Genomic DNA, 60,948 nt, shown 5'->3' on the forward strand with positions numbered 1-60,948 from the left:
ATTTTTTAACCAGCCATTTATCCACAACAGGACTTTTTTCCTTAGCTCCATTTATTGAACCCTTGGTGAGCAACTGCCCTACCTAGGATTCAGTCTCCCAACAGATTGTATATAGATTATAACAGTATTATATCTTTACAGCTAACTCTATGCTGTAGCTTGGAAACCTGTACGGCATTCATGGTAAGTCCCTTGGCCTCTTTTATCTCTAGAGAGAGATTATGGTTGAAGAAGCTACGGCATCCAGAAAAAATGGCAATTTTTAGGATTTTAGCATGAGGAAGACTTCACAGTCTCAGCATCATGGTAGTACCGTAGAATCAACATGCCACTGTGCAATTTCGCAAAGAGATCAAGAGGCCTACATGAATTAGATTTTGGTATCTCTCTATCTTCAGGTAACTTACACTGTGAAGAACTGAATAGCTTTGAGAGCAGGGTGCAAGCAAAGATCTGAATTTTGCTTTGGATGTGGCTGATAGAATAGAGAATGCCATTTTTAGAGCCTTAACTTTTAGGTCTTTAGGATTCACTGAGATCACTTTGTTCAGTATACAAGAAACTGAAATAAACCAACCTGTAAAATATGAGGCTAAAAAAAGAATTCCTTATGTCTTTATTGTACTAAGGTAGATGTAAATATATTATTCTTTGAGCTTTCATTTTAGGGCATAGGAGAATTTATGCAGCTCTGTTTTCTGGACAGACAACATATTTTCCTTGTGGAAAGGTTACATTTTTTCCCTTCTACAGATGAGCTAACAGCCCAGCTCGTTCTTTCCTGAATTCTTTGCACTATCAATATCAGACTCAACTGTAGTCAGTACATCTTGATTACAAAAGTCAAAACAGTCTAGAAGGAAGATAAATTATTACATGTGTTGAGAGTGATTGCAAGAAGATGTGAATTATATATTCGAACCTCTTTGGATCTCTCCACCAATCTACATCATACTGCAAAATAGCCAAGATTAGTCTGTTATTTACATGCCTATTAGATTTTGCCTCCCAATATGATAACTAATTAGTTATTGTCGCTTTTCTGAAGTAAAAAAAGTATTTAATCCTAAATTTGGCATGTTTTAAAAAAATCCCCCAACCTGCCTCAGCTTATCATCCATATAAAATTCATAAATATAAACATATTTAAATGATAAGTGAAATAGGACAACACAAGACTTTTGGTTAACCTTCTAGGGCATATAAAGCTAAACATTGGATTTGGATAGGAAAAAAACCAGTGGTTGTATTTCACTTAACTTGATCTTTTAAGTTGCCAACCTTTTTCTATATAAGATAACTTTATATGGCTGAGCTATTCTCATGGTGCTTTTCTAACATGTGTAAAGTTTTAAATGAGGTCCTCCATGAAGGACTAGAACAAGTAAGCATGTATAGTACAATCTGAGTAAAATAGTGCACCACATGTCTTCACAGAAATGTCCAACAGACTAGGCTGGAATTCCCAATACATTTCAATTAATTATAATTGCCTGCATATATTACCAAGGAAACCTCCTTCTAGATACAATGAACTACATGTTCTGGCCTGGTAACCTTTCCTCCAAATGTGCTGGTACAGCAAGGAAACAGCCTTTCCTCTAAATGGCATGATTTTTCATAGCTCTTTTCCCTCTGGAATCAGAGGGGTCAAAAGTGGTTTGAAATGTCCTGAAAATGCTATTAATTTATTTATTTTTTTAGGGGAAATCAGTCCGTGATGCCAAGATATGACTCCATTAGTGCTTTTTTCCCACGTATCTCCAGAGACACATGCCCGAATGATATTCTGCATACGCAGTTTCTGAATTTTGTTGTGAAAGCAACATAAGCATAGAGAATGAATAATAGACCCAGTAACTAAAAACATGCCTTGGCTATTTGTGCACCAGCACCAGCTGTATATCCAGTGAGTGCAATGGGAGTCTTTCTATTAACTCTAGGGAAAAACAGCACAGTCCTCAGAGTGGTTCCTAATACTGAAGTGAATTAAATAGTAACTAGTATTAGTAATAAAGAAATATATGGCTCTTGGGGAAAACTCCGGATGCCCTTACTCCAATTTATAGTCCTCTCATCACCAGGCAACTGATCTGAGAGAGGAATTCATTTGGAGTTTCAGCTGCTGCCCGAAGCAGCTACTGGTTCCTGAGAAATGCTGGCATTAAAGAGATCTTGTATAGGAAGAAGGGAAATAATTTTCACGGGCTTTGGTTTGCCTGCACTTGTGTGTTTTGATATGCCTATCTAACTTACTGTGAATCAAACAAATCTGTGGAAAATTAAACCTAACTCTCTCGAGTTCAGTATCATAGCTAAGAGGCTGATTTTTCATTGCTTCAGTGAGAACTTCGTGTGTCCTTTAGGGTTTAACTCCAAGTAGCAATTTCCTTCATTTCTTGTGAGAGTCCTCTACCTGGCACAACAGGTCTGACCTCCAAACACATCTGCAGCTGATGTAGTTTGGGATGTACTGTATATACATAAGCAAATAGCTGCATCCATACCTGTGTATTGCACTGGTAGGGGTAACTAACACTTGCAATTATGTTGCATTTTATGTTGTAGGAATATATAAAGTACAAGGGCATGGACTTGGTCTGTCCTGACTCGCAGTACCTGAAGAAAAGCAGCAATAGGACAAACAGGGCTCCTGGCTTCAGAGAGGTTAGACTACTCTGTGTCTCTGGTTGTGGACCAATGACCACAGGTTGTCTTCTTCCAACAGTTCCTGTTCTTCTCTACCTCTCTGTTGTTCTTGCTTAGGCCTGAACTTTTTTTAAATAAGAGAACAAACAAAATAAATTTTAGCTGAGAATATCCCTGGAAAAAAGAATCAGAAAAAAATTACATTTAGAAATATGTTCCAGTCATCCAGCACTTGGCTAAGTTAAAAGCTGGCCTACACCCCAGAGACATTGGTCTTTTTAACCACACAAATAGTATCATTCATTGACTGTGTTGGAACTATTTGCATGAATTAAGGCAACAGGAAGGCCTCAAGGTCAACTCAAACACGAAACATGTTTCTTTCTCTGTGTCTATATATGTGCACTGTATGCCTTCCAAATTGGGTAACTGTTGTTGCTATAACTAAATTCATGTGAACTCAACGTCTTGGTGTGAAAGACTTCTCCCCTTAAGTCTCTGGCAATACTTTCTCCTGTGTCTTCTTGTCTCACTGATTTCTGCCTCCTTCCAACATCTAATCTAAAACCTACTTTTTTCTCCATTGTCTATAGCTTTTAATTTCTCTTTATTACGCGTTAACTGATTAATTTTGCTGGATGTTGCAAATCATACAGCATAAAAACCTTCTGTGAAGTTTAGACTAATAATTTATTGTCATCTTCAGGAATACTTGTGTTTTTTTCCTCTCATAAATAAATAAATAAATATTATTGTTCCTTTCATGTAAAAGGAAATAGGGTCCTGTGGATAAGATGTGGGACATTAAGGAGACCTGAATTTCTTTCTGAGTGTTGCTATTGGTTTTCTGTGACCTTGATGAGTCATCCAAATATTGTGTACCAGTGGTCAAAAGTGGATACAAAACCCAAATGTTTCCAGTGCTTAATATGATTGAGATGTCCGGAGAGAAAGCATTAGGTAAGTACTTTGGATATCCACTGATATCATTTTAAAATCTAGTTTGTTACAGGAATAAACACTCTTATTTTAAAAACATGTTAAAAGGGATTAAGAGGAAAAAAGGATCATCAAAGTCAATATAGTCCATCAAAGTCAAAGTGGTGCTGAGTGTATTAAATAGTTGTTACTGTAGGTCAAATATTCTGTATTACAATATATAAAGTCTACACTACCCTAGGACTGATGTGATAGCAGTCAAATGCTCTGGATGATTCCCTTTTCTGCACAAATCTCCACTGAACTCAAGGAGAGAAGGAACAACAGGTTTAGGACTATATTTCCTTTCTGACACACGGATTGAAGGAATAGCTCTTTGAGAGAATCTGAGTGTTCAAATATACCCAAAAGCAGAAATACTCTAATTCAGAGACCCATTACTTTAATTAGCAGATGAGCACACTGCATCCTCCTTCCGTGAAGCTATTCTTTGGTACTTTGTTCAGCTCTCTAGATGTTTAGTCTATGAACATTATAAGCATGTGTGTCCTTATCCTTACTTTAAAAGATTGTTTGTGGTTCATTATGAACTATTAGAGAGCAGACATCAAGCACTTGCTTTGGCAGAGATACATGAATTTTTCACATTCTGGCAGGAACAATTTTCTCCTACTGAAAACCAAGGCTTCATGGTTGGATCGGCTGCTCTCTCCCTCCTCCCAGGCATGCCTACATTAAGTAAGCACCTCTTAGTTATTTATTGAAGAAGAATATGGAAAGGAGTCAGTCTCAAAGGGACAATTGTAGCTATCATGTGCAAGTTATCTTCTCCCTCCCTCATATTCCAAAAATAGGAGTATAAAAATTGCTTCAGCAAGTTGGAAACTCAAGATCTACAGATTGAGGAGTAGGTGTTAGGATGTTTTGAAAGAAAGGTGTTGTCAGCAGTCAGCAGCCTTGGGAAAAGGGCTGGCTGAAGAATATTACAAGTGCAACATTAAGAAGCTTGTGTGTGGAGTTTCTAAGCTAGAAATTTGCAGGCAGGGCTTCCCATGATAAGATGTTTCTCAATTTGACAGCAGATAGATATGAGATGAGACCAACATGAGTACTAAGCTACACAAAAGCAGTTGTTCCAGTTCTTACACTCTCCTTTACCTCTTCCAAATTGGATAAGCTCCAAAATGCATGTATTTCTATCAGAGAACTACCATAAAATCCCGTGAGATTTGGCTTGGGCAACTGCTACTTTTTTGGCTAACACAGGCTACTCAGACTATAGATACATTCCAGAGCTCTCACACATTCCCCCACATGATTTGCTTTTCTGGTTATTCTCCCAGGAGCCCGGGTAGAGGCTGTAGTTTCCCACCTCTGTAGGAAGTATGATGTGAAAGACAAGACAAAAAATGTCACGTTCCTTCCTAATCATAAAATCATAATCATAAAATGCCCAGCAGATGTTGGTAAAAATCGATTAAGCAGCCCTGGTTTAAATTCTTGATAGAGAGTTTCCTGGGGCAGAGACAGTATCTGTGGCTGCTCAGAGATCAGCCCCAAAGAATGCTAATTCTCCAGTTGATCCTATAGCAAAACAATGACTTACTTGAAGGCATCAGTCCATAATATTCCTGCTCTTAAAAAATGTTCATCTCAATCCCATCTCATCACCAGGACAGATGAGTGTGACTCCTTTGTGTGGCTTGAGAAAGAAAACTGCTCTGCTGCTGGCCCTTCTCCTCTGATAGCGACACTCACAGATATGCTCACCCTGTGGCTTAGGAGCCTCTTCAATGGTTTCCTGTCTCATGCCAGAGGAGAGCTGAGGTGGTCAGTTTGGTCAAAAGTGTGCCTGTGGCTGCAGCGACGAGTTCTGCACGCCGGTTCCCAACCTGGGGAGCAGCGATATTGGTAAGCTCCTATTTTGCAAATCTGTTTTCGTGGAGACCCTTAGCTACTACAGCTCACACTGCTGCATAATAATGAAATATATGCAGGCAATTCTGAACAACTTCTAACAAGCTTTTTGATGTCCCCAGAGCTTGATTGAAACTCACTTAAGCCTGTTCCTATTAACTTCAGCCAGAAGTTAATAGTGGCTTCAGTAGGCACTAGGATATTATTCTGAAACCTAAAAGGCAGTACTTTCAGCCTTTAATTTTGTTACAGATTCAACAAGCTAATGGTTTCAAAAGTTGCCAGGTAATTTACAGAAGCTACAACCAGGGCAAGGAGCCAAGCAATGAGAGGCAAATTTGATAACTTGATACAACACAGGTTTATATCTGTTCACCCAGCATTCGTGAACTGCTGCACTTTGTCAGGGCCGACTCCTGTGCAAAATCCCACATGCTCCCTCCACATGCAGGCGATTTCCTACGACCAGTCTGAACTCTAGCTTTGTATGTGGCTACGTCTCAAATACAGAATTAATTTGAATTGCTCTAGTCTCCCTTACACACAGTTCCTGGTCATGTGGAGCCGCTCCGTTCTGGGAAGTGGTTGAAAGGAGTCTTGCTCACTGTCCTTGGGCAACCTGGCAACTTGGAAAAGCGGCTTGCGAAGGAGGCCAGCGCCTGGCGTGCTGCCCACGGGGGCTTGCGCGGAGAGCCGGGAAGCGCTGGGGCTGCCCGGCGGGACGGCAGCTGGGGTGGCGTGGTGCGGGCGCATCTTCCCTTGACGTCTCTGACTCGGGCTGCACGCAGAGAGAGGCGGCAGATGTCCCAGTCCCGTGCTGGGGTTATTTTGGGCCCTCCCCGGCCGGTTTTCTGCGGGGAGCTGGCGACGTGCGGTGCCGGGAAGGTGTGCAGGCATGGAACAAGCTCGCTCCCCTCCTGCTGGCTGCGGCGCAGAACTGTTTCACACGGCGAAAGCCATCAGCGCCTTGCTGCCCGGGCTCTCCGTTATGATATCCCCACGCTGCTTAGGGTCGGCAGCTCATAGAGTGTTTTGGCATGGCAAATGTTTTGTTCAGTTAAAAAAAAATATGTATCAGGGAACTTAATGGCTGGGCAAAAGTAGGCTCTAATCTGCTTGAAGAAGTGTGTTTGGAATGAAATCCTACATTTTCCTGGTAATTTTACAGACCTTATTATCACGACACCTCGGTGCCAGGTGAGAAATCTTATGTAAAATAATTACACTTAAAACCACATACTTATGTAAGGCAAAACAGTAGCAGCAAACATTTTGTCCTGCTGGCTCAGAGGGCAGAACTGCTCAGTACTGGGGAGGGAAATGTAGATAAAACAAAGCCAGTTATTCACATATGCAAGCTGAGTCTGAATAAATAAGAAGCAGAGGTTAAGACCTGTTACTGACTGGAATCAGCTGTGCATAGAAAACAAGCACCAATGCTATAAAGATATGTGAAGGTAGTAAGATAGAGACAAAAATTAAATAGTAGGCAAGCGGAGTGGGCTGCAGGTAAATAGGTTTATTGGGAAATTAATTATCTACCAAAACACACTGATTCTTGTTTAATGTAAGCAGTTACTGCTTTACATTCAACTCATTCATTTTGCAAGAAGATCTCTACTTTCTGCCTAGTGGTAGCAGGCTCTAGAACCTCCCAAGTTGTTGGCTGTTTTTTAAACTCTTATTTTTGCTAGCCCTTGAAAAGATAAATGCAAACAGCAGGCAGAAACTGCCCTCTCTCCAAAACTGTAACACAAGCACTGCTGCTACATGCTCAAGAAATGGCTGCGTAGCACAAATGTATTGTCTTTGTTACCAGAAGAATGAAAGCAAGAAGTCTGGCCCTCTTCTTCTGCAGCAAGTTTCCCAGAAGAAACTCTGGCACAGAAATACAACATTTCCTTGGAGATATTGTCTTAGGTCTAGAGAAATGGACAAAGTCTCTGTGTACTCTGTAGCTCCTTCATTAGCAGCCCTCTAAAGGTAGGCATGAAAAGTTCTATTTGATCCAAGATATTAGAGTCAAATCTTCAGCCTGCTTCCTAAAACATACGACAAAACTTGCTAACAGATCACCTTTACAGGTATAAGCCTCACTATTCCTGCACCTTCTAATGACTATGTGGAATATTGGAATTTGGTATTGGTGTTTACTTCTTTGCCCAGGCAAACAGCTGGTTTGTGGATGCATCTGCTGAGTTTGCACACCAAGTAGAGGTACTCACTAACTGCATATACAGTTAATGGCAGCTGTTTAACATCTCTATTTCCAGATGAGATGGAGAGACAGCTCAGGCGGAAGCTACCTATCAGTCTGGTTCTGCAAGCATGACTACTATGTGCTCTGCTTAACTTCCTTATTGTTGAGCTTCTTTCTTCTCTTTTGTTCTTCCCATCTCTCTCTATTCAAATGCTCACTATCAGCTTGGCCTTGAGTCATTCCACGGAGGCCATTAACCATTAAGTGTTTACACACAAGAGGCGATACATTCAAACTACTCAGCTGGAAGTAAAACATCTCTGTGTGCCAAGGTTACTAAATGGCATACTTTCACAAGTCTCATGACTTTGGAGAAATTTTATTTAATTGCAGTCTGCAAGAAATTCCATGTGGCTGGAGATTTCAGACCAAAATCTTCTTTCAAACAGTACATGACCACAAGATGCTGCTGTTGGTCACCTTGAATTGAGATAGGTGCTCAGATTACTACCTGCTGTCTTAGTATAGAGGGCAGAAGGATGCTAGATGTGGTGCCAGCTGTGGAAGGTCCTTCCCCAGTAGCTCCCAGCCAGAAGTGGTAACATCAAAAAAGGGGGGAAAAAAAAAGAAGATATGCCCAAAGCCTTGGCATAATTTCTGTGCTACAGCACTTTCTTCTGCCACCTTCTCTTGCTGAGGCAAAGGTGACAGAGAAGATGAAGTTCACTAGAGGGTGTTGAGGCAGAGGGAATATGAAACAGCTTAATGCCAACTGAAGAACATTAAGAGGCAATCTCCAAACAGGGAATACAACCAGCCATTTATCAGGAAACAGAATCTCTTTACTCCCTTTCTGGCTTTTCCTGAAAATATTCCCCCTCAGAAAAGGATAAAGAAGGAGTTAAAAACAATAATAATCCAGATGACTAAAATATAATTAGATTTTTAAAGAAAGCATAATAATCTCACAGTATTCTTTGAGTGCATATCCTGATTTTTCAACCAGAAAGCTTTGCAATATTGATATTCCATTAGCAGATCCCTAAGCTTTCTAACCGCTTACTTCCAGCTAATCAATGTCCAAATTCTCTAAAGTCCCTCAGAAAGCACACATTTTTGGTGAGGTAAACGATCTCTTTATCCCAATCTCCTTTCTGATACATGGAGTAGTGCAGGAGGACAGAGACAGGTAAGACTTTGTATGAATATCTGAGAGCAAACATTTAAATGGAAGCTGAATCTGACATCAGAAAGGGTTTTGCTTGCAGTTAATATACAGTATGCCCAATTTATTGGTTGCTGCTTCATGTTACAGCATTCAGGATTTCATGTTACATCATTCAAGATTTACGAATATCCCTGTGTATCTCTCCTAGCTGATGCTCCGCTTTACCAAGGCTATTACTAATAAAGCTGGTCCTTAGAGCTCCTCAGGTAGAAATCTAGTAGTAGCTGAAGAGACACTGACTTAGGAAATGAAGCAGTGGTTGCTGCTGGTTGCGTATCATCTGCCTTTGTTGCTGGATGATGTTTTTTTCAAAGAGCAATGTCAAGGCTTTGGGATGAAGCCAGCATTAAATATACACATGAAGAGCTGCTTTTTTGTACCAGCTATCAAAGAACAGTGTCAGAAGAAAGAGAAACAGCCTTCCCCTTAAAACAACTTGGTCTATTTTCATGTCTTGCTCCAAGCCTTGGTGCAGGTACTTCCCCGCTCCTATCAACTTCTTACTTCCTGAAAGGTTTTCCAGGAAACCAAAAGGTCCCATCTGGAATTCAGACACAGCAAAGACCCAGCTTCTCTATTCTGCATGCCCTGTTTGATATTTCTCATTCAAAACAGAAGAGATCTTGGGAGTTGTTGGGTAGCAGGCCTAGAAACATTGCAGTGCAGAGGTCAGTAGCTGTTTCTGAAGTTGTGGTGTTTTGTTACGAGCAGTTTCCTAGGTTCTGCATACTGGCTGAGGAACCTGAATGGAGCATGTCTTAGAATCAAACACCAGTATTATTTCTTAGTGAGATTATTTAAAAACAAAAACACTGAATCTCAGAGTAGTTGACATTGGATGGCACCTCTGGAGATCGTCTGTTCCAACTCCCCTGCTCAACATAGGGTCAGATAGAGCAGGTTAAACAGGACTGTGCCCTGTTAACTTTTGAGAATGTCCATGGATGGAGACACCATAATCTCTCTGCACAACCTGTTCCAGTGTTCAATCACCCTCACAGTAAAAAAGTCTTTTCATATGTTCAAGTGGAATTTCCTGTGCTTCAATGTGTGCCCATTGCCTTTCCTGTCACTGGGCACCACTAAAAGTGTGTTCATGTCCTTCTTACACCCTCTCATCAGATATTTATACACATTAATAAGATTCCTCCCAAGTCTTCTTTTCTCAGAAGTGAAAAGTCCCAGCTCTTTCAGCCTCTTTATATGAAAGATGCTCTAGTCTCTTAGTTATCTTTGTGGCCCTCGCTGGACTTACTCCAATACGTCTATGTCTCTCTCATACTAGAAAGCCCAGCACTGGACCCAGAACTCCAGATGTTGCCTCACCAGTGCTGAATAGCAGGGAAGGATCACCTCTGTCCATCTGCTGGCAACACCCTTCCTAACACAGCCCAAGATGTTATTGGCCTCCTTGGTGCGAGGAGTTAATGAACACTCTGAGTACAAAGTATATACCTTTACTGGAAGATAACACCACCTACTCATGAAGATTCTGCATACTGCAGCCCTGTCATTTAGCTCCACGTTACACTCCCAAAAAAGAAAGAACTCAACAAAAAAATTAGGTCAAGATGCAAGTGTAGTAATATCCGTACTTTGAAGAACCATGTGCTCCTGTTACATAACTGCTTTTTAACTACTCCAGATGTTTCATTGACCAAGGATAACAATACTGCAATTATACCTAAGTCTTTGCATCTCTTGTTACATCTCTGTATCTCAGATGTAGAAACTACCTTTTCTATATATTTAAAGGGAGGGATCCCCATAACATGGCTTGTGAAACTTATTGTTTACAGGGAATTAGTAGATGATTTGAGAAGTGGCTGAGAACAGCCAAGAACATGGATTAAAAAGTGGCATGATTTCCACTTGTAATACTCCACAACAGACACATGAGAGGGGAAAAAGGACATCATTGAATCCAGCATATAATCAAGGACCTACTAAAAGACTTCATCCACACTGTTTTGTCTGCAGCCATTTCATCTTCCATTCTCAGGTGCAGAAGTTTCTCTCTTTCTGTGGTATAGCATTAAATTTATGTTACAGTAGGCCCCAGGGCAAATTTTGTAATTATGCATAGATAAGTGAAAATTTCTTAAAGTTATTTCCTACGCAAAAAAACAAGAAAGATCTGAAGCTGGAAATCAACAGAAAATAACAATGACAGAGTAGAGTTTATATTTACTTAATGCTTATTTGCCATGTGTGGAGGGGATCAGTCAGGCTAATATTTGGGTTTCTGCAAATGTTGCACCATCCTCCTGAGCTGAGAGTTGGCACATTGGATTGGTAAGAGTTAAAGACATGTTACTTAAAATAAAGAAGCCAAACCAACTAAAAGTACATAAAAAGGATAAAAATCATGACTAAAACATCAATTAAAGTATACAGTATGGATTCATTATTCAAATTTTTGTAGCAACTGAGAAAGTCTAAAGGTAACTGCAACTGTCAAAACTTTTGAACTGAAAAGATTTTTTTCTAAAGGTGGTAAATTTGTAATAGTTGTTCCTAAATCAACTATTCCTTTAAAAATATGTAATTTCTAGGAATTCAGATAACAAAGAGGCTTCTCTCAAGTCTGCAATGTCTCATACTGCTAGGCTGGTTCTTAAAAGTGTTGTAAAATGCTGAGTTCCACCCCCCCCCCCCCCGACAGAAGAACTGTGCTCAGGAACACCTGAGCAGTTGTGGGAATTTCTAGAATGCTTTTGAAATTTCCTCTAAAACTATGGTTCAGAGACAGGAGGGTTGGAAGCAGGGGTTGATGTTTTGCTTTTTTTTTTTTTTTTTTTTTTTTTTTAATCAACAGGAGCAGCTCATGCTTACTATGGGTTTTAGAGTCTGCCAAAATAGTTTTGTCTCTTCCGCTCCACCTGGCCCCAGCACAACTGAAAACACCCCATGCCCTTGTACAGTACTACAGCACTGCATCACCCCCATTTCCCTTCGTCTCCTACTTCACTAACGCCCTGTCCTCAAACTCTCATCTCTAAAAAAACCTTTCATCTTCTGTCCTCACATATTACTTCAGAATTTCTCTCTTTCTGTGCTGTAGCATTACATTTCTTTCCCTATGGGCCCCAGATTTACCTCTCTGTTTCCCCCTCTCTTTTCTTTGTGCACTCACCAGCTTGCTATCTATTAAAAGGAAATCCCTTTCCAGTCAAAAGAAAAGAGCACCAGGCCTGCTTGACTTCTGTTTGACATCAAATTACCATGACACCAGATGTCTATTAGAAAACTGTCATATCAAGATAGCCTATACTCAGCCTCTAAGCTCAAATGTTTTAAAGGAAGACATGATAAGCCAGTGAGATAGAAACATGAGAGTCTCAATAATTATCAGCTCTCCAAATGATCCCCAGAGCTGTAAGTAAATAGATCTTTTTCACAAAGTCATGCAGATATGCTGTCTCCTTAAGTCAGTGTTAAAGAGAAAAAAAAAATATTGTAAGATACATACATTTGACAAAGGTTCTTTTGTATTTCTAAGGAGACGAGTTCTGCTACCTAGATATCCTTTCATTGTAGTAGTAGAACTTACAGATTTGCTGCAGCCCTGACTGGGATTATGTAGACAAATGGGATTTCACTCTCACTCTCTCAAAATTCCTTTCTCACAGAAGTTATTTTTACCCTATGTTTCAACAGAATCTGTATTTTATCCAGACTGCTACTTACTTACGCCACTATTTTAATAACAAACAATTCACTATGAGGGTAAGCTGACTTTGTTCTAGAATACAGTGCGGTATAAAGAAATAACTTTTCTTCTTTGTTAAAAAATAAAAATCAGGGCTTGTTTCAGCTTACAAATATGCCTGCTACAATTTTTCAGTAGCCAAACCCAAACTAAACTAATTTGCCACCACAATTAGCCCTATAAGCAGCTTGTACCACTGTGGCTCTTTGAAGGACATAAAAGAGGAGAAAAGAGAAGAAAAGAACAACATCAGTAACACTAACCAGCTTTCCTGGGCTCCTAAATGCCATAGCTGAAGATCCAGCAGAATTAGACCCAAGCTGTTCTGTACTGGCTGCACTTTTGCTTACATTAAGCCAACCAACACTTTGGATATTAACATACTTCTATCTGTCATTCATGGCATTGTAATAGCAGTAATTTAAACCCTTTGGGGTTTCTGTAAGACCTCTGCAAAAACCATGTGGAAAAAAGTCTACAGCTGCTTCCATAGGCCTTCTGTGGGTGTTAAATACATGTAGGTAAATAGCTGACCAACCACATATTCAAAGTAGCGTATTCGTATTCATTCATTTTATTCATGTTTGAGTAGGATTGTCTTTAAGTCAGTCAAGAAAAAGTGTTTTTCCTTTTTCCCTTTGTAAATCCTTCCTCTGCGTATAAGTATCCTAAGCTATTTAGTGTATGTGGCCTAAAGAAGAATAAGAAAGAGAGGGAGGATATAGGTACCTACTATGTACATCTCGCAGGGTCAGGTCTCTAGCATGCCTCTTAAGCACCTAGAGCTTTTTAGCCCAGAAAAAGACTGCTGTTTTCAGCAACTCCATTACAGCATCTCTTTATTCCCACATTAACTCATGTAGCTTGGCATAAGTACTCTTGGAAACAGTGGAAAAGGGTGGCCATTTTTACTTGGGAGACTGGAATATAGAATAGTTAGTAACAGAGCTGCAATCTCAGCACTAGAATCTCTCCAGAAGCAAGGTGGAAAGTTGTGTGCCTCTGCACTCTGCTCCCTGCAGGCGTGGGTGGTCATCGTTATTACTTCTGAGATGGGAGATGGAGTCACAGTTTTCAGAGCAAGTGGGAAGAGAGACATCATGGAAGTGTCCAAGATTCATGATCGTGTGGTAGGTTTTAAGTTTATTTATTTTTGTTGTCTCTTCCCATCTATCTCATGATCAGATAGCATCATGATGATAACACATCAGAAGGAGTATTCAGCTGGAAAGATAAAGGACTCTTCCTCCATTCCCCATGTAGTCAGAAACATGGCCAAAAGAGCTTTAGAACTATGGGAGTGTATTTCTCAAGCTCACATGCTCTGGAGTCCTCACTGGACTGAGAGCAGATGAAGATGAAAGCCAGTGTTGTCTCACTAAAGCTAGGGTTTTGTCACTACTGTTCCTTTTCACCTTTTCACAAAGGTTTTCCTCTACAGGATGTTTTAGCATCCATGGTACCATTTTTTCCTCCTTCCTTCCTTATCTTCCTTGGGCTCATTTCAGAACCTGGGAACAGTAATTGCCAGGACTTGGGTATATTTGCCCCAGTTCACTGAACACTGAGAAGGACTCTACAGGACACACTTCTCATCTTGGAGTGGATGTGATCAATAGCGTATCCAGCTCTTCAAACTAGCAGTGAACTGTGCCACTTGGCTTCCCGCTGCCATGGCAAGAATAGCTCATGCTCAGTTAGACTTAATGAAGTCTGAAACTTTTCCTTACCTCTCTGACACTGCCTTTTGGCTGCTCTCCCTTCTCCCTTATTGACCTTGCCCTGCTCCTCTTCAGCAGGTACTTCTTTGCTAATCCTCCCTTCTTGTTCTTCCCAGTTCTCCTCTTTCCAGTCCCTTTCTTCCCCTACTACACCCTCCTGCTACTCCAAAGCATGCTTAGTCATGTACATACAAAAGTGGAGATAACATTTCATTTCTTCTAGCTTTTTTCTATCTTTCAACAGACATGATCTATTCAAAGATGGCTAAAAATACTGCCTAAAATACCTACAGTATGTTTAAACCAAGTAACACATCTAACACAGTGGGTCCTCAGAATCTAAGATGGCACTTTTAGCTGCCTGCTTAGTGTAAGTAATCATTTAATAATCATTGAGCACTTTTGTCACTGGAAGCACTTTATCAATGTTATAAACATTGATAATATATATGAATATTTTATATAATACATAATATGTACAGTATAAAAGATAGTTTGCAATGTACATATATTTTTGAATATATAAATTCTCACTTGTTCCTCTTCCTACATATTTCTATTTCCCTCTGCATGTGTTCTATCTCCACTTCATTCTAGAGTCTTGGATGCTCATCACTAAAGACATCTGAAAGGCCCCAATGACCAGTAATTATGCTAATTTTGCAGATTTTTGGAAGTGATCAACAGGCTTATGGCTTCTTCTATCAATCTGAAAGAGAGTCCTTTATCTGAAGAGAGAGGTTCCTTCTTTCCTGTTAGCTTTGCCAGTGACCTAAGGAACCCAGGACCAAACCTTTTTTTTCTGGAAACAGCCTCTCTGGTCAGCATAAAATTTTATTAGTGGCCAAAGCTTATTCTTGGCTTTAGTGGACATTTGTTAATTTTATCCTTTTCCAGCATCTCTTTTCAGGAAGCACTGGATTAATCATCATGGACTTTCTCAGACTCTCTGATTCTTTAGTTGTGTATCTTCCCTGATATTATGCTTTGGGAACTTCACAGTCCTTTTTACTCTGAGTGGCCTTTCTACTATGTCCCTGCGTATCCCCCTGGTAAAAACTTTTCAGCAAAGGTCCTCTCAGATCTGGAGAGAATACATAGTGGTCAAGGTCTGCTGCATACTTACTGCCTTGTATAGGCATCCAACCAGAACCTATGGTGCTCACAGCAGCTGCACCTTTTTTGCCTGAAGCACATTCTGAATTAGCATGTATTGAAAACATTCATTTCGCAGATGTTCAGATTCAAATTCTAGTATTTGGAAGGCAGACTATTAGAAAAAGAGCAAATTTTAAGAAAAGAGTCTTCCCACGGGCAAAGTGGAACTTCTCTCCAGAGCACTTACTATGCTTTCTTTTTGGAGTAGAACCTTTCACAAACAAAATGTGATTTGCTGGGCACATTTGTTATTCATATTAATTGTTGCTGTGTCTTTCTCATGTTATGCCTATGCTTGCACTCAGTGCACTAGCCCTGAGCTAGTTAGATCAGCCCCAGCAGGATCTCAGCAGGGTGACTCATCTATATTACAGTCCATACGTTAAACTCAGAATTCCTGTGGTGGATTGGTTACTGATACCCAGATTCTGTATCTCAGTCTTTTGATGCTTCTTTAGTATAAAATCCCAAACAGACTGAATTTAATGGATATTTGCCGTTGTTCTCAATGGAATCAGGAGTTCACTTCTAGCTTTTGTTTTTGCCTTTGGTACAAGACAACAAAATCTCAATGAAGTCTGAAGATGTTTTTTTCCTTTCTGCTGCAGAGCATAAATTTTACTTTTACCTTCATCACCAGGACAGACATTACCAGGAGCTATCCTTTGGACAGAAGGAACATGAAAAAAGAACAGCAAAATTTTGGCTTGATGAATGTTTGCGAAGAGTATTTTCAAATGTGTTTTTCCTCAAGGTTGTTGTTTCTGTGTGCAATGGTTGTTCATTTAATTCAGACAGCACCTGTCTCTGATCATTATTTTTTAAAGAGTTCTAGTAATCTACAAACTTAATCCAGAAAAGAAAATGTAGTACTGCTAAAATACTCTGGTGGGATTACACTCTTGTTTTGATTACTCATTACTAAAATGCAGAACTCTGAAGCATTTTCTTCACTGGACATGTATAGTCTTTTCCATGCGTTGCCATACAAGACTATAGTCTTCTTCCTCCCATTTCCCAATCCTCTTCTTTCATTACTTCAGATTTTTTTTCGTGTTCTTAAAGTAGAAATTCCTCTGAGTGGCCCTTACTAACTATTCCTGGAGTTTAAGGTCATTCCAGAGAAGAAATTCCAGAATGTCTCAATGTTGTAGACTATAGAAAGTATCATGCTGAAAACACCACTGTCACTGTATCCTTTTATTCAAGTCCCTGTCCCAGCTTGGAATGTGGCTCTTAATTCCATGATGTACCACTGGCTGAATATATACATAAGGTTGAACTTTCTTTATGTCTGGTGTTAAAAACACAAGAGAATTTGTTTATAGAGGACTGCTTATGTTTGTGTTCTGCTGACAGCTTTTTACTTTTCCAACTATGTGCAACACATGATATTAACATTGACACTATCTCCCAGCTTTTCAATGATGAATATTCCATGAAGACAGTGGCTGATGACTCCAGAGATGAAAAATGCAGCCATAAATTTCCCCTTCCTCTGTTAATTAGGAATGTCTAGGTGGTATTTTATGATGCTCAGATAATGATACCAATTTTATCTTTTTACTCGTATTTGGGCTAAGGAAAAGTTTTTACGTCTTAGAATGTCTTCTGAACTGAACTCATAATTAATTGCAAAACTCAAGGGGAAAAAGAACAAAGGTAAACCTTTTACTGTATCTGGAACAGCATCCCATCAGCTGTCTTGCTACACATAATAAGATGCATGTTTTTTTACCACTGAAACTTTGATTCTTAGGATGGAAATCAGCTTTATAGCGATGGGTAGTATGTGCTGTAATATATCACAAAACGGAATGTTTTGGCTCCTTAGTTTTTAAAAGGAATTGCTCTGGTGGCCACCCAAGAACCAAAGTTTGTGCTGTTGAACTGCTGTGAATTAGTAAAGATACTACTGGAGAGTGAAATGATTTTATATTATGTGTATACAATTTTCCGCTGGAAGGTCTTTTCTCTGTAGCTGATTGGCATAAATCGGATCTAATGATGTGAGAAGAAAATTTTCAGGAATTAAGCAGAGTGATGAGACAATAGAAGTGGTTTCATCATATTTAGAAATTAGGTGATAGTTTGCTTAGAATTATTAAGACCTGAAATGAATTTTCCACCTGAGCAAAAAGCTGAATATTTACATTCTCTTTTCAGAAAGGTGGGACTTCCAAAACTGAAAAAGAGGTGTTGAACTACACTTTACTGTTGACAAACTGGGACACCACTGGAGAATTTCGGTGTGATGACTCACTTAGTTCTATACTGTGATGGCTGAGGAATGGGCACACATTTTTTTTTCACCATACATCTATTTCACCATATATCTATTTTAACATACCTCATCTATTACAACATGGTGTAATCAACTAAAAAAATGTGTAGTGGGATGCTGGAAGCAGTAGTTACTAAAGTCATTGCAGCTGAATGCACCTGTGATCAACAACTAACACCCTTTAAAATTCAGCCGTAAAGTCTGCAGGTCTCTAAGAAATGGAGAACTCCATAAAGCTCTTAAGGATATAGACAAGTAGTATTTCCTGAGCTCTGAATATAATTTTCCTTTCAGCACTCCTACAGTCCTGGCATTTGTAATGTTTCTTTTGGTATCGAAGTTGTGGATAGAAGAATATAAGAACATCTGTGCATATTTCAGATATTAGTACCAGATTATTTAAAATAAAATCAGCACTTAGGCAACATTAAAGAAGAAAGGACTAAAGAAGTGGTTTGTTTTGGGTGTTTCCGGTCATGAGCTGAACACACAACATTTGACATGTAACATCTTTTTAAGGATAGTGATTTTTTTCTAAAGGGAAGATACAAAGTAATTCATTATTTTAAATTTATACATTTACATTCTGATTTACATATAGCTCAAGTTCAGTATTTGCTTTGACTCAAATGATGGGTAATGCACTATATTAATAAAAACTATGAAAAACAGAATAACTCACCATCTTTCTCATCTGACATGGCAGCTTTCTTACAGAATTACAAAAATCAGCACATTTTTTAAACCCAGAACATTTTTTAAACCCATACATCTAATAGCACTGAGGCATACTTTACCTGTAGGTACAAAGACAAAAGCAGCTATTCCACTGAATCCAACTAAAAAGTACTGATTACAGTTAATTCAGTTATGTTGTCAAACTGATCTCTGATAACTTTCAAACTCTACAAATAAACAGTATTAACTGGTCTTCTGAATCCTCTGAACTTCTCTGAAATCTATTTTCTTGCCATTACCGAGGTGAGGCCCCTCTTTCAAGTCTTATAGGGCCAGGAGTATGGTGTTCCAGCTGCAGCTGCAGCACCTTCGGTAAGTATGTGAAACTGCAGGCTCTGAGATCTTCCAAAAGGGTTCCCCAACATGGGGGGGGGGGGGGAAGGGGAGAGTAAAGATTTCCTGAAAAGAGTTCCTTTGCCCTCCAAAACCGCCAAAGAGCCTATTCCTCAGTAAGAACAGTGTAACAAATCACCAGCCCTTGCGGACACTCCTTTTCTTCTTTACCTTTCTGCATAAGCACCTATTTTTTCTCTCTGACGATCCAGATAAGCATATGAAAATACTTCTCATTTTATTTCCTCTGTCAGTTTTTCCCTTTCCCCTAGCTAATTGCAAAGATGGTGTGCTTGTATAATTCAGTTATGTAGTCTCAGCTGTGTATGGCTGCAAGCTGGTGTCTAGATAAGACTCCTTCAGAAAGGGCTGTTCAGTGAAGGAGGAGACCACAGTGGGCATTCCCTGTCCCTAGCCTGACAGGCCATCTGCAGCTGTGCTGAACACACTGATGCTGACAAAGGTTCAGCTGGGTTACAGCAATTTTTGCCCTAATCAGGATGCTAACTCTGAGGTTTCCCTGGCAACAGGAGCCGTAAGTCCAGAGTGACATCTCATTTCTACTAATCTTTCCTTTTATTTTCAGTAGGTAATTGCAGGTAAATCCTCCTACAGCTACTCTGAAGCAGGATGAAATTGTCAATACATTTCATTCAGCTGTCTACAGTCAGGGATATATTGGGCAACAATGTCAACAGATTAAGACTTTTAGCTGAGCCATTTAGTCTGTATATTAATTAATATTACCTGAATAGAAAGATGCTCTTTCTTTGCAAAATTATGATGTGCACCAGCAATGAGATATCACTTTTCTCAATTCACCTGACTAAGTAGATGTGCAGATCATATTATTGAGGCTGATATCTGTATATCATTTAGATAAGAGAACTAAAGACCAAATTCTTGTCCTCTGTCTCTGTCAATAGCATTGTGGACTTCCATATCACTCGAGAGGTGACAATCTCCATTGCTATTAGTAGAGAGAACCAAAGAAAGGTTCACCAAATTTAATTCCCTTTCTTTTTTCTTGATAGCACTAGCCACACAGCAGCAGCAGTTTCTGAATGTTGTAAATGCAACAGATTTTGAAAAAGCAGTTAATGTTAGATGGGAGACTCTCAGAATGTCTGCAAACATCTGGCAATAATTGCACGAGTGAGTTGTTATAAAGTAAAACATAGTGCTGCTTGTTCCACGTTAGGTCAGCTTACTGTCATGCTGCTTTGAAAAAGTGAGCAGTTAACTGTGTAGCTCTATCATCTGCACTGTCTCCAATTAGTTTCTCAAGAAGTATCAGTTATAGATTGAAAAACTATTTCTTGATCTCTGAGTGATGGCAAGCAGTTGTGATTAGCAGCTGTGCTAGGGCTAAAAATCTTGGACACGTAAAAAGAGATTAGGGAATTTTTCACGAGCTGTCCTTAGCACAAGAACTCGTGTCTCTCGGTAGGACTAACAAAGCCTTGCTTTGTCTGTGGGGTTTGACTTCGTTAAGGCAGAGGAAGCTTTTTTGAGGAACTGACTTAAAAGGCACAGGATGATTTAATGTAAGCATCTGGGTCTTTTTAAAGCGCTGAACAAGTATGCTCTATGCTTTTTATGAGAGATAAGTTTGGCTTTGAAAGAGAAAATGAATCTTAGTAGAAAAATATTTGCTTTCTTATATTCTTATTTTGTATAGGCTAAAATCTTGGTGAGGTAATTTTACAACTGTATGTAAAGGCAAAAAGAGACAGAGAAGCAGGGAAAGAAATGTTAGTATTCATCTTACCTCTAGGTAAAATGAGGAATTTGTCCAAAACCTGATCTTTTCTAATTTAGTTAATAAAAGACAAATGAGCAATTTTACTTTTTTTGGTCAACAGTTTGCAATTAATGATGAGTTTTGAACTTCCTAAATGCTGTTTAAGGGGGTGGGAGGAGAAGCAAGGGGGAGAGAAAAAAAAGAGGATAGGGAGTAAAGGACACAGAACTTGTATTTCTAATCAGCATGGTCTTCCAGGAACAGAAAGAAGTACCAAGTTTCAAGCTGCCTGCTGGTTGCTTTCAGCAATGGGTGTCCCCTCTGGCATTTATGTCTCAAACATTCCCTTTGGCTGCTCAGCCTGAGACTTAATAAGCAAGGACACATGCTACTAACAAAACAAGAAATGTTTTGCTTATTATTCAATCTTGGAGCAATACTTAGAGCATTTTCTTTGTTTATTCAACACAGGTAAAGCTAGTGCAGGCAAAGCCAACATAGCAGATACCTCAAGTCACACATATAATCTTTTTCCATACAACTCTGTGGCACATGTACAGATCCTTAACTTACTTGGAGAGTAGCTCCCCAGAGTCTCCTCCATTAAGAATTCAGACAATCCATTTAGTTTGTTTGGAGGCACCCAGATTTCCTCTGCCCGTCTTTTTTTTCTATACATTTGGATTCCCTCTGTACATCAGCTTATTGGCAAACCTCAGTATCTAGAAAAAGCCTGAAAACCTGACATCTGGTTTTCAATCAAGATGACAGAACAGACAGACATAAAGCTGGAAAGGAGCTCAAAGGGTCGTCTGGTCCATCCCTCTATCCAAGACAGCATTAGCTGTCATTTCTGGCACATCTTTCTCTAACTTGTTCTTGGAGATCTCCAAGGATGTCTCTCTGGAAAAATCTCCAGACAATACATTCCTTATCCTCCAAATTTTTTCCTAGTGTTTCATGTAAATTTTCATATTGTGATCCATTATTTCTTACCTTGTCCACCACAGACAACACTCATTTACTTATCTACCAGAATGTCCCCTTCCAGACCTCTTTTTTTAGCCTAAGCATTAGGCCAGTCAACTCTCAGATTGGTCTTTTCTGCATCAATTTTTCTAAGTCTCTGATCACTTCTGTTGCTCTCCTGCATACAGTCACCAGCTGGAGTACTTTCCTTCTTCTTGAAGTTCAGTGCCCCAAATTTAGAGTACTCTGATTAGAATGGAAAAATAAGACTCGGTCTGTTACTTTTTATGGCTATCATGAAGAAGCTTGCTCCAAGTTCCTCAAAAGCTTCTCCTCCTAGGAGACACTCCACCTGGAATCCGGTTGAAAACAATCTGCAGGGTCAACCCACTCATAAAGCTTTGTCTGTGGAGCCCTTCTTAGAAACTAACAGATCAATAGGACTCAAGTAGGGTAGTTAATGGTCTCTAATGTAGCCTGGAAAATTTGCTATCTGTTATATATATCTGTGCTGGTGCCAGTCTATACCATCCCTTATTTTACTGTGCCTTGCTGAATTGCTAGCAGAGCTAGCCAGACAGCCGTCATAGTTAGAGCAGAACAAAGTCCTGTGATGGGTGTAGCACAGGAGCAGAGAAGAGCAGAAGAGAAGCTTATTCCTTGTTCCTGAGTACTCACAGAGGCAGAGCTGTGTTCAGGAAAGGCTTTTCCACAGGGCAGCTGGTCCTGCTTGCAACCAGGGAAATCCAGGGACAAAGTAACTGGCCTGTCAAGAAATTTAGCCAGTGGAAGCACAGGCAAGCCGCTACCAAAGGGCCTTTGTACTCTTTAAGGTCATCAATAGAGTCAGACTTTTCTCACAAAATTGTTTGTACATATGTGTCTCATTTAGAAAGAAAAGGGAAACATTCCAATCTGAAGGAACAAAGACTTTATTTGATTTGCTGATTGCTGTCTTGAAAGGCTCTTGTCAGCCTGATTTTGCCTGCAGGGAGAGAATTGCCATGGTGTGAAGCTTCCAGGCAGATGGCTGGAAGCAAGCATCAGGCTCACCACCTCCCCGCCAGCCCAGCTGTATCTCCCAGATTGGAAGGATCTCACACTCTTTGCCTCTAGGTAGAAAATGTGAATGATAAGAGCCTGCCAGAAATGTCAGCTCATAGCTATATGACAATTTCTCCCCAACATAAGTTTGAAATAAAAGTCAGGTAAAATTGAAAATTTTCCAGGAAATATTATCGGATGGACAGTTATTAAAAGGGCATTTTCCACGGGAAAGAATGATATCCCTTTCATTTTGACAGGAAATTGTCAACCATTTCTACTTATTGGTGCTGCAAAACCTTTCACTATTCTTTTCCAGATGACCCTTTCTTGTCAATTAGCTGTTGACTCTGATTCCTTCTTGTGACCCCTCTCACACTGTTCCCCATGAGCCTCATCCTGCTCACTTCACTTGCCCATTTTCCCTGCTATCTTTTTACTCTCTCTTCAGTACCTGTCTGCTTTTCCAGCAAGAGAAAAAATAAAGCAAACAGTATAAGTTAACAAACAGAAATATCATGATATTAATGCTTGGAAATCATTGCATTGCCCAGCTCAGTGATGCCAGCTTTCTTATTCTTTCTTATTTCACTCTTTCTTATTCTTTTGTACTCCATTCAGATTTATTTTTTTTTTGAGTCCAACAGTTATACAATCCCTTCTATTTTGACATTTGAGCGTCAACATGGAAACTCAAAATGCAGGTACAGGTTTAGATGAACAAAGGGAAAGTGGGGAGTGAAGGCAAGGAGAATAAGGAAGATGCAGATCTCCACTACTTCTGGTCTAGCCATATGTGTGATAACATGGCTGATATTGTCATAGCTGCACAGGTCCTCCATCAATGCACATTGTTACTGGATCTTGTTCCTTTTAAATGACATATATAACCCTACTGAAAAACATATTCTTAAAACCATTTGTCTGGAATCACCTGCCCTTTATCTCTGTCACATTATCTGGGAAATTTGTTGGAGCATCCCAGCTGGGAGTTGCCAGCCTACCTGTTGAAGGTATCTTTCTTGGATAACATCCCTGCTGCCAGAATATGCTCTCCGCTGGGACAAAGAGATCTTCTACAGCTATAGTTCTATTCTCTGTCATGCTCAGCTACAATTTACTGCCAAAATCATGAGCAACCTGCTGTCTGTTGATTGCATACCACTGTTAACATCAGTTGATAATCACTGATCAGTACTTAGGCAAATGCTGTATTCCAATGCTATCCATTCAAGGATGGGGACTTGCTGGGAACTCGACTAACTTCCTAAGATACCTTATTTCATGACTCACTCTGGTGCACCTCTTTGTTTTGCAATGCTTTCCAGTGCTAACACTCCTGAGGTGGAGTGTTACCCCTCTTTAATAAGGTGAGAAAGAAAAATCAAAGTCCTATAGGCAGCTTGCATGATTCTAGGCAGAGCAGGGTGTGATACTTTTTCTTCAGATTCCCTCTAAATCAAAATCAGCTTCTGTGGATCCCCTGCTGGTATCTTCAGTAGGAATTTTTAACATGTGCACTGCAGGTCTCATCTTATGTATTTCTAAATATGTACGTACATTTATGTGAGGTCAAGTAATGTGACACTCAGCTTTGGGGGCACATTCCAAATAAAATAATGTGTTGACTGACTCTCACTTTGGGGCTAGAGGGGTAAGTAAGTAAAGCAAGTGCATAAGCATTGTTTCATTTCCCTATACATCCAGCTTCACTTAAGCAATCAGCTGCAGAAGTCACCACTTTCTGCTAGCTAGCACTGTTACCAGTAATTGCAAATGCCATTAATAAAGGGGGGAGGGGGGAAGCAAGACACAAAAGGGAATAAATACTGTACATAGCCGGAAGGCCTTTCCCTCCTACACATATGATTCACTGTTGTTCCCTGCCTCACATGGGAAAATGTTGTCCTGCTGAATATGTACCTTAAAGGCAACTCTGCCTCAGAGACATCACATATGCATATTGATAACATGCACTTTGTAGTGCCTAGAGATGTTTTTAACAAGGCTTGCTGAAATGTACCAACAACTTTCTCTCTTCTCCTTCTGTGTGCCACAGATGATTTTAAATGTGTTTCCTGGTGGTCCTTATCCCTTACAAGAAAGCAAGAGGATGGCACAGACAGTGATTGAGGATGGCAGCAGAGGAGAGAAAGAGTGGTCCTTCTTCCACAGTAGTGTAGACTGGCCTGGCACCAGGAAGCCCAGTTCCCTTGAAAGCTCTAAATAAGTTGTTGGGTTTTTCCTCACACTGATGAGTGAAACACAACAACACTGCTTGACAGCATTGTAAGGAGAGGGCCAAAAGAGAGGGTCACTCTACCAGTGCAGAAGCTCTCTGCGCAGGTAATATGGGAAGCCTATGTGCTATGTTGGGGGGGGGGGTCTGGCATCCCATTAAACTTCATCTCCCTAAAATAATGGTCTGGCTCTAAGCCTCTGGTTAACTTTACTCCATGATTGGCAGAAATCTTGTAAAGCTTTCTTATTTTTTAGAAATGGTGAGAACAGCAGTGAACAGTACACTGAATCCTTCCAAGACTAATTTTACAGTTTCTCTTTGTGTAGTACTTCTCCATCAAGAAACGATTAAATTAATAGAATTTATTTTAAACATCCCTATCATGGTGGTATCAGTGAAAGCAGACAGCGGGGGGATAACTTGCCTTACCCAAGACTGCATTCACAGGCAAACACACACATTCATTAATCCACATTCATTAATAATGACTGGCAAGTCTAGGGATATGTTACCAGGCATGATCTACAGGGCACCATGCCACCAACCCCTTCAAATAGCTAAAGTAAACAGTATGTCTCTACTGCACCACATACATAAGGATGTGTGGGCTAGCTTTAAAAGACTCTGTTCAGGCATCAAGATCAGCCCAGTTGCAACAGCGTGAACTCTGAGAACTAGTTTTGTCATCTGTAATGGGATAAATTAGCCTGCCAGTGCTGCAGTTTGGTTGTGCCTGGTACCTGAGTGAGCATTTAAAACTTGTTATGTCCCGGCAGCCAGGTCTCTGACGGAGGAGAGGTGGAGAGACCGTGTGTGGCTTCATCTCCCCCTCATCAAGGGAGACAGTTACAGTGGGCAACACTAATGGGATGCTATGAGGTTTCCTCATTTCTTTATTTCCCCAGAGAAATATTCTCACTTTCTGAAATTCTTGGCCTATTCTTTCTTTTAACTGCTGAAATAATGCAGGCAGGCTGCTTCAGACATCTTAGAAACAGCAGCCATGATGGCTACTATATTATTATCATTTCTGCTTTGTGTTGAAAATCAGAGGATTTGCTTAAAGTGATAGTTGCAAAACTTACTTAAATATAAAGATTCACCCTTTCACAAAAGCTCCTTTTTTATTAATAAAATTTGTTACTGTAAGGTTATTCCTCAGATTTGCATTGGGGAACATAATCATACCTATCTGTCCATAATAGCAGGGATTTTCATCTCATCTGAGAAAGCTTCTTCATGTTGAGCCAATTTAGAAATTTATAAAAATTCTAATATAGTTTAAAATATTTCTAAAAGACAATACCTTATTCCTTTTCTTCTTTTTCTTTCTTTTTTATTTTTTGCTGCAAAACCAAGAAATGTTTTATTAAATAAAAATGTGAATGTCCATTTCATTAACATGTGACTTCAGATGATGTTTTGGTTTCTAGGCATACTGAAATCCACAAGCTTCATCACTAAAAGACTGGAGACATGTTGGTAGCCTCAGACAAATTATTCTAGTCAGCATTTTGAATGTACACAGATCCGTTATTATAGGATTTTCACAGCAAAATATCTTTGAGGGAAAACAGATCTTTACTTGAAACAACCGTACAAAAGTGGAACACACTCACACAGAGGCATGCTCCATCCTTCACCGGTTATGAAAGCACAGAGAGTATTTCTACTAAAAAAAAATAGATGATTAATCTGTAGAATGTGGTGAAGTTTGTGGATCACAATACATGTTTGATATTGCACGAGACATCATGTTTACAGATCAGAACTCTTAATAGCTTGGATGTTTTATAAAGACAAAGTCGCTCTATGAATATTGACAGAAACCTGGCGCTCCCTGGGACCTTGTCAGTGGTGGGAACGGTTGAGGAGACAGAGCCAAGGCAATATTCCAGCACAACAGGAATGTCCAAATATCCTCGCTATGCACTGCCCACCTTGGTGTATTTTAAAGTATCACTTAGCCCTATGCTTCCTGGATTTCTCCTGCTTAACTTAGGGAGAATTACAGCATAATGGGAATGATGGCTTTCTCCACGATTTTGTTAAGTAGAGGTAGCTGTTCCATTTCAATTTTGCATGTAGTCCTTTAATAAACTATGATGCATATTTTGCAAAATGTACTTCAGCTAGCATATTCATCTGAGTGTTAACCAACATCAGCTCATTTATATCTCTGCAGATATACGGAGTATTTCACAGCCTTGAAAACAAAAATCAAGAGACCAGAATTGTCAGCTATTGGCACTCATTTAGGTGAGAGCTTTTACTGTTTCTTGCACAGGTCTGTATTATTTTTATTCTTTTAGGACTGAAAGAAGAGCTCACAAATCATTCTTTTATTCTGGAAACTGCTAGAAGAAGAAAATCAGAAGCCTTAAGGTAAAGTCTCAGGTAAGAGTGTTCATACTTTCCTTTGCTACATATCCTAAAACAAAAAGGCCAAAATGAAGAAAGACAAATATAACCGTAATCATGAAGTTAGAATGAGCAGAGCAGAGAGAGTTGCTGGGAACAGAGAAGAGAATGATGTGACAGCCAGGAAAGATTTGTGACTGCAACATAAACCCATTTGTTTTGCTGCTAATGGTTGGCCACCAGTGCTCAGTAGTATAGTTCTGGTAACAGAGAATCCAAGGTCTGTGTTCTGAGTATGAAGTATTGTACCCACAATAGCAGATAAGTAGCAAAAACGCTACCCTACCAAGAGGGTGAACCGAACAGTGAGCTCACATTGCCAAGGATGGTGAGCAAGCCTCACTTAAGGAAGATGGGAGAAGATATAACTAATCTCTCTGAATATACTGGAAGAAAACAGAAGGAAGAGGAAGAGCTGTTTTAAACCAAGGACAATATTGATAAAGAACAAGTGAGTATAAATTAGCCAGGAATAAATTTAGGCTGGGAATTAAGAGATGTTTCCTAACTCTCAAATCTGTAAGCTCTGGAGCAACCTTCTAATTAAAATAGTTAGACACAAATTACTTAGCATAATGTTAAGAAAGCTTGATGTGTTAGGTGAAAGGGTCTGTGTTATATGGTTACCTGCGATAATAACGGACTGGGCCCTGTAGCCCACAAGAGGCTTTTTCTTGTCTGTGTTCATAATTAAATGAAGTATTTGGTTGGCACGTGTCATGCTGGGGGTATGTGTATGAACAGTCCAGAAGCACAAAATCCTTTCTGTTTCTCCTAGAGTCTCCTCACCAGCACTCTCTCCAGAACACAAACCTCACTGCAAACAACAAAATAAGTGCAAGGCTTGGAGAACAAGTAGGCATCCTCGGGGGAAGGATGCTGAGCAATGAAACTCTCAACTGTCTCTGTGCAGACTAATGAGAAGGGCTAAATCCTGACCTCTTTGTTCCCATCCACACAAATCCAAGTCTAATAACTGTGTCAGCCACAAAAGGGATTTCTTATGATGTAGAAAACCGTTACAAGGTGACAGAAACAGTTTTAATTCCAAAATTCTTTTAAAATCATCAAATAGAAAGTCCAAAAGGAATGTTGATGGGCCATTTAACTGTCTTTGCAGAAGCTGGGCAGGATTGGTATCTGCATAACTACAGACAGCATGATCTTCCTCTCTCCATCCAAGTAGTGCCAAGACAATTGTGATATTTTAGACAGCTTTATCATAGATTTTAGCACCATACCAACAGAATTTGATTCAGTAGAAATCCAAGATGAACATGGAGTTGGTTTTTATTTGCTCAAAACAACTCTGCTTTCTTTTTTTTTTTTTTTTTTTTTTTTTAGTAAATAGCATACATCTAAACGTCAATAATTGGAAGTATCGAAACTGCCTGATCATTATATCATTTAAATGAAGGACAGACTTTAGTCAGGTGAACAAATAGCGGACGAGCTACAGTAGAAGCTGCCCTATAGACAGAAAAAGTCTTCAGACTGTTTTCTTATTTGCTTTTTATGCTAAGGTGAGCAGGCATGTTGAAGTAAATATAAAAGGCAGTGAGCCAGAGGGAAGGTAGAAACACAAATACAATTGCAGTCAGAAATACCAGGATGTGCACGCATGGCTTCTGGGCACCGTTACGAACCTGCCCCCAGAATGACAGATCGTCCCAGGAATTGCTTGTGCTCAGAGCATGCAGTGCAATCGGTGAGGACTAAAGCATATCCTCGTCTGGTACCAGATTTTATTCTGTTGGAAGAGTTGAAATGAGGAGAGCCTTTCTGTTCTTCACATGTGTGAGGTTCGGTCAGGTTCTGAACCAGAAACTTGAGGTGGTCAACATATATTGGATCTCCAAGACTGACAAGGAAACTGAGTAAAGGCAGAATTTGTCCCATGACTCTTGTTTTGAGACAGTGCCACATCACCACAGTGGGAGTCATTGATATTTTAGTTTTGTTCACTACTTCAGCTTCTGTGATGTATGGGGCATTTCTGACACTTCTGATGTGAAGCTTCAAGTCTGTTTTCTAAGTATGTCACAATACACAAATTTAGTATTTTCTTCCCCTATCTCTTTCACAGGAGAAAAAGAAAGAAAAAAGAAAAGAGGAAGAAAAGAGGAAAAAAAGAAAAAAAAAGAAAAAAAAAGAAAGAAAAAAGAAAGAAAAAAGAAACCAAACCAAAGCAACCCCCTACATGAACACCACTGTGCAGTGATGAGAGAAAAAGCAACCGGTGTTGCCATAAGAGGGCACACTGCAGCTGCAGCTTCGACACAGCTGAGCAAATCTCTCCCGGGAATGAAAGATGCTGGTTGCTTCTCCGCTGAGACTGGCAGTGTTCATGTACAGGAGAAAGTGTGGAAGGCTTTCTGTTAATTTTCCCAAGTGTGTGTTTGTTGCTTTTTTCTTATGGCTGCATTGGCTCTTTATCTTCCTTACTTCTTCTTCTTTTTATTGGGTCTGTTTGTTATTATCTCTTGCTGGCTTTTCCCTCCTCACTCAGTTTCTTGTCCTTCCTGTCTTTTTATTGGATTGCTTTTGAGTGAAATTTCAGAGCTGGCAGTACCATCACACTTAATATTTCTGGCTACAATTTTAATGTGTTTGTAACTCCCTGGGCTCAATGTATTAGAGCCAGGAAACACCAAGAATTGCTTTGGAGAGTTTGTAGTTGTGGTAAGAGAGCACAAAATGCTAGGTGCATGGAAAGACATCTTGTCTTAGGGTAGAGGGATGTAAATCTCTCACTGTGTATCACAGGAGTCAGATTTGCAGTATTTTTGCAATGAGTTCCAGGCCTCACAATGCTAAAAGAACAGTGCAGACAAAAATAAGAACAATGATTAATGAGCTGGAAGGATCAACTTGTAAATCAAGAACAGCAAGTGTTCTTTGATTAAAACAGTATTAGAAGAAAACATGATACCTGATGGCCACAGACTTCTTGGATAGAGGGAATGTGTGTAGTTTAGTAGAAATGAAGTGTAGCAAAATAGAAATAAGAGGAGAAAAAAACCACATTATATGTTGGTTTTCAACATAGGTGACATTCTGAATCATCATAAATTAACTATTCCTGATTTTCAAAGCAAGAACAGCAAAGTACACAGACTGTGGCAAAGGATCTGTCACTGTCAAAGGTACACTGGACATACCATTTTTTCCCTAGCTAGTGACTGTGATATATACTCAGGGAAGACATTAGTGAAGAATTACTTTTATATTATATTCCAATGGTACTTAGTATAGTGATAGAGGACAGCATTTTGCAACTGAAAGACCAAATGTATTCTGGGACATTCTCTTTCCTCTTTGTAAAGCTCTAGTAACAAACCAAATTCTCCTGTAGGTCCATAATATACATTGACTTACAGTCACTGACTGACTTACAGTTTCAATGAAATCTGTTGGACGATTTCTTTTATCAATGAGATATTTCAGAATGTTAAATAGCATTATATGTAGCTCATACCTGGTTTGATGTGATCCTCATTTTCCTGGCTGACTCTTCATTGCTTTATGCTCCCTCTCCTCCCCAGGGCTATTTCTTTTACCCGCCTCTCTAGCCAATAGCCCTATAGTTTGAGTGTCAGGCTCCTAGGACAAAGACCATTTCTTCATTACACTATACAGTTTCTAGCACAGTGAAAACCGTGACCTCTAGGTTATCATACAACAGTTAATTCCAAATAATGATAATCTGACTTGCTGGTACAGAATATCATGTAATAAAAAGTGATAAACGTTTGTGCCAAGGAGCAAAACTCACAATCTTTCTAAATAAGCTAAAAAGGCTAATAATACATCTGTGACTGCTAGAATACCATAGCTTCTGTATATTGTTTTAAATTTAATGATTGACAAGAAGATGAAACTATCTATCTCCTTTCAAGTATTATAACACTAGTGTTCGAAACCAGGATCCCCTAAGAAATATCGAGATAACGTTTGCTATCTACAAGACATTGCATGTGTTCCTAGCACATTACTTGTTGGTTTTCAACACAGCTGACATTGTGAATCATGATATATCCTCCTGCAGAAGAATTTAAGAAGTTGTGGACTTCCCTGTCATCTTCTCCTGTTGTTGCCCCCTGAGCAAAGCCCTTAGGATTGATGAGAATGCTCTTCAAATGTATCAGTGCAAACTCAATCAGCTCAGTTTGAATAGCTGTCACAGACCATTTTAACCAAGGTCGTTTTCCCAGACTGAACGCTCACTCATTCAGTTCCAGATTCTGCTGGAGGTGAGTAATCCAGAGCAAAATGGAGGAACAGAATAGTGATACCCAAATCCATTCCGGCTAGGTGTGTGCAAAGGTGTATGACTATATGCTGAAGTCACTTGGTAATAGTCACCCCTCAGGAGCACTAGAACTACTTTAACATCAGCAGAGCAAATGTATTAAATAGGAGCCTATGCAAAGAGAAATGGTTAAAAACTAGTAGCTAGGAACCCAGACAGGTGATCCTGTATTGAATCTATGCTTTAGGGAGATCACCCAGTGAAAACATGTATATTGACAGTCAGGAACCCAATGTCTTTGCCTGTGTCAGCAATGGAGGCAATGACCTGCAGGTCTCTGGGACCAGAGCTCTGGCACCTAGATTTAAGAGGTTCACTTCTAGGAGCTTGGCTTCTTTTTGGAGCGAACTTCAATTGGCTAACCTCAGCTCTAGTAATTAATTAGGACTCTAGAGCATATCGTCTTGATGTCTGAATAATTTATTTTTGCTGTCAATGGACAATGCTGACTTATCTTCACAGTACAACATTACAGCTTTGTTTTCATACATTAGTTTTACTGGGTAGGTGACAACCAGGATAAAAAAGAAATCTCATTTCTTAAAAGAGATTAGAACAACTTATTGTGGCCTCTGGGACTGTGAGCTCATCTTCAAGCTAGTCTTACTAATTAGCTGCATAAACTGGTGTCTCCCTTATGAGATTGGTTTGCAACAGGATATTGACAGAAGCTCTGAGGATCACATAAGGAATGTTCTGAGGGACTACTTAGGCTGCTAAATTGAATAAGAAGTACTAAAATACAGTGCAATTCCTAATGTGAAATACTTAATACAAGATATTACTTGCTGTGAAATGTCTTTTGAAGTGCCTACTTTCATGCTTTTTATTTCAGTGTCTATTTTTAAAACAAATTTTACTCTTAGCACAAACATTTTTTCTGACAGTCTCTTTGCATTTGTGTTAGCAGGGTCACACTTCACAGAGCACTCTGCCACCTTTCTCTACAGCATCCCTGGCAATTTATTTCAACCATCATCTGAGATAGCTTACTGGTCACCTGAGGTCTGGCCAAGTATTATGTAGACCAAGACTTCTGGTATCAATGGATCTTTCTCTGTGCAGGAGATTTTTCCAGCTCCCAAACTTTGCTGTGAGAGGAATGACCACCTTAATCCCCTGATAGCATTTCATACAAGAGTCATTCCCAGTAAAGATACTTAGCCTGGCTCCTTGATAGTAGAACTACATCATCAGTAAAAAGGAAAGGCTCATGTAAGTGTGTAACAATGATGCTATTCACAAGATGTTTCATTATCAGTCTGGGTGTATTCCTTAAATATCAGGATCTGGTGTCATGGAATTACCTGCTCTTGCTGTTGTAACAGGGCTGCTCACATGCAGTTTGGAAAGGCAAACAAAGTGTCTTTAATTTAAAACTCCTCCAGTTTTTTGAAAGACTGTTGTGACTCTGGGGCCTAGCACATTAATGGTAATGTTTTGAAATTGATGCATCTGCTACCATTCACAACATATTGTTGCAAATCCTGTCTTCTAATGCATTACCAAAGAGGCAACACAAATTTAACTTCCCATCTCCTTACTCACCAATCAGCCCTTCTCCTACCCTTTTTTAATAGCAGCAATATACACTCAAGTTACTCACTAACAATCTCTTTCAGCCTTAGACTCAAATTCATGGGTCTAGAGAAACTGGGAAACACCAGACCACCCGCTGCAACCTCCTCAGTTATGAGCTGGAGGGAGCTCTGTCCTGTCAGCCACAACACCTGTGACTGAGTTGGCTTTCACAGCCCAGCTGCTGTTATTAAAGAAGTGATCCATAGCCCCTAAAAATGCATATGGTAAAGATAGTAGTTTTAGCACAGTTCTTCTTTTAGTTCGTATGTAGATCTGCAGAGGAAAAAGAGCTGATCCACAGGAATGAAGGATCTGGGTTATGGAGATGTCTCTTAGGCATCAACATCACAAGCAAAGTTTGTCCTGTAAAAAAAAAAAAAGAAAAAAAAAAAGAGAAAAGAGAGATTTAATTATTTTTATTTTATTTTATTTTATTTTATTGTAATGAATTATCACCACCAGAGGAGCTCCAAGCAGCTGGAAGGATGGGGGCATGGTGGTGGGGAAGATTCAATGAATTAGTTAAATCTTTAGGACTTCCTGATCTGATTTAAAAAGAGTCCAAGTTTTATCTTCAAGAAGGTACAAAGTAGACAAGATAAAACCATTGTGTTTCAGTATAAGTGAGTTGTATTATGTCTACTCAGTGTTACTGTTCAATAATTTGATATTTACACAGAATATTTGTAGCTTCATGTTCAACCAGACCATGTGGAAAAGGCTGTTCCTTTAAGAACCGTGAGAGCAGACATAGCCTCCATTTCTCATATTTATTTGCAGAATAAACACTTTATATTGGCTATAGAAATGTTAACAGTTGTTAGAGAGAAAATATCAACATTCGGAAAAGAAGGATGGGCGTCTCCATTATCTCCCCCATTAAAGTTTGTTATTATACCTGTGGTGTATCCAGACCACTTCAAGACTGCTCAAACATTTGTTTTATATACAAATATGTGTGTGTGTGTGTGTGTGTGTGTATACACACACACACATATATATATGTATGTTTATATATATGCATAAGTGTGTATATATATATGTGCATATTTAATAGTAAAATTGCTATAACCATATCCTAGGACTGCAAGGTTTAGTATTTGGAAGCTGTTTTAGCTGTGGGATGCTACAGGATTTACAGATGAGGACCTGAAAATTTTTATTTAGGTTCTCCTCCTCCATGGAGGTGGAGAAAAGAACCTCATTGCTGTGTTTGCCTGGCTCTACAGGAGCTGTCTGGGGAGCAACCCTGAGCAGCACAGATTGTTTCTTGATTTCCCAGCTGCTCATCCTCTTCTCTGCCTGTCCTCAGCTTGCCTCATCAGTGACTCTGGCCATATCTCTGACCCTATATCTAACTTCTTGCTATTGTGTTAAAGCCACAGATGAGTTCAGGCGTGTGACATCCTGCCTGCCCTTAATCTTCTGGCTATGGTGATGCTCTGAAGAGACAGTACCAGGTGTCCTGATGGTGGTAAAGAAATCTTCAAATGATTACATAGATATATCCTCTGAGCTGATTCAGCCCCACGTTGCACAAGGCAACTTTTCGTACATGACAAATCAATTCGGAGCCCTTTCCAGGGCTGAAGAATATGATGGGGAATTCCCATCCCCTGGCTGCACAGCTGAAAATCAGTATCTAGGTTTTCACTTCATGTTGGTAGTATTCTCTACTTAACCCTGAAACCTTTAAGTGATGTTTGACTGTTGATTGATGTTTGTATTTGCAGAGATATAAAATGACAGTTTTCAGGCACTTTCCAGTATCCAAACTGTGGCCATATTCAGCTATGCCATATACAACTGCCAGAACGGGAGTTTTCTCCTTTTAGACAATGTTTACAAGTTGTTCTCACAAAAACCCTTGGCCCTTTGGACACAGAAAATGTGGAAAAAATAGAACTGAATATAAGAAATGGAAACATTATTTATAAAGGCAATTTTATCAAACACACAGATTTTAGGAGTAAAATTTAAATAATAGTAATATGATGACAAAATGAATAAAAAAGGACTTAAAGGAAAAATTTAAGTCTATTTTGAAAAAAAGTTCACAGAAACTTTGCATGTTCTAATATAGAAGATACCAGCTGAAGTAAAATGAAGATCTGAATCAGAAGATCAGATGTTTTCAGCTTCACTGCAAAAATCTTAGTAGTTCTTAGAGATTCTCAACCTCACTGAAGGGACATCTATCTATACAGGAAACAAAAACAAATGGAGAACCTGTGGTACAGGATGCCATTGGGTATTGCAGAGCAAGCACATTACAACAGACCAACAGACTTTAAAACATCCTCAAATCACAGTCTTTAATCACAAAAGAAGACAGTGATAGGATTTTGCTGGGTGAGAAACTAAGCAGTGGTACTTAATTCTGTAAAGTGAGGATTCAACTTGTGTAAAAGTAAAATAAAATTAGGAAGTCCTGAAGGGAATACAGATCTATAAGAGGAGAAAAAAAGGACCAAACACTACGCAGGAAACAATAGACAAACAGTATTTTCCTAACTAGAGAGAGAAAAAAATCAGTTTGCTTTGACCTTTTCCTCACCACACAGACACAACAGCATTAGCATCTATATATAAACCTTAGATGCTCTTCAGCTGTACTCAACTAAGAGATATCTATTCTAGCTCAGGAAGGCTAGTGGTAAAAGCAGTTGGGGGATACTTTATTCACACAGTGATAAATTAACCTATGAAGCACATCTCTAAGGATAGCTCTAGGAATGACTCGGATGCAGAGGGATCCAGATGGACTTTTTGACCTCCTCTTTTGCAGCTCCCTCCATGGCATTTGCTAGGATTTTTCAAAGCTAAAAGGTTGGAGGACACAAAGCTTTATTCTCATATTTTAGTCTCGAGGCTACAGAAGCTTCTGCATTTATGTCCAAGCAATGTTTGCCTCCAACAAATGTGAACTGTGCTGGGCAGCTGTGGAAGGAGGGAAAAAACAGAAAAGCCTTGTGTCTGAAACATTTGTGTTTGTGTGCATCCTACCCTGTACAGCTGGTCTGACTCAGCTCTGAGGAGATACTGTGCAGCTGTTTCTCTGGAGCAATACCTGTGGGCAAACAGCAGCAGAGTCCAACATCTATGTACATCTTCCTGATCTCTGGAGTTCATTTTGTCCCTACTCTGTCATGTTTAATCAGGAAACATTAGACTTTTTCCTAGTAGATATTCATGTGCATACGTTCAATACTTGCAGGGCCAATCTACCATTGTTCCAGTTTTCCTATTGATGTTTTTCTTTCAAATCAGAGCCCAGGGACTTGCTGAAAGCCCAAATCTGATCTTTTCAAAGTCACTTACTTTCTTGCCAGGACACTGTTGACTCTGTTAAAATTCTGCAAGACTGGATTCAGCTGGTGCAAGCTGACTTCCTCTCTTCAGTGAAGCTGAGGAAGGATCTAGTCTCCCATCTCTGATCCAGCAAATTGAGGCAGATGAGAAGCATTCCTCAGGGGGCAAATCTGCTGCTGCCTAGAAAAAGTGCTCAAATCCAAAGCGGCAGTAGTCACTTGAATAAGCCTAGAGAAGAAGGCTCTACATATATCTCATTCCAGCTCTGATGGGCTCATTTGTCTAGCAAAGCAGGGAATAAAATAAAATAAACAAAAAATGCATTCTAGTCTAAAGGCAGGACCAGCTATCTTCAGCAAGGCACTGGGATGCCATGAAGATGAGGATAGTTTAAGTAGTAGAACAAAACAGTGCTGATGTCAGTGGAATTATCGAAAGATTTTTTTGAGGAAAAAAATAAAAAGAATCTGCAGTACCCTAAGCTATGCTGTTCCAAAGCAAAGCAGCAATTCCCACAGAGTAAGTGAGACTAATCATAAAGTAGAATGGGATAACAGTAGAATACTTACAATGCCAGAAGGTTCCAAAATGTGTAAAGTAATCAATTTTTAAATTGCTCAAGGAAAAAAAAAAAAAAAAAAACTCATGGCAAATGATCCTTGAGAGGAACAGTAGCAGAGCTCAACTGGCTCTGTGGTGGTGGTAGGGCAACAGTCATGATCCTCTTCAAGTTAAAAGTCATATAGCTCAGAAATAAGTGTAAATAAATGACTGAGTCATTAGAATTCCAGTGGGGCATGCAAAAACCTCAGACAGTAGCTGATCTCCCATGATTTCCCCTACTGATCTTGTCCACTGCTGGGAAGGAGCAAATCCAGTTGCTGTGCAAAGCTGTGCGTTTGTATGCAGTGTGCTCTTTCATGCAGACACAGAGCCCACTAATACAAACTCCAGCATTTCAGCGTTTTCTAAGGAGATTCATAATCCAACGGGAAGTAGAGATGAAACACCATATGCAGGCAGTTGCTATGTGTTAGTGCAGAAAATAGGCTGTGACTGCTGTTTGCAGGGCATAACCTGTGAGCCCGGCAGAAAGCTTGTGCTCTCTTTGTCGTAAACAACAAGGTGAGAGCCAAATAGTATCTGCTCCTTTCTCCCTTCAAAAGAAGCTTGTGATAGGCTTTTTTAGCTAGATTATTTTGCAGCCTTTGTACTTCTTAGGATTGCTTTTCTAATGGGGAAAGAAAGGTCAAAAGACATTAATACCCAAGATAAGAGTTATCAATATGATATAAATATAGCAGCTTATGAAGTTTGCAACACACCACAATCTGCAGCAGATAAAAGAGTTTAAACCCAAAGGAGCGTCATAAGGAAGCTGCTAATGGGAGTGTCTAAGTTTTCTTTTTAAGCAAATGACAGGGCCACAGCTGCTGCGTGCAACGGTTGCTGCTGAAGCCATCGCCCCTGAAGCTCAGAATGAAGGCATCACTCAAATCAAGACGCGTCGTAGCTTGTTCTTCTCTGCACAATGGCTGAGACATGATCCCACAGCTGACCTACCTGTTTACTTCCAACAGGGACCACATTTTTGCCCTGTGAGTGACACCACAGTGCCAGTAATCACTGTGTCAGAGCTACACTGCAATGCTCTTCCTTGCCTATGCTGTTGATTTCCTGTTCCTTCCAGGACCTTGCTATTCTAACCCTGGAGAGAGCAAAATCACCTTGCCTTTCTAACTCTCATGACACCTAGATTCCTGTTTTGTGAGTGCCCCCAAAACATCAGAGTGGCTCCTGCTTTAGGTGCCTGTGACCCAAAAGGATGCAATGTTGTTTTACCTGAATTCCCTTCAAAATCTGTTTCAATACAGTACATACAGAGGATGTGTATAGTAAGATACACATCTGCCACCCCCCAAAACACCCCTAAGCTTCCTGTGAAATAGTGGTGTGGCAGACCCTGTGGCCGTATCCAGCATCTCAGGACATTAAGACAAACAGACTGCCTCATGGAGTGCAAGACGTGGGGTTATCACGCTCTGCACGCTGAGGGGATTTCAAGCTGGGGACCCACGGGCTAGGCTCTCTGCACCTCATAACGACATTTTGCAGGAAGATCTGTAAGGTCTGCAGGAAAAAAATGGAATATGACACAGGTGTAGCAGTTACAGTCTTCTGAGTATGGAGCCAGGCAACCAAACTGTAATTGCTATAGGGCCTCACTTCACTTGCCTGTGTTCCTTACGGAAGGTGGGTCTTAAAACTCTTGCCGTAGTGAAAGGACCTATATCACAAAGGACCTACTGATACAAAGTGCCTATATCATTTCTGAAAAATAAGGTGAGGACATTTGTATTATCCCTTAGCTCTCCAATAGCTTACATTAGTTTTAAATTTATCTAGCAAAAAATCTATGATTATCATATTCTAGCATAGATTTTGTTCTAATTGGTTTAGCTTGTTTTCATAAAGATATTGAATCACTTACTCATCTCTTCATTGACAGAAATATTTTCCTGCAGTAAATCATTGATTCTCAGCCTCATACACTTCCAGATTCTTCTTGAACATGCGCTATTTGTCTGATTTTTTTTTCTCATATATTTCAGTCATGAGCCTTAGGGTTTTAAAATATTTTGCAATGATCAGATGACGCCTTTTCTTTTTTTCTGAACAGAAGTTTTATTTGCAACAGCAGTGTGAGATACAGCAGAATACAAGTGGAAAACAGATAAGCATGCAGTATTTTATAGTATATTCTTCAGTAGATTAGTCCAAATATCACATAAGGAAATTTTAAATCTTATAATATTAGTTTTGGTATTATAGTGTCCAGACATTTCAACAAGAAGCAGTCTTGCAGAAAAATCCATGTATTTACCTGCTTTACCTCATTTATCCTAAATTACAGAGATCACATCACTATGGTTTAGATCATATAAGTGGGTAACATATTTCAGTCTGCATTTGCATCATGCCTGTTTAATAAGTCCTCAAGAAACTCAGACACACACAGGTTGATTTGAGATTACAAGAGATTTTGTATGCATCTCTCACCTTGGAAGGAAATGCTCACAATGTAAATTATCACGTTTCATTTAGATTATAAATATTGGATGGTGTATAACATTTTGCTAGCATGGGTTAGCATAGGCTGCAGATAAAGTGTTGCAAGCACAACAGCAATTGCTCTGTAACAAAGTACTAGGAAGAAATCATATTTGAAGGCTATCCAGCTTTTCAAACAGCTACTGTGCTTAACTATTAAAAGTCAGAAATGAAACATTTCAAAAAGCTCATGTACTAATACAGGTGAGAAACTTAAGCGTTATATATGATATGCAGTGTCTCACTCTTCCTTCCACTGAATGAATGAAAGATACAGCTCTCAGTACTTAAATAGGAGAAGGATTCCGATATCTCAGATGCCATACGATTCTTATTTTTACCCGTTCTGAGAGCAGTTAGAATTTTGTTGATAAACTCCTTAGGGTCCATACAACCTGAAAAGTATTTGCATATCCCTGTGTAACCCACCTTTAAATTTCACCCTTTCTCTTCTGAAGTCCAGTAATTAAATGATTTGAACTCACTTATTAGAATGTAAAAGTACTGTTGGAAACAGTCCTGCCTTCATGGAGGAGCAAGGGGCTCATCCATCTTTTATATTTTAGGATCTGAGAATTATGACAACATGCCTGGCATGCCTACTGCAAAATTGATCTCCTATTGTAAACCAAAGACATTTACCATTTACCACCTCAACCAACAAATACTTTTAGAGGACATCAAGTTGTATTACTAACTGCAATATAGAGCTGAAGGTCTTTTAATGTAAACCTAACTCAAAAAGTATTAAAACATGTTTTTAAATCACACTAAGACAAAGTACTCACAGGCCATGAAAAAGATTACACTGGTCTATTATTTAACGAAATGTAACTTTACGATGATGATGGCTGCAAAACAACTTAAAGGACAATGTAGCCCTACAGGTTAAAGCTGAATCAAGCCCTGAGGCATGTGTAAGTGTGATCGTCCCTTCTGTTAATGGTAATCTCTTGTGGTAGGGCAGAACCAACAGTGATGACAACTACTGGTAAGAATTTACTTTAGAGTGGGTCATAAAACTCATGTTGAATGCATCTCCTTCTAGAATTAAGCATCCTGCTCCAATTTTGCAGAAATCACAGCAAAGTATATGAGAAGCCATGAGGTCCCGAAATAGCCCAGGATTAAAGAAACTTCTCCACAAGTCGTGTTCGGTGGGAGCAGGAACAGACCTACCATATCTCACCTTCCTGATTATATCTACAGAGAACATCCTTTACTAATGCCCTGTTTATTTTGGCTTCCCCTCTTTCCCTTGATCTTTGCTCAGCAGCCTGTACCTTATCTTCAATATTCTTTCTGTGAGGAGTTCTCCTGGGACCGGTTCCGAGAGTTTGCCACAGTTCATTAATGAAGAAGAAAGAAGAAAGAGTCTCCTGACTTGGCTAATATTATACTAATGTTATGCTCACCTCAGCAGTAGAATCAAAGTGGGTAAAGAAAATATACATCATGCCATTTGTGTAAAAGGACCCTTAAGCATAAAACAAGTCACAGCTTCTTATTTAAATAATACCCTGCAAAATTCACAAATTATTAGCTTTCACAGTGTTTCTGAATATCAAAACACAAAACTTCTTAATAATCCACCAGGGCTACACACATTACTTTGTCCACCGAAGCCATGCAAAAGGTTTATCAAAATGCCCCTTTAACAAATATGGCTTTTTTAGGGTGGGGTGGGGAGGGGAATAGAACAAATATCTAAAGGGAAAAAAAAAAAAAAAAAAAAGTAAGTTTCATACTTTCGCACCCATCTAAGAAGAGTCATGTAGGGGATCTAAACACCACATTTGTGTTGTCCTTCCCACAGGAAGCTCACTCCTTGCTGCAGGAAGGACCTCTTATCTGTCATTTGAAATGGTGTCTTGAAAGCCCCTAACCATGCTCATGCCCTAGCAATGCTGTCACTGTGTCAGGTATTCAGCTGAGGACAAATATCCAGCTACTTTACCAGAATCCACAGGTAGTCACTGCTGTGATGCCTCAACAGGTATGAGATGGAGCAGGTAGGATGGTGGGAGTGGGCAAAGGTCCAGGATTGCTCATACTAGAAGCGCAATCCCATGCCCACACATGCAACATGCTGTGCAGTAACTTAGGAAAGCTCATTCCTATGCCTACTTGTGCCATATGTTATGTGACCACTCAAGGAAGCCTCATGCCATGCCCACAGGTGCCACATGCCATGCTTAGCCTACAGAGCCCTACAGCTGCAGGGAGCAGGAAGAAAATCATGGCCAGACTGGAAGCAGCTGGTAGAGTCACAAATCTCACATCCCATGCAGTGAGTTTGAGAGCTTCTCTAACAGGGCTTTTAACACAAGAAAAGTAAGATCAGGAAAATGAACATAATAGGATACACTAGAACTATCCAGTGTTACGAGCTGGGATAGTAGAATTGGCCTTGAATCATAGTAAAGCACTGCCAGACTCAAATCTGTGCGCTATCTCCTCATTAGAAACATCTAATTCCCTCTGATAAAGATTGTATATGGAGTAACGTCAAAGAGAGGCAGATCTATTACAGGCCACAATCGAGACTCATGCTTTCTCTCTCCCAACTCCCTCTTATTGCCAAGTAGGCAGGAATTTGTTTTCAATTTTAAAGTAAAATCTATACAATTACTGTAATAACAAGACTTTTGATTGCTCTGCAGCTGCATATTGTAAAACTCCAAGCAACGGATTGAAACAAAAGCCAGTAATAAAGTCAACAGCTTTATAGAAATGTTTTGTTTGGTTGGTTATGTCTAGTGAAATACTTCATACAAGAGAAAGACTAATTTATCATATTTCATTCCCTTTTCCCCTAAAAAATCTTGCAAGTGCTGGCGTTTCTTCCTAATAGATTAAAAAAAAGCTTCACCAGAGAGGTAATTTAGACTATAGCAATAGCAAAACAAGCATGGATCCTGTTCAATGAGAGATCAATTAAAACAAAAAGCCAGAAGCAGTCATTTTATCATGCTATAAAAAATATTTTCCAATCAGTGTTTCAATACAGTTAACAAAAATTAAAAAAACCTCTACATTACTAATAAATTTTTAAAAAATCTTATTTCCAACAATTTTGTAAGAAAGTAGATAAGTAATTTAAAACTTCAGTTTACATAAATTGGCACAGAAATGTGTGTTTGAACAAGTGCACTGAAAACAGATACGCTTTCTTTTCTTCTGATATCTCTTGAGTTATTAAGTAACAGGAGAGCCTTCATATTCTCTGCATGACCTTGAGAGTCTGCTAGCACTAAATGGTCAATAGTCAAACCTCAGGAGAATGTTTCACCAGAAAGACAGTGACATGAGCTAATATGAAGAACAGTCAAATACTTTGCAGCCTTATTACAATAGGTTTTAATTTTCAGTTTCAATGTATTTACTCCTGGAAATGTATAAAAGTAATATATTTATACTGGAAACCAAATGAGTGAAACTTGATGGGGTGAGATTTTTAAAAATCTATAAAATATTATTTTTTCAGAGGTAGTTTGCAAGGCAATAATGATACGTGCAAACGGAAACAACATTCCTTTGCTTGACTTTGGATATAAGTCTTAAATACCATTGATGTTGTCCCTGGACCTAGCAAAGAACACTTATGGGTAAGATGTCTTAATCAGAGTTGACAACAGCCAATTAAGTGTCAGAAGAACAATCTGATAAGTAGATCTTCATGTCTATAGGCATTTCCTGATACATCTTAACTGTCAATCTGAATGTTAAACATCTCTATCTTCATTTCATTGACTGATTTATTAGAGGAGAATGCTTTCATCTCATTTTTGACTTTGGAGTTGTTCCATAAAGGAGGAGAGGAAGAGAATAGGGACATCTCTTAATTTTGAGTAATGTGTAGGGAATCCTAATTCTGGTAAGATTCTAGTATTCCTTCTGAGTTTGGTGATGCCAGTATCGTGCACCATACCTTCTGGGAAATGGTAGATGCTTAGTTTACAGGAGATCTGTTTCTTTAATAGGTGGAAGGATATCTGTGGACATGCTAGCAGGCTGCTCTCTGCTTTCAGTGCTCCTTGCTAGTCATACAGAAGACAATACCTCGCTGGACGGATCTCTCCCTTTCTTGTCTTCACCCCTGTCGATATCAATCACATGAACACCACCAGGCTTCAGGATCAGGTCATCAGTCTCTACATGGCTCCTGTTATCATCCACCTCCATGTATTTCCCTTTGGATGGCTGAGCGGCCTTGCTGAACACATCTTTAAAACGGCGCTTAAGTTCAACATCTGGGCAATAGACATATTCATAAAGAGCACCAGCAAGAACTGCTCCAATTATTGGCCCTACCCAATACACCTGCAAAGAGAGGTGGAAAAACACAGGCATTAAGCTATAGAACAAAGAATCCCTGGTTGTCAGACAAAAATAGATTACTACAGACTTCATCCAGAACACTTCCAGCAAAAAGTCCTGGTGTAGTTTTTTTAATCAACTCTCCTTTTTTGGGAAAGCAATCACATAGTTCCCTAGATGTCATGAATCAGGATGAATTTGCCCTCATACCAAGTCTATAGGACAGAGAAGTGTAACTACCATAGCTTTCACAGCTATTGACCTGGAGCTCAGCAATCATGTGACTTCTAAAGTCACACAATAAACTGGTCAAAAGCCAAAGACTTAAAGAGTTCATGGCATCATTCTCATGTCATGGGTTTCTTCTGTGTTATTATATTTATCTCTGCAGGCTCTCAGTCTCTCTTCTCTTCACACATTTTTTCCTCTTCAGAAATACTCACTAGGCATCTAGAATCCAGTTATCTAATCACTGGTAGGCCCTTCTTTTCCCTAAAAAACTCCTCTCACATCAGAGTTTAGACAGTGTACCGCAACAGAGCGGCCAGGACAGAAGACACCTCTGTAGATGTGTGAGTGAGGTAAGGTTACAACTCTGATGTCTGAAGATTTCCATCCAAATATCTGATAACCAATCTACTGGGGCAAACGGCAAAGGAACAGTGAAGTTATATATTTAGATGGACATGCAGGCATTCTTTCTCTGCCCTACCCTCCTCTTCTGTTAATAGAAAGCATTTTTTCCCCTTTTTGGGGAGATTTAATGTATTTAAACTTTGTGCAGTAAGACAAAACACAGGCCCTTCATCATCCTTCATTGGTTCAACTATAGCTATAAAATTTCTTGAGGAAAAAAATAGGCCATAAATCCTTATGGAGTCATATATGACTTGTCATATACAGCTCCATAGTCACATACAGTTGCTCTGGAATAGCTTTGCTTTTACACTACCAGAGGCAAGATGATAAAGAAATAGGCACATAATATCTTCAAGGAGAAACAGTTTTGTTGAGCTTTATATCTTTTTCCATGAGGCCTTCTCTAAATTTTGACTGCTTATTTGTCAGCTCTAGATAACATATTTATGCTGCTTGCAGGATGACACAAGAAAATAAACGCCAGTGCAGCAAACTGGTTTTCTTGCTGCATTTTCACTCAAGAGGATGATAAACTTGTAAGGAGACAAAATCTTTCAAAGCATATAAACAAACAGAACAAATGGGTCTACTTCAATGTTTAGGACTCACAATTCAAAAAGAATCCAGTAGAATCCAACAGGCAGTCAGATATCTGATTAGAGCTGAATAAACAAATACAATAGGCATTCAACTTTGCAGGGTACCTATTTATTTCAGGACAACCTGTAGTAGGCCTGTAACATTAGCAGGTGTGGAAGCCCACTAGGCTTCCATTAATGGCATGCTAATGTCACTACTTTGAAGGAAGAGGAGAAGGCAATCTCTCCAAATGACCAGGACAACAGTTAAGCTTCTCCTACAAGTTTCTACATGATGTATTTGCTTATTGTTTACAGCTTTACTTATAAATTTCAGACTGCCTCAGAGTATGGGTAATTAATCTTGTGAAAAACTACAGCAGTTTTTCATATGAACATGCCATTCACTAATAACAGGGTAAATCTGCTTCAATAGGATAACTCCTGGGAACAAAGTTACACATGGTATCATGTTTGCAAAATTGGAGCCTTAGGGCCTGACGACAATGCTATTTCTGTTATTAGCTGCAGTGGGAGCAATGCAGGCTCCATATTTTAAAATTAAGAAAATCCTTATACACACTGTAGTATACAGCTTTTTCAGTACTAACTGTAACTGTCTCTAGAAGCACTTGTAGTCTCTTTAATTAGGTGAAGCTCAGCTGCAATCTTTCTCTCCTTATAAAACATAAATTGTTTTTTAAGAAGTTTAATAGAGATGATGTAGAAAATGACTGCATCATTCATGATCCATTTACCTAATGGCTTCCTGCACAAATACTCTTAGACTGATCCTTGCTAATCAAAGCAGGTAACATCTGACCTGGCTTGTAAAAGCCAGACTACAAACCCTTCATCTCTCATTGGTGATCGTTTGCTGAGGAAGGTTCTCTCCCTGCAACCAGATTGAGGTCCCCACTCCCATTTTATGTCTGCCACAATTTGCTGTAGAATCAGGTAAAATGTGAAGCCAATCAAATTACTTCCATAACGTCTCACCAGCATGACTTGGGGCTTTGCAACCTGCCTCAGAGGATTTTTCTTTCTAGCAGTTTCTAGTCTCACTGGATTGCTTTTGTGTTTCAAGCTTCTTGAATGATTTACTTCCTACACTAGCTACTGCCTCCACAAAAAGACCCTCAAATAGCAAGATGCGATCTCACCATATTGTGTACAACACCAAAATCCTAAGCAAAGCTTTTGTAGTAGAGCTTGTGGCAGGTCAGCATCCGTCTTCCTCAGTGGTGGCCTCTCTGGGATATGCTAGGATAGATAACTAAAGACAAGTGATATACGAAAAAGTCCTGCTAGATATTTTTTGCTATGGCAAAAGAAATATGAAAGCCATTACCCATTGGTTTTCCCATTTCCCCATGACGACAGCAGGTCCAAATGATCGGGCAGGGTTCATACTGGCACCAGTGTAATTGATCTAAAGACAAGACAAAATTTTACCTATTACTAATACCTCAAAGGCAGTTACATAATTTCTGTAAATTGTAAAAAAAAAAAAAAAAAAAAAAAAAAAAAAAAAAAAAAAGTGGCCACAGCCACATCTAAACACCCAGGTTTTGCATGGCTTCTAATCTCAGTAGCACGTATTGCTACTCCCTGGGGCGTTGCCACAGAAGTAACAAAACCATCACACAAACATGCAGGCAAGCTCTGAAATAAAATCCCATCCAAGGGGACACTCCCACTGCTTTTTAAAGGGCTTTGATTTGGGTGTGTAAAGTACAGTTGAAAGTTTGCAGAAGTTTCCGCCTATTTCTGAAGTAGCCATAAAAGGATAAGGATTCTATTGGTTAAACAGAAACCATTGACTTACAGCAAATAAATGTCCAATTGCAACAGAAAATCCAATTGCTAAGGCTACTGAACCAGTGACATCACTTCGTTTTGAATCACAGCTGGCAAAAATAGTAAAAACCAGCTGGAATGTAATTATCAGCTCCACCAGGAGTCCGTGGCCAGCAGAAAGATCTCCATGTACCTGAAAGAAGAAACACTGGAGATGAAGCAACTGTGAGCTTGTAAATCAAAAATCCAAATACATTTTTAAATTACACACAGTGAAAAGTAACAATCAGGTAGAGATTCATTCTTTCTTTTTTCTTTAATTTGAGAGCCGTGGAAAATTACTGCTGGGCTGGCAAAAGAAGTCATTACAGTAACATTCAACAAGAACTTCAAAGTAGACTGCAGAAGTCTATTTATTTTATTATTATTATTTATTTATTTATTTTACACAGGGATTTGCAAATGCTGCACTTCTTCACCATTTTTTTTCCTTGGGAGCACTGTAATTTACTATTCAATTATAAATTCATTAATTAGCCCTGACTTAATTAATTTAAATTTCAATTAAAAATTAAGCAGTGTGCAGCTCAAGTGCATTTTTAATAAGTCCTGCAACAGGGCTAACTGATGGCATTCCTTATTAGTTTAGAATAAAGCTGAAATCTAAGCCACAATCTATTTCAAAAGTGTGTCATTTTAAATTGATGTTTTTTCAATCCCCATCATAACAGCATAGAATTAATTTCACCCTCCCAGATCCAACTGAAAATGGCATTTCACACATACATTATTTAAGTGGTACATGTAAATTAACATTACCTGCTGTCATCAGATTTGGGGAAGTTCTAGAAAATGTCTATAAAAATAATGATTATACTGCACCGCATCAACACATCCTAAGGAGAGCTTAAAGCCATGTCTAGATGTTGTAAATAAACCAACAAAAGCTCCTTAAATCTCTGCTTGCGTACTCTTTATTCTGCGTGACACTGCTTACATTGTTTTAGACTCTTAAAAAATAGTCTACTTCAAGAGCAGAAGTGATTACCGTCGTGACTCCCAAGCCGCCCACCACACTGGGTGGAGTGACAAGGTAGAGGATGCCAGCCCCCACGATGGCCCCCAGGCACTGGGCGACGATGTAGAAAACAGACTTGGCAAGGCTGATCTTCCTAGTGCAGACCATCGCAATGGTCACCGCAGGGTTAATATGGCCTCCGCTGATGTGTCCAAAACACTGCACCATGGTTGCAATGCTGAGTCCAAAGCAGAGAGAGATAAGGACCATGTCGACAGGTAGGGGCTTCTCAGATCCGCCCCAGTTGATTGTAGAGCCAAGGCTGAGGAGGACAAAAATTAGCATGGCCAAGAACTCTGCTGAGACAGCTTTCCAGAAGGGCTGAGTCCAGACTCCTTTGAACGCCACCATGATGCTCTCACAGTTGCAGAGACGTCTACACTTACTGAAAAGTAGAACAAAACTTCATCAGAAGTCACCAAGTAAGCCTTGCTGTTGGGAGGTGTTATCTGGCAGACAGTGGAGGGAAGGCAGCAGTGATGAGCGTCCTTGGACCAGGACAATAGACGCGTGCACTGTCAGAGTGGGCTGCCCTTAAACCAGTGTTTAAGAGGCTGCTTGTAGTGCAGGACAGAGGAAGTTAATCATCCCCTGTAATCAGTCTCATTTATAGCTCCAGTTCACACAAAGCAGCCTCTATATCTTTTTTGAAGCAAGTAAGTATGAAAATAAGCATGTTATTCTACACTAGCTAAATTCTGCCCGAATTAGCATCTGTAAAACACTACTAATTCCAGTGGCCTGTTGACTACTGTGCTCATTAAATCAGTGAGCATCTATCATCTTTTTTCTCAACAAATTTTTACCTGTTAAACCAAGCATGTACAATAGTTTAGTAAAAGGCAGCATCTCAGCCAAACTCTGACAATTCTGATAACACTGCAGTTTGGGATATTGGCCTGGAGTTTATAAGAGAACGTCTACTTGTTTCAACACTCATAAACCATTACTTCGATTTATATTTATTCAGAGAACAGTTTCTTCACTGGGGACACAGGGTGAAAATTGAATTCAGCCAGGAAAATACAAGCAATCCTAAATCCTGTCTTTTGAATCAATCATGCAATCAATAAGATGCTTTCTTTTGGATTAAAGGTGAAGGCTAAGCAGTGAAATGGAGCAATATTTACTGTATGTTTGTTGTACGTAGAGTTCTGTGGCAAAGAAAGAAGTATCTTGGTTTTCTACCCTGTCTGAAGAGGCTACTTATTAGTCTACACTGCCTTCCTGATAAGTTACAGTTTTGCTAGATGCTCAGATACCTATGAAACTGGGTCACCAATGAAAAGTTATTTGGTATATTAATAAATTAGGAGAACAAGCCAAAAGGGAAGCATTTTAATGAGTTTAAGGAATACTAACAAGATTCTTCTTTAAAAATAAAACCCCCAAACCCTCAAAAAAAGAAAGAAAAAAACAAAAAGAATATTGAGCTGCTACATTTGGAGTGGAATTTCAAGTCGAAGGATGGAAGAATTTAATGCTCAGTTATCTGAGGTAACTGAGCTACAATGCATATTTAATACTACTAACATGAGAAAGAAGCATAAAAGGCATCTCTGGCCTTTTCAGGTTATTGCAAGAGGAATGGCCCATGAATTTCTTAACAGTTGCAAAGAGTTAGGGAAAGGCATTTTAATCTTGTGACTGGAACAAATAATTTGTTTCCCCTGTCTCATTCCTTATGCTAATTCACTGTGTATTTTGGATAGGTCACTTGAACTCTATCTCAGTTCTCTGGACTCTCAGATGAGAGCAAGAATTACATTATTGCCTTCAAAAGCCTGTTGTAAAATGCTTATGAAGTGATCTAAGAGTCCTGAGTGAGAGCTGCTCTGCTAGAGAAGGACTGTAATTAGGAGAAAAGTCAACCCCAAACTGACTTCTGATTTCAGATCAACCTCAAAACAAACCAAAAGCCATTTTTGTAAGATCTCATATTAACAGACAGTTAATGTCCAACTATCTAGACCAGACTTCTCATTCCAAATGGATCCAAATTCACCACCTTCTCCAAAGCTGAAGCTCACAGTTGCCTATAGGAGGCGGCATTTAAACCCAAAGACACAAATCTGACACAGCTACTAACCTACAGCTACCTCCTCAGGAGCAATTTAACTTAGTTGTCTGAGCAAGAGCTATGTCCATACTGGGAAGAGCTCCATGTCCCGGGGCATGCCCTAATTAGACATTTTACACAGGGATAAGATACATCCTGCTGTTCACAGAGAAGCAGCCTGGACATCCAGAGATGGGCTGCAGCACATGCCTCCCCTTTCCCCTGTAGCTCAGTTTGGATGCAGTCTGGGACTCCCTGAACTTTATTTTGCACTTACTTTTGCTGAACAAAACATAAGCCCAAGCACTATATTCCAGGCTTCTGTAGGATGTTTCACCACACTGAGGGCTGGCCAAGGGGGCCACAGGTGTTTGGAGCATGGAAGATAGAGAGGGTACAGCATCTCCCGACTTCTTTGTCCTGCTACCTCTTTGTACGTGCAGCAAACAGCAAGGTCTACAAATTAACTACATTCTTTTGTCTTGCAGAGGTAGATCGAAGTTTTTGCATCAGGTACTAAAATAATGCAGTTCACTTCCTTCAAGTTGTGAGGAATTTCAGAAGCATGCAGCATTACATGCAATAATGGTACAGGGAAAAAAAAACAAAAACAACAACAACAACAACAACAACAAAAACAGAAAGCCGTACTTTCCACTGAGCAGCTGATGGCTCTGCCTAGGAAAAGGCCAATCCTTATAGTCAGTATAAGCAGATCTTACACTGCTCATCCAGCTGAGAGTACATGCAGTCAAGTTCAGTCAGTTTTTTTTTTTTTTTTTCAGTTTTGAAAATTCAAGGAATGCTGCATGTAAACCAAACATCTATTAAGGTATAATTCAAATACAAGAAACTGTTCATCAAAATAGAATTTCTATACTGCTAATACAGCATGCTGCATGGAAAAAGAGAAAAAAAAGTCAAAACAATAAACCTATATTGTGTCACTTTACTTGACTAGTTAACTATCTAAATATTTGTTTTTAATACACTTTTTTTCTGAAAAAAATGGCGGGTAAGCCCCAACAAACCATCTAGCTGTTATAGCAACCTTTTCTTACAAAACGCACACCTTTTCCCCCCACAGCAATCCTCCTAACACTAATTAAAGCTTTACATAAATAAAAGTGTTTGGGCAGGTTTTCACTCAAAGGCAAGGGCTATCAACAACTTTGAAGTCAACACCATCTCCAAAGCCTGCTATTTTTTCAACATGAAGCTTGGGATAAGACCGAGAAACAGTGATGATTGTGCCAGGTCTGAAACTGAAATATGACATTCTAGCAGCTGCAATTTGCTGTCAAAGCTACAAAACAATTTCAAAGTAGTTCCAGCTCGCTAACTCATGTTGCCCTTAGATAAATGCAAAATACAACAGAAAGGAGGGGGGGAAAGGTACTTTCATATCCTGGCCACAGATTAGTCTTACACGTGGCCACACTTGAAATTCTCTAGATTACAAGATTATACAGAAGAATGACTGACAGGATGCAAGGTGGGTTTTACAGCTTCTACTGCTACTAGAGATAAAGTAATATGAGGGTAAGGACTGTCTCTTACTCAGATTCACGCAGTATCTGTAAGAATGCAGGGCAGCAGGTTTCCTTATTATTTATATTGTTATTGCTTAAAAGCCATAACGAAAGCTTCAGCACAAAAGTTAATTCGCACTTTTAAATTCTTCCATTTCCAGCTAATATTGTTTCGACGAATAAGGCAAGCATAGCAAGCAAACTGGATGTGGGCTCACTGCCAACCCTTCCACACGACACCGTGGTTGCCGAAAAGTTCTGTGCGTGCGGCAGCTATTTACAGTGGCACCTCCGTAGCAAACTCAGATAGTCTCCGACCTGTGCTGGCACAGCCGGCGGTAGCTCAAATGGACATTAGGCACTTGCTTGCCAACTTGGGGGTTGGGGGCGGAGGGAAAGAGATGGATACTGTTGCAATGCAACGGCACTGTCTGCAGGGCTTTAAAAAAATCATTTCGTTTCATTTCACAATAAAGTACTAAATGAACAACTGTCACTCAGTTGGATATAGGATCTGGGAAGAGAGAGGCCAGCACCGCACCGCAGCTTCGCAGCTGCTGTGAACTCTCCTCACTGAAGCAGGACAGTGAGCGTCAATAAATAAGTTTCAGGGTGTGGAGAAGCACCCCAGGGTCTGGCCCCATTGGCACCTCCAAGGTTAAAGCTCAAGGGCGCCCAAGAGGCTGCGGCGCTGCCGACGGCAGCGGGGCGGGGGGGGGACGGGGCTGCGCGGCGGGAGCAACCCCCGGGCGCAGCCGGCGCTCGCCACGGGGAGGCTGTAGCCCCCCGACCGGGAGCCCCGCGGAGCCCGGATCCACCTCTCCGCGGGGCGCGGGGATCCCGGGGGGCTCCGCGGACCCGGCCGCCGAGAGACCCCGCCGGGCGCCACGCACCCTCCCCTCACATCCTCCTCCCGTTTGCCGCCTCGAAACCTCCCGGCAGAGCTGCCCGCGCCCCGGGCCGCCCCCCACCAACCCCGCGGAGAGCCGCGCACTCACCCCCGGCGCGGGGCGGCCGCTGCGTCGCTCATGCCTCGCCGGCGGGCGCGGAGCGCGGCGGCGGCGGGCGCGGGTCGGCGGCGGCGGCGCTCGCCCGGCGGGGGGACCCGGGGGGGCTCCCGGCCATGCGGGAGCGAGAGCGGCGCTCCCGGCCACTCTCCCCTACCTGCTTTTCCTTATAGGTGAAGGGTACTTGAGACGCTGCCGCCCGGCCGCCGGCTGTTCCTTATTTGCGATCATGTGAATATGCAGATTAATTCAGGTGGTTTGTGCCGCCCGTTAAAAGAAGAAGCCCGGGCAGGAGGAAGCCCACTGCGCTTTTATGGTGGGGGCTGAGCAGTATTGGGGATGACTCAAAAATGTCTCGGTTTCCTCCCTAGTGCTGCCTGCTGCACACGTTATTCTATGAAATAAACTCTAAGCTACTCTGCAGCCAGCTAGCTTTATACATCCAAAATGACTGTTGGTGCGTTGTGAAGAAGAGGCAAGTTGCTTAATTCGTTGGAAGTTGTGGAGTTCAATAAAGTTCTGCCCGGTGTGGAAAGTCACTGAAAAAATATGTTGGAATTAGAATATAATGCAGAAAGCCACCAAGAAAAACAGTTTGAATTAGATCATTATGCTGGCAAGAAATTTGGATGGTTCCCACCTTGAGAAAGACCTAGTGAAAAATACTCAACCAAAATACTCTTAAGACAGTGAAAAGCAAAGTCACCTAAGTTTCCAGGTGAGATTATTTTGTTAGACAACATACAGAAACGGACACTTCTGGAAGACAGGGATGAAAATGGTCTAGTATCTTAGAAATCCTTTTTCTAGTAGCTTTGAACCTAGAATGCAACATTGAGTCCAGGCAAAAGTTATACAGGAAAACATTTTCAATGATATACTGTGCAAGTGTTAAACTAAATTATAAGAGCATGCACAAAGAAACTCCATCTACTACCATGCATGCATACAGCAAAAGAAAGAATAAAAACTAGTCATGACAACCAGCCAGCCTGACCACCAGACAGACTGCACTTTACTAGACAGTTTTTCTGACCGTTAGAAAACAGTGTAAGAGCTGAAGAACTACTTTGAGGAGGCATGGAAATCATGGATAGAAAGCCGTCTCTTAGCCTCTGCTAGGAGACTCTGGACCCTAGGTAACTATTTACGTGGGTGCAAAGCAAAGCAATGTAAACCACTATCAGCTCAGAATGCCTGGCACAAGATTGCACATACAGTAATAAAGAAGTCATATCCATGTGTTAAATACTTACCAATCAGACTTTATGGTAAATGGAAGGAGATCATAAAGTACAATTGTGTGTGCACATGTATGTGTTTCTCTCAAGCGTTTCCCTTAAAGCCATGCCATAAAAGATACTAAAATTATGTATTGCAAGAGACATTTGTAATTCAGTGACAAATAAAAACAACTGCTGGATGTTTGACTTTCTTGTTTGCAAACTTTGTTTCATTTGCTTATGCCTAGAGCTTAGTCAAGAAGTGGTACAGTCACCATTATACAGCTCTGCTCTTGTTTGTTGCATTTGGTTTCACAATTTGTACCATTCACAACTTGTCGCAGTTGTGTAACAGAAACTTCATATTCTGCCTGAATTATATTGACACACAATCCCATCATATACTCACAGACCAATTTTGTTAATGTCAAGTTTGCAAGAGTTCTTCACAGTGATTTGATTAGAATATTCCTCTGCACAGTGTTCTTCCCCTATTCTTTTTTACCCCATTCTAAGAATTCTAGTGTACAAAAAGTTCTTCTGTAGTGCTCTGTTTTGAACATCCGTAGGTTCCTTTGCTTGAATGCATCACATCTCTTCCCATCTGCATTTGGTGAAGTGATTAGCTGCGTATTTCAGCCTTTTACACTATGGCTACTTCTGCCACACACCCCTTTACTGTCTCTCTGTTGTTCCAAAAGCTACAAAAAGCTCAAGTACAAAACTCAAATTTCCTTCTATTTTCAGAGCTGGCTGTTTCAAATAGAGCAGAGGTTGCTTTCATGGCTTTGCCCAGACAATACACTTGTTCTTTCCTACCTTGCAGACTCTACTCCTGAGGTCCCTCAAAGGAGCAGTAATCACAAACAAAATTCACTTAGTGAAGCAAATGATTGCTGATGCTTTTCCTGCAGTTAGCACATATCTGCTCTTTGTGATCTGCAGAACAGCTTACTGCCACGCGGAGAAGCCAGAACATTAATAGCTTCTGTCACTACTCCAGTTCCTACTGCAAGAGATCTGGCGGATTAGGCAAAGGTTGTGGCCACACAAATGGGGAAAGGCAACACTTCAGGCACAAACCTGGAGCAAACTGCACTGTGCCAGCCCTGCTCAAACAAACAGACTATGTTCTGTTGAAAGCCCAGAGGGCAAGGAAGCCATCCCCTGAGATGGCACTGAAAACCACAGCAAAGCAGCCCCAGTTTTTTCCAAGGATAAATTTGTCATTACTGGGAGTTGGGACTGTATTGTTTCTTTTGTTTGTTTATGTGTTTTCATCTTTTTAAAATCTAGGTTAGCTCATTTTGGACCTCTGCCCTGGATAAAATATTCCTCCTGCTGTTGTGTTCAGCACAGCTAAGGAAATATCTTGTAAGAGTATATGTATGAAAAATTTAAAAATGGTGTTAATGCTCGATCCATTCTGAAGGGGGGAAAATACACAGTGGAATCTCACTATGCTGCTTCTCCTTCAGTAAGCATTCTGTCAGTGTTTATAGTCATTTTTAGGGCATCATGAATTAAAGATCTCTGTAGGAAAGTAAGCCATGGAAAGAAGCAACTCCTAAGACACATCCATGTTCTGAACAAGGACTTCCCAGACAGCTGGAGTGGCTGCATCTGAGATTTTGAGTTGGGCTGTTATGGAAGAGAGGGCAAATTGCCAAAGCTGAAAAGCAGTGTGCAAACTGCTAATTCCAACTAAAATAATATGAGGGCAGAGAGGCAGAAAATCTCCCAGGACTAGATTCTGTCACCTTACTGAATAGCAATGTGGGCAGAGTCCCCATCATTTCCATGACGATTCTCATGGATTTTCATCCTGGGCAACTGCGTCAGATCTGCCTCACAAGGTTTGTCAGAGGAGACTGAGGCAGGGAAAAGAAAGATGACTCCCTCCCAGACTGACATAATTTGGAAGCACCCTGTGTTTTCTTAGTGATCTTAGCTCTGTTTCACTTGTACCCAGAGGATCCAGATTGTTCTCATTTATGCTGCTGTTTTCAAGTTGCTCAGCTCGCTTGGCTCATCTCTCAGCACCACTTCAGGCTTTCGGTTTCCAAAAGCAATGAGGCTTACATGAATGTGCTTTCTCTCTCTCTCTCTCTCTCTCTCTCTCTGCGTCCCTGCCCTTTCCAAAAGCTTTTGAACCTACAGGCCAATTACAGCTACAGCTGACAGATGATCAAAAAATCCCCAAACTATTTAAGCTCCTGCCAACCATACCAGAGTGAGTGCCCAGCTAGGGTTTGCAGGTAACTTATGGCGGAAGTAACTTATGGGAAGCTTGCTGCCACTCAGAGGAGTGGCTCCAAAAGGATTTTCCAAAGTGCTTGAATGATGATGAAGGAATTTAGCTGCCATTTTCATAAGTGGGGCTGACTCTTGGCAGACAATATTCTCTTGACCTTCCTTGGCTCCTATTGATAAGACCATTTTAATAGAGACTGTAAGCGTTTCAGAAACCATGGACACTTACAGAAGCTCTTAGACTTTCTTTACTGACTGACTGAAAGTTTCACTCTGTTGTCACTAATAAATCCCGCTCCTCTCACCAATTTATGTTTTATAAGTTTGAGCTAAGATTTGTCTACTAAAAGGATCTTAAACACTGCTTACTGAAATGTGATCTTTGCACATTTCTAAAGTTTTAATTTTCCTGTAGTGTAATCTTGTTACTTAGGTCATTCGGTTTGTCACGCCTTGGTATCAGTCTGGTCCAGATTTGGCTGCAGGGCTATGTTGTCCTGACATTTAGAGCAAGAATTCCCTGGGAAATCAGTCAAGAGATTTGACATTGCTGCTGGCCAAGCTCCAGAGGGTTTAGTTTTACTCTCCTTCTGTATTTATTGTGGAATCTGTCTATCCACAAGCTGCACACTGAGTCCCATGCTAGAGCAGGAGAACTGAAAGGGACAAAATGGCCATTCATTTGAGGGGCTCATTCAGGCTTTTCATAAAGGTTTCACAAGAAGCTGTGCAGTTGGATGACTGCTGAGCTTCCGTAGTCCTGCTCGGTTACTTTCCTCACAAGACAATTTGGATTGACTGCCTTTTCTTTTCTCTCTTCCCCCACCTCAGTAGGCAGCAATTACACTTAGGAAAACACAGTTAAGAGCTAGATAGGATAGGAATGACCTGGAGGCTTTTTAATCTTAGATTTTTTTTTTCATTTGGAGAGTTTTGGAACATGGCATGGCTAGACTCTTTGCTGGGAATACGGGAAGAAGCCCTTTCTCTCTTCTGCTACCCCAAACTTCTGCAACCCCTGTTGCAAAAAGCTGCATCTGTGACAGACACATGGACAGGATTTGATGAACAGGACAGGAGGAGCAGGAAAGCAGTCTTTGACACTTGTTCTGAGAATGTGAGAGTAACCGGAAGAGTCCAGGGGAAATTGCAATTGTGGGAGAGAAATAGCCCAGATCCTTTATGGAACAAGGGAGTGCTATGCAGAGATGCAGGAAAAGGTACAGGCGAGGGACTGAGTACCTACTACAGTATCCTAACCAGGAGATCAGGACTACTCTCACCTCTCCTTCCACTCCTCTTCAAGATGTACTTTGAGGCTATTCTGCAAGTGCTATCCTGAGGTGACTGCCTGACCCTCATGCTAATGTCTACATCCTGGGGCAGTGTGGTCTTAACCAGCAAAGCTGAAGAGATATACTTACTTTCCTAGGGACATACTGAAATTTGGTCATGCAATCACCGATTTTATTAGCTACACAAAATGTTGTATTCCACTTCATATATACCACTAGTGTATAATCTTTTGCATTCAGCCAGGCTTGCTAGACTGATTTGAGCTGCTCTCCCCTACTGCCCTGCTGCTATTTCTATGCTCCTTAGCTCCTGGTGCTCTGACTCTTCACTTAGCACCTCTCCAAAAGCTTTCAGTCTCCTTCAGAAACAAGGCTTAAATGAAACCTCTACCTCTCTTTCTCTGTGTCTCTCCTCTTCAAAAAGTTTTGAACCAGCAGTCTATGTTAATCCCTAACAGTGGTGATGCAGTTTGTGTGTTCTACCTTTTTACCTAGTTTTAAGAATGAAGAGCATAATCTTAACAAAAGTTACAAGTAACGGAGACCTACATCTAAGTTTCCAATCTTTTACAACAAGGAATCCCAATATTAGTGCAGCAACAACCACATACAAGCATGAACACAGTTTCTAAGAGAGAAGTTTGCTTGCAAATAGCAGATGGTAGTTTATCTGAAGATGCATTTTTTCTTGGTTCTCACATTAATTCTGCATACAGCAACATTGCCCTGACTGAAAGACTGTAATCACATGGTGGTCAAAGACTACATGGCAGCATTATATCTTCCAGTTATATATCATGTACCATTATATTTCACCTCATGACACCTTTCATGAGTTCAATAACTTACTTTAGGTAAATATATTTTCCAAAAATCATCCTTGTTTGATCTGAAAACTCATGGGATAGAAAATCCACCAGTTCCCTTGGTAGCTGATTCTGAATACCAATAATTTTGTTACCAAAAATGGTCTTTCTTTCTAAAATGAATTTGTGTGAATAGGGGTTCTTATTATGCTGTTCTCTCCCAGATTAAAAAAGCCTTTTGTACTTCTATTTTCTCCCCATTAGTATATTTATGTAATGTTAGCAAGTCATCTCTCCATCATCCTTTTCATAAGCTAAGCAGACTGAGCTCTTTAAGTCTTCCAGTCTAAAGAAATTTCTCCTAGTTTTTTTTTTTTTTTTTTTTTTGATTCTTGTTTGTGCCTTAACCACTTTTTCAACATGCTTTTTAAAATGCATTTTCAACATTGAACTCTCAACAGGCTTATTCAGAAGTAAAAGCATGTGTTATAGCACACTTTTTATCAGCTCTAACTCAGCATCCCATTGAAAGTGTGCTCTTGCTTGCTTCTCCATGATAATCCCTAAGTCATTCTCAGGATATAGCCTTCCTTCAGGAGATAAGGCTTGTTTCACTCCAAGACATCCAACTTTGCATTTTCTGATATTAAAAGATCTTTTTCCTAATGGGAAACTAACTAGAGAATGGTCTGAACTGTTCTTCTGGGGCATTCTTTTCTCAACTTGCTAATTTTAGTCATGTTCGAATTATATTGTCAGTGATTCTGTATTTACTTCCAGATCACTGAGGAAAGCTCTGACATGCATCAGGCCTCCCAGCGACCCTCTCAGATCGCTGCTAGCTGCTACCATTGCTAGTCCATTAAGTACTTTCAGAGATCTGTCAGTTGTTTCTGAGCCCATTTAATGCTCTATGGCTAATGTACAGACGTAATACTTAAACAAATGTCACTCAGTTTTGCAGTAAAGCTTCTAGAAACACAGAAAGGCATCACTCTGTGCAGCTCCTTCTGCCACCTAATGTGTAGTTTAAAAAATGAGATCTTGCCTGTTTTTTTTTGTTTTGAGAAGATTGAGGCTCTGTGACATACTACACTTGACATTCATCCTAATGCTCAGAATTTGTCCTTTGCTGTAGCCATCTGCTGTATGTAATATAATGACAATATTGATAATACATGTATAGCTTCATACTCACAAGATTTGTATGCCTACAAGAAATGTATGACATGAATGAGGTTATGAAGCTTGTTTTGAGAATGACAATTTTGTTTCATATCATTCGGGCTATCTTTGTAGATTACAATAATAACTGTCTTCCTCATGTTGTGTATTTTTATAGTTTTTTTTTCTTCCTTTTCAACGTTAATACCTTCTAAAAGCTGCACTCCAGGCCTTAGAAGTGAAACTGTTGATATTTCTTTGTGCAAAGGTTCATCTTTCATTGAACTAACTGAAAAGCAAGCTCTGACTATGAATATTTACAAGTTCAAGCTCTTTTGCCCAAAAGCTTCTAAAGAAAATCTGACAATATGCTTTTCCTGAAACCCTTTGTAGAACACCAGTTTCATTTCTGGCAGGTTTTCATGTTTACAGCTTGAAAAAAAATTATACAAAGTCTAATAACTTGAGATATAGATGCCACAGTTTTACTGGACTAGTCGAATGATTTTAAACTCACAAATTCAGGCTATTTTCTCTATGTTACGACTTAAGCTATATTACTCAGAGATTTCTGTGTCTGACTCAATTATCTATAAAGATAATTGAACTAAAGCTCAATAAAATGAAGAGAAATCAACACCTCTTGCTGTCATTTTCAACTTTACTAGTCCCTGTACTCTAGCCACTGCATGGATGGATACGTGGTGGTTGCCCAACATAAAAAAACTAATCACTTCGTGATACTTTCTCTTCAATCACCAAAACATGTTCCAGGAGAACATGCAACCCGAGGAAAGTGTCTTTTGAGGCCCATTGGTCTTATCTGGTATCTGCACCTTTCTCTTGTGCTCCACATACTAGCGGATACAGAGTGGCAGAGGGAACCTGTAAAGACTGAGGGAAATCAAATACAAAGCCTGAGCACTCTTGGCTTTCTGCTATTTTTGTAGTTTGTGTTCCTTTCTTAAGGAACATTTTCTAATATCGCCTTCACTATTACTTTCTGCAAGCACCTATAAAATAGCAAACTGCTGCTCTTTTGCAAAGCCAGCTGAGGGGAAAAAGCTGCAAGCTGTGTGAATAATTAAAAACAATACCAAGAGACATTTATTCGAGAAGACTTTGGGAATAATAAATATTTTGTTGACTTGTTTGCAAACTTATCTTATTACTACAGAGCAATCAGTCTGTGAGCACTTTCCATGGCTTGTCACTTTCGGCGTATCAGTTTTCTCTCTTTCTGCAGCCACACTTTGGATAGGTTGTAGATAATCCTGCTATAAATTGCTGTTCACAGTGAATTTTGTGACATTCTTGGAGACAATGGTTTTTGTGAAGACAGGTATTGCATTAAATTAGTGGTAAGAATAGAGCAAAAAATGGCTAATTCTACCTCTTTCTTGGAGGATATGTGCCAAAAAAAGTCTTATCTCCATTAAAAATAGATTTACCCTTATGAGAATGATTTCAGAATAAGGGAAATTTCTGCAAAAGTTGTGGTTTCACATTTCCCTTTTTATATAAGCTAAACATCTACACTACCCATCCGATTTTCAGTTTCAGTATGCTTACTTGACTG

The 60,948-nt window shown here is 39.9% G+C and overlaps 1 protein-coding gene across 1 annotated transcript; it reads right to left on the reverse strand.

Annotated features, from left to right (window-relative positions):
• Window positions 1-42,731: 42,731 nt before the first annotated feature.
• Window positions 42,732-53,033, reverse strand: AQP4 (aquaporin 4). The gene is made up of 5 exons (XM_062568149.1): window positions 52,786-53,033; window positions 48,001-48,415; window positions 46,981-47,145; window positions 46,504-46,584; window positions 42,732-43,938 (listed from the first exon to the last, which is right to left on the reverse strand). Exons 1-5 carry the CDS (start codon window positions 52,857-52,859, stop codon window positions 43,660-43,662), a joined length of 1,014 nt encoding a protein of 337 aa, XP_062424133.1. The 5' UTR covers window positions 52,860-53,033; the 3' UTR covers window positions 42,732-43,659.
• Window positions 53,034-60,948: the final 7,915 nt, after the last annotated feature.

This window comes from Rhea pennata, chromosome 2 (assembly GCF_028389875.1).
Source record: "Rhea pennata isolate bPtePen1 chromosome 2, bPtePen1.pri, whole genome shotgun sequence".
In the NCBI taxonomy this organism is placed as follows: domain Eukaryota; kingdom Metazoa; phylum Chordata; class Aves; order Rheiformes; family Rheidae; genus Rhea; species Rhea pennata.

What these genes read in the sequence shown, in the direction of transcription:
- AQP4 (XM_062568149.1), bottom strand. Translation starts at nt 52,859, where the DNA reads ATGATCGCAAATAAGGAACAGCCGGCGGCCGGGCGGCAGCGTCTCAAG. An exon ending in GCGGCTTGGGAGTCACGACG is followed by an intron (nt 47,146 to 48,000) that starts GTAATCACTTCT and finishes TTCTTCTTTCAG; the next exon opens with GTACATGGAGATCTTTCTGC. An exon ending in GGAAATGGGAAAACCAATGG is followed by an intron (nt 43,939 to 46,503) that starts GTAATGGCTTTC and finishes CTCTCTTTGCAG; the next exon opens with GTGTATTGGGTAGGGCCAAT.